General features: G+C 46.9%; 2 protein-coding genes across 7 annotated transcripts; one reads left to right on the top strand and one right to left on the bottom strand.

Annotated features, from left to right (window-relative positions):
• Positions 1 to 2415: 2415 nt before the first annotated feature.
• On the top strand, positions 2416 to 25353 carry MRPS5 (mitochondrial ribosomal protein S5). 6 transcript variants are annotated; one of them, XM_045828626.1, is made up of 13 exons: positions 2416 to 2677; positions 4565 to 4645; positions 7621 to 7665; positions 8402 to 8539; positions 12687 to 12812; positions 14215 to 14448; positions 16070 to 16104; positions 17500 to 17590; positions 19601 to 19647; positions 20106 to 20163; positions 20462 to 20524; positions 22796 to 22932; positions 24980 to 25353. In XM_045828626.1, the coding sequence occupies exons 1-13, from the start codon at positions 2620 to 2622 to the stop codon at positions 25202 to 25204; spliced, it is 1338 nt and encodes a 445-aa protein (XP_045684582.1). In that variant the 5' UTR covers positions 2416 to 2619; the 3' UTR covers positions 25205 to 25353. The 6 variants fall into 6 exon arrangements, with proteins under 6 accessions (XP_045684582.1, XP_045684583.1, XP_045684584.1 ...); XM_045828628.1 differs by lacking the exon at positions 2416 to 2677 and adding an exon at positions 2688 to 2855; XM_045828629.1 differs by lacking the exon at positions 2416 to 2677 and adding an exon at positions 2844 to 2977.
• A 13046-nt stretch (positions 25354 to 38399) lies between these two features.
• On the bottom strand, positions 38400 to 61997 carry MAL (mal, T cell differentiation protein). Its single transcript, XM_045827593.1, has 4 exons — positions 61803 to 61997; positions 44307 to 44474; positions 43025 to 43150; positions 38400 to 38989 (listed from the first exon to the last, which is right to left on the bottom strand). The coding sequence occupies exons 1-4, from the start codon at positions 61893 to 61895 to the stop codon at positions 38915 to 38917; spliced, it is 462 nt and encodes a 153-aa protein (XP_045683549.1). The 5' UTR covers positions 61896 to 61997; the 3' UTR covers positions 38400 to 38914.
• Between the last annotated feature and the right edge of the window lie 8473 nt (positions 61998 to 70470).

The following is a 70470-nucleotide window of genomic DNA, read 5'->3' as shown; positions in this document are numbered from 1 at the left end:
TGAGATGCTTGCTGAAGGCAAAGAGAACGTGCAATGGGTAGAGGATGGTAATTATAAATACTAGCTATGATCACATAACCAGTTACAGAAATGAGATTATGATAGTTCTAAGTATTAGTTTCTTATTTTGATGTTTGCATAAATAAATATGATGTTAACAAAATATTTTGTTTACTTTTCTCCCCTTATCCCCTTAACTAACAATATATATTGATAATAGTTAGTTTTTTTTATCTCAGTATTTAAGTTATAGGATATCAAAGGAGAGTATGAATCAGCCAGAGAAAGAATGAACATCACACAAGGACAAGAAAGCCTTTGTATCCTCTTTTGGGAAAAGGTGTTTGTTTTTGGTTGTCCACAGAATAGTTGTACCATGTAAGGCAGAAGCACGACCTTTTTCTTGATGTGAAGATTAAATATGGTTTAAGGAGGTGTATATCAGTGCCAGGTTGACATGGGGTGGACTGTTACGACAATAAAATATGTCAACTTGGCTAGGCTGAATTACATGTCTTTATGTGGTGACTGGATACCAAAGAGATGAAAATGGAAGCTGCCAGTCCTCTTATGCCTTGGCTGGGCGTCCCCAAACACCACTTCTTTCCAATGCAGTCTTTAGCTATTTTTCTGTCCCTTTTTCTGTCTCTTCACCTACTGAGACTCCCTTTACATGTATGTTGGAATGCCTGACATTGCCACCAGTCTTTGAGGCTCTGTTAAAATTTTTTCAATCTTTTTTCTCTGTTCTTTGTGGTGGGTGATTTCTACTGTGAACCCTGAGAAAGAAGACACCTACTAAGGATGGCTCCTGGTGGCTAACTGGTCTAATTTTTATTAAAACAAAACAAAACAAAAAACAACCAGAGCCTAGCAGCAATTTCTACCCAGGGTCCTCTTGCACAAACTGCACTTCAGGAAGCCTGTGCTGAACTGCCTGCCTATACTATGTTTCTGCTATGTAAGTCATCTCTTACAAAGGAGTTCCTGGAATCCTACATCAACCAATAGAACTGAAGCTCCCCGCCTCCCTCCACCCCCCTCCACCCCCCCCAAAAAAAATTAAAGCTGCACACCTCCAAACAACTAGGATGACTCTATTCTGACCAATCAGATAAGTGCGATCAGGTCAGTGCGTTTTTTGGAGCAATCAAAAGGACCAATCCTCCTTTTGGAGGATTTGGAGTCCTCATTTGCATCGTGACAGACCAATCAAGGACCAGGGGAGGGGCCTTTGGTCCCATAAACCAGCTCATCTGGCTCTAGGGATACACTTTCCCTTTCCACCAAAGATTGGAGAGTGCATCTTTCTCACTGATTTGAAACGCAAGATATCTTACAGCATAGTCTAGCTAAAGAGGCCTGGCCCCATGGCTTCCTCACAGCTGTGTTGTATCACGTTTGAGCTATTTTACACTGTATAAAGGTCTTCACCACACCCAAACTGAGGATTGCTGTTGGTGTTGAATTGGCGCAAACGACCACGAGTTAATGTGATGTGATCTATTTTCAAGATCACTGTTTTTCTCTTCTGCTTCTCCAGGATACCTTATACCATTCTCAGCTGATCAAAGTAGTGGTAGGTAAGCCTGAATTCAAGGTAGGGGGCATAAACTCCATTACTTGGCAAAGGATGACATGCAACTACAGGAAGAGAAGGTTTGGGGGGGCCCACTTTTTAGGCATCCTGCCATACATGAAGGGGGCCAATTAGGCAGCAATTCTCCGTCCCTAAAAAATCTCTGTGCCTGTTTCCCAAACCCCTGCCAGCACTAGGTGTGGATCAATTTCTTTTCTTTTTAAATGAGCCAATTTAAAATAGCCAGTTGTATAGTTCAGCAAAGGAAAAATAGTAGATGAAGGAACTATCAATCTTGATGATCTTGGGCTCTAACTTGTTACTATGCTTGCTTTTCTGTATGTTCGAGCATTTTACATTAAGTCTGAAAGCTGGAGGTCTGTCTGAGCAGTATTCCTAGCTTCCCACAAGATACCAGTGTCTTGCCCCTTCTGGGTACTTGGGTCATCCTGGAAGGCCCAGATGAAGCCATGGCCAGGTGAGTAAAAACACGCCCAGATGTGGGATACAAGTGTGTAGCCAAACCTTAGAATCATATTAAAACTAGTGAACTCCAGAGCGTTATTGGAGTGGGTATGAAGGACTTCTCCACATTCTTTGTCTTACACCATGGACCTCCACTCAGACCTTTTCCCTGACATCTGTACCTGAACTACGTGGACCGAGGGTACCAGCGCCCAGCGCGCGCAGGCGTAGGAAGAGGTCAACGACCCGTCCCCGTCAGCTTGAAGACCCGTCTGGTCCCGCCCCATGCCCCGAGAGCACTCCGAGCCTGCCCAATCCCAACGCCCAGCGGCAACCAGCCCGAACTGCGCTCCCCGGTCCTCACGCGAGGACCCTGCCAGGTTGTCCGCAGCCGCGCCGGTCTTTTTCCACCCTGGTGCAGGTCCACAGGGTCTCCCACTCGGGGCTGCGTAGCGGCACGGCCGTCTGGCCTCGGGAATTCAGTCGCGAGGAGCAGAGGTCCGCCGTGCTACGAGCCGCAGTTCCCGCAGGCGGTGGGGAGGGCTGCCTGGACGGGGCGCTGTTGGGGCTCCAACATGGCGGCGGCGGTTCGCGCTGCAGGCTTCCTCCCTGCGTGGTGCGGCACGCCAGTGGGTGAGAGTCGGCACGTGGGGCAGGGACTGTGAGTGGGGTGGGGGGCTCTCCCAGGCGGAGAAAAGCGGGAAGCCACGCTCGGACGCTCGGGCCCTCACGCCGAGCTCCGTCCTGTGCTGATCTGCTGGGTGACCTTGCGCGCTCCCAAGCCTTCTGTGAGTGCAAAGCGAGGGACGAGGTCAGTTCACCAGACCGCTCGCGCGTGCTCAGCAGAGAGGGTCCGGGAACCGCGTGCGAGCGTCGCCCTCCTGACGGGCGCGACCCACAGGTTCATTCGGTGCTGTCGACGTGGGGATTGAGGTGGGTGGCAGCCAGCAAAGCTTAAGAGAGCGGGGCCGTAATGCAGCTGGAGTCGGATAGGATTAGTGTCGGTCGTGTTAGATCCCGGGCTGGTCAGGGCCATTATTAAAAAGAGGGATGTTTTGAATGTTAGTAGTTTTGCTGTCGACCTCCTACCCCCATCCCTGTTGGCTGTTTGCAGGGTTCTTAATTTCTCCATATCCTCGCCGACATTTGTTGTCAGTGCTCTTGATTATAGCCATCTTAGTGAGTGTGAAGTGGTATCACTCTGATTTTGATCTGTATTTCTTTGATGGCTAACGAACACCGTTCCTTATTGCTTATTGGCCATTTGTTTATGGTCTTTAGAGAAATGTCTGCTTACGTAACTCTTTGCCCGTTTTAAAAGTGGGCTGTCTTTTTATTAGTGAAGTGTAAGAGTTCTTTATATTTTCCAGATGCAAGTTCCTTATCAGATACGTGATTTGCAAAAAATATATCCCATTTTGTATGTTTTTATATTCTCTTGGTATTGTCCTTTGATGAATAAAAGTTTTAAATTCATCAGAATCTGATTTTTTGTTTTTGTTGTTCATGCTATTTGTGCCATATCTAAGAAACCATTGCCAAATGCAAGGTCATGATGAGTTACCCTTACGTTTTTTTCTGAGTATTATAGTTTTTTCCCCTACCTTTAGGTCTTTGGTTTATTTTGAATTAATTTTTATGTATGATGTGAAGTAGGACTCTGACTTCATTCTTTTCCATGTGGATATTCACTTGTCTCAGCATCACATGTTGGAAAGGTTATTCTCTCCCCACAGATTTGCCTTAACACCCTTTTCAAAAGTCAGTTGCTGGCTAATGCTGTTAGAGCCTGTTGTGAAGCACTGAACTGGATGAAATGGTACTCAGGAGAGTTACAGCCTAGCACTCTGGAGGAGAGAAGGTAGCAGAGTGTTGGGGGAGCCCTGCTGCTTCACCAAGAGGTGCCTTTTCAGACCACAGAATATGTCAGGGACACAAAAGGATGCAAGAGCAGAGTATGTTTAAGACTGACTATGAGTCTGGTGTGGTCAAAGGGAGGGTGGAAGGAGTGTGGCTGATGTGGAAGGTGGGGACCAAGTTGCAGCCCCGTAGGCTATGCTGAGGAGTTTTGGCTTTGTTATGCAGACAGTAGGTGATATATTGTGGCTGAAGTGACCGGTGACTGCACTTGTTTTAGAAAGGCCTGCCTGGCAGCAGATGGTGAATTACAGGGGGACAGACCAGAAGCAGTAAGACCTAGTAGGGGATTGTTAATTACCATGTGGCTGAGGGGTGATGATGCCTGAACTAGGAAGGGGAAGTGAGATCATGGGAGGGTTCAGCTGACAGGTGGATTGATTTTTGAGGAGAATTTATAGGGCTTGGTAACTGGTTGGATGTGAGAATGAAGGAGATGTGATGTCACTTGGGCGAGTGGTCAAGGAGCCCAGAAATTACTCGTTTACTTGTCTTGGTTCTTTTATTCTATAGATATTAATATTAATGTTAACAGGGGTTTTACTGTTTTTGACATTCTTTTTCATGTCATAATGTATCTTAATTTTTTTTTTAATTTTACAGGTCATTTATGGTGCAGGCAGCTTTACATCAACACCTTTCCAATAGCTTCTACTTTGGTGTTGAAGACTGTTCTCAGTAATGGTGAGATTCATTTATCCAACTATCTTCTCTTATAAGCTCTAATGTAAGAGTACTTTATGTAATTTTTAGAAATGTAAATAAACAAAGCACATTCTTTATCATTGGAACGTGTAGGGTCTAAAGAATATTATTTATGATTACAGTTGTTATAGTGCAAGGCTTTAAAAATAGCTACAGTTGCTTCCTTTGTCTCTAACTTGTTTCCAAAGCCCCTACCTCTGACTTTCTAGATAAATTCTCTCTTACAGTTTGAAAACAAAAGTAGCTACAATATATTATCGAGTGCTTACTTTTAGGCTTAGGACATGTAATCTTGGGCAATTCTCACACAGGTGTTTATAAGGAAATTGTTACTGCCATTTTACAGATGACAAAGGAACAACACTGTGAGAGGCTAAGTGACTTGGACAAGGTCATACAGACGGTAAATGGCAGGGCTAGGCTCTGAGTTGTCTGGATGCTGTGATGTCTCTTCTCTGTCAGAGTTTTTGTAGAGGCCTCTGCTCTGGCACCGATGTAGTGCAGGGCTCTGTCTTCAGTCACTCTCCAGAAAGGGTAGAAGCTGAGTCTTGTTGAGCCCATGTTGTGCCTGTGGTCAGTTTAATCCTGCCTTTTCACGTGGGCTGTGAATTGAAATCTCATTGCATCCTTGAGTTTCTGGAACTCTGTGTGCTGGGCTTTTCTTTTAGCGTTATTCCCTTTCATTGTTAACTCCATCTGTCAAGATGCCTGTATACCTTGCTTGAGATGTCCAGCAGAGGAATCTGGTGGACCTGGGCTCTTCCCTTTATTTATTAATTTGTTGGTAATGTGATCCATTCATTCATAAACTACTTACTCTGCCCTTTACTGTGAGCCAGGCAGTGTCCCCAATCTGAACTGATGTGAGGAAGTCAGAAAGCAGCACCTTTGGCTGAGGGGTTAACCCTACAGAGGCCCTGAGTGCAGAAGAATGCTGACTGGCAGAATGATGGCACCGTTCTCTGATCCAGCACTTTCTACCTTTTCAAACAGGGGCAAATGTAATCCCTCAGACCCTCAGTTTCCATATCTATAAAATAGGGACAGTAGTCCCTGCTGTGAAGATTGTTGTATCATTTCTTAAAATACTGTATTTCTACAGAATACTAACAGGTTTATGTCCGGAAGCCAGGTTTCTCTTTCCTACTCCTTCCCCATCTTCCATCTTGTCAGATTCTTTCAGCTTTCTTCTGGTTATATTTCTAAATAAATTGTGCATATTGTTTTTGTCTCTATTAACATTTTTATGCTAATTTTTAGTCTTTATTTAACTTTATTGGGGTGGCATTGACTAATAAGATCACATAGGTTTCAAGTGTACATTTCTATGATACGTGATTTGTGTATTGCACTGGGTGCCCACCATCCAATGTTATGCTAATTGAAGAGGTCTTACACCTCCACCCCTGCTTTTTCCTAACATAGTTTTATGCACAATTTTGATGGACTCTGTGGATGTTTTCATTAAGATTATGTGTATATTATCATCACAGCTGAGCTCTAGTTAGTGTTCTGTCATTACATTAGAAATGTAAATAAAGCACATTATCATTGGAATGTGTAGGGTCTAAAGAATATTATTTATGATTACAGTTGTTACAGTTCAAGGCTTTTCTTCAACATTTTCTCCTGTAGTTAATAATTGCCTTGATTTTAAAAAGTTGCTCAGTTTTCTTTGTAGCTGTTGTGATGTTTGTGACAAATTGGTTAGAAACATAACCATAATTTTTCTAAAATCTCTTAAATGTTACTAGTTAACCAGTTTGATTTAATAGAAGAAGCCTAGTTAAAAGGAAGAAATTCTTCATGGTGAAAACTGTTGGGCAATAAAATGAGACCCTCAGGGATGCACTCTGTGCCTTTGAAGAGGTCCACCCATGGGGGCTTCTTGGGCTCGGCCCTCTGTGGACTCCGTGGTGCTTGTTTCCTGAGACGGGACGTCATAGTTTGAAATTAAAAAGAAGTCAAAGGATCAGAACAAAAGTGATCAATGACTGTCAGTGGATAATTATCTATAACTGAGCTTCAGAATGTGACTTAGGAGCTGCTGCTGTCTTCTGTTTTAAAAATCACAACACAATTTAAGTGAACTTAGTCGTAGTGATTATATGTGGAGAGGTTATTCCTAAACTCTTAAAATTAAATTTTTTCTAGTTTTGACAGTTGGACCTTTTTAAGGTAAATACATTATAAGCTGTGAATAGTATTTGTCTTTTGAAAAAAGATTAAGGAACTCTAAATTGGATGATAGTGATTTTTATTACACTTAAAGAATATCAAGTATATCAGATTTCAGTTCTAAATGGTGTAAGATGAAAATTCATGTCCAGTTGATATTTTGTTGTAGATTGAGGAGATTACAAGAAAAGCTAAAAATATGTCCAATAGAATGGGGTTTAGAATGATTATTTAAACCTAAATTTATTTAAAGTGAAAAGCCATTATTTTTCATTTACTTTTTATTGAGTAATTCATTAAGCCAACTACCTCACAGTATCACCTGAGCCAGCTTCCACCTTCATGCCATTGAGGAATTCATTTGGGAGTGAAACTGGTGTTTAAATCTCATCTACTAACTCACCTCATGACTTCTGGCAAATCCCTGACTGTGTAGGCCTAAGTTTCTTGTGAAACGAAGGGGTGGATGAAATGATTTTTAGTTATTGAAGGAGATTATTCCTTTATTTTTTCAATGTCTGTTCACAGGGGAGATATTTTGATAGTTTATTGCAGTTATAGTTTAAATTTTCCTCATATACTGAACCACATTCTTTTTTGCTGCCACGAAGATATTTCCGGTGTTTGGCCCTGTGTGGGATGAAGCAGTTGTTACCATATCCTTCTCTATAACTTTTCGGACTTGAGGATAGCTACTGTCATTCTCTGGCTGCCTGTTTGTCAAGCCCAGTACCCTTAAATAACCTTTTTTTCTCTACTTCCCTCGTAATCACTAGGTTCTCCACCAAAATGCAAAAGCTCAAGCATGTTTACTTTATCCAGTGAGTATTTCCATTTCCTGGCGTCCACTGATTCCTCTCACCCCTGTCATCTTCCTCACAGGACACCACTATCCATGGCATTGATGAAATACCTGCCTCTAAGACTTGGCTGTTTAAAAACACTTTTTAAAGTGATACATATATATTTAAAAAAATTCCCCCCAGACCCCCCCAGAACAGTCTCTCATCTCCAACCTTAAATGTATCTGTTTTCTTCCCCAGAGGCAACCACTGTTACCTTCTTGTATATGCTTCTAGAGTCAGCCTGTAAAATATATTCACACCCCACTCCTTATTTGTTAAACGAGAGTCTGGATGCTCTAAGCACTGTTCTGCACCTTGCTGGTCTAACCAGGTTTTTGCTTTCCACATGGGTCTTTCCCTCTGCAGGCAGCACACAGCAGGGGGCTCCATTCGCTGGGAGGAAATAGTGTCGTGCCTGGGGTCTTATCCTGCAGCATAGCAACCAGCTGTGTGGGCAGGTCTGCTTCTTTAGACAGCTCCAGCCATTGTGTGGATGAACTGTAACTTCTCTAACTAGAATGGCCCAAATTTTGGTTACCAGTCCAAAGTTTAGTTTTAGTTTTAAAGGAAACATTGTCTTCAAAATAGATTCTTAAAAGTTCAGGATTTTAGTGACTTATTTTTATTAAGAGTGATTAATTACTTGGTGCTGGCAATGCTTCTTCACACACATGGAGCATCTGACTCAAAGCTTTATTCCATCTACCTACAGGTCCTTTGTCGTCTCCAGGAACCAGAGACAGTTGTCCTTTCAGCCACTTGACCCGTGCGCTACAGACACAATGCTGGACTTCTTCTCCCAGCAATCCGATGTACCAGCAGTATAGATCCTATAGTTTCTTCACCAAATGTACGTAGACTGGCCACAAGCTTCCCATTTCATGAAACAGGAAAATAAAAGGTCCTTTTATATCTTAATATTTCTGATTTTTATTCTTCCTTAAATGAATGAACACTTTAGTCATTAGGATATGATGTACTATTACAATAATGTTTCTTCATGTACCCTGTGGAATGACCTCACATGCTACCAGTGGTAGTGTTTGTATTTTATTTTGGGGACCAGTGGTTGACTTTAATGGCCTTGTTTGGGGTATCCGAGGCTGATTTAGAGTCACACCAAGAATATATTCAGTCTGTTTTCAGTTGTGCTTTAGTTGAGGTAGGACATCATCTGTCTAATCAGGAACAGTTCATTTTAAGTAGACATTTTGTTAACACTACTCTGCCAACTTGTGGTAGAATTTGAAAGAGTCCAGTCTGAACTGAAGTAAACGGGGATTGAAGTTACAACTCAGCATCAGGCAAACTTTTAAAAACTAGAATTATAAAGCCAATTTATTTAAAACTATTTGATAAATACAGAAAATCAAAAAAAAAGCACATATAACCCTACTGCCCTGAAATCCTGGGTTTGCCATCTTTTCATGCAGCAGTGTATTAAATTTTTTTCCACGTTAGTTTATGGACTCCTACAGTGCAATGTTACAGTGGTTGAGTATTTCTCTGTGTGGGTCTAGTTCACTGTAATGTGGAGGTCTCTCATAACTAGGTCATTTGTGTAGCAGTTCAGGAAAGAGGACCAGGTGGTAGGGATATGACAAGTAGCATAGGCATCAGGGTGTCTGTGGACTTTAGTGCAAAGAGAACAGAGAGGTGGATGGGGTTGGAGTCTCCTGGTGCCCCAGCCCCAAGTGTTTCTAAGAGCTGACTTTGTTCTTTAGGGGCTACATCAGGCTCAGAGGCCTTGGTGATTTTTTAAAATACTCTTTGCCCTGCTCTAAAAGGCCTTTTCTCTAACTCCTCTTGTTTTAGGGGTACCTTTTGCCCCCTTAGACCCCATCCCTGCACTGTCCTCCCACCAGCTATGACTCTGCGTTGACCTATGTTCTTTCTTGGTTATGGTACCTTACGATTTTAGTGTTCCCAAGTTGTATTACCTTCAAGGGGATGGATTCAGTTGAAACTAGCAGGGGGCTAGTTTTTGCTGTTTCAGTAGGATATAATCTTTGATTTTCCAAATCTCCTCCAAGAAATAAAAAAAAACACACAAAACATTTTTCAAAATTCATTGATTTCCTAAGAATATTTAACGTTTTAGTTTACATAACTATGGTAGTTAATAGGAGTATATATATTACCCTACTTTTATACCCTTCCCAAAAAATGCCAGAAAGAGTTGAAATAATAAAAAAACTAGTCTAAATGGAATTTTAGGTTAATTAGAATCTTAAACCAGTATGTCCTAATATTAAAATAATAAAATCTTTGTCAAAACAATCTAATTCAACTTACAGCCATTTAAAAATTATGTTCATGCCCTCACTGTGTGGCTCAGTTTGTTGGAGAATTGTCTCATACACAGAAGGTTGCAGGTTTGATTCCTGGTCAGACCACGTACCTAGGTACCTAGATTGAGCATTTGATCCTCAGTTGGATTGCATACAGGAGGCAACCAATTGATGTTTCTCTCTCCCCCCACAACTCTTTCTCTCTCAAAAAAAATATCCTCAGGTGAGGATTTAAAAGTCTTTTTAAATTGTGTTCATGAATAATATTGAGAATATAAGATAAGATAAGTAAAAATACAGGATACAAAATTGTATATATGTTATAATTTCAATTTTCTCTAAAACAAAAATGTATACATTTATGTATGCATACATGAATAAAGAAAAAGGTAGAATTTGTATTCTAATCTAACAGTGATAGGACTATGAATTGTTTTTTATATTTTTCATACTGCCTATATTTTCAAGATTTAAAAAATGACTGTTATAATCTTAAACACGATTAAAACCATTTTAAATAGATTGATGCTATTTAAAAGTTGACATATGACTTGTCTTTTTCCAGTGTACTTAGAAATTTTATTTTCCCCTAATGTAAAAACAAAATGAACTAAACTCTTTAGTTTTCTACATTTTTGTCTAAATACCAACTTCTTATTAACATAGAGTGACTTATTCTGATTCCAAGCAATGAAAAGCTCTGTAATCAGTTGGCCTCTTAATATGACCCCATTAGAAATGTTCTCATTGTGAACTTCTAGGTTTGGATGGCATTTGTAGGTACTATAATTTTTAAGCAGTCAGGAAAGAAAATCAGATCTTTAGAGTTTAGTCTGAGGTTGGTAACTTTTTTTAAAGATTTTTAAGAACTAGAAGGTTTATCTTTAGAGAGATGGGAAAGGAGGGAGAAAGAGAGGGAAACATCCATGTGTGAGAGAATCAGCAATAGGTTGCCTCTGGCACGCCCCCAGCCAGGACCTGCCCCGCAGCCCAGGCATGTGCCCTAGCCTATAATCAAACCTGTGACCTTTCTGTTTGTAGGATGATGCCCAGCCCACTGAGCCATTCCAGACAGAGCTGCAGTTGGTCATTTTATTTTGAACCTGTGGTTCTTATAAGTGAATTACCATTACCCTAAAGTTTGAGCTCAACCTAAACTCTGTGCTCTTATCACGGATATACAAAGCAGCATGTGACGTGAAGTTACGACCTTCAGTTATGAAGATCAGCTGTAATATTATGTGTGCGTTTTGAAAAATGGTATACTGTGCAGGTGAAAGCATTTAACAGTATTATAAATCCAAAACACTTTTCCCTTTACATGTTGTCTACCTTGAGGGTCAAGGTAAGGCCTTTCACAAAGCAAGCAGGTAGAACTTTTAAACGGTTAGGGCCCTTAAGAGAAAAGGAATGAAGATGCTCACTTGTCTTCTAGAATATGTTTAGTACTTCAAGCATGCAGCTATCTGTAGCTTAGATTTTTTACTAGTACTACATTCGTGTGGCTCTTGATTCTTTATTAAATAAATTGATAATGTAACAATCTATGGCTGTACAGTCATTTGGTGATACCATGAAATGCTGGAAATCCTTAGGAAGAGAGAATTTAAATGTAATAAATGGTGTAGCTACACCAGTAAAATTCAGAAGTAAAGAACATTCCTATGGCCTGGCCTGGAATATTCCATAAGCACAAAGAGGAAAATACTGATTGCAATGGATGGTAGGATAAGATGTTGGGATCCTAGAGATTCACAAGTGAAAATAAATCAGCAGCGTCAGGGTCTATGCATAAGTAAAAGACAAGTGTGATTTTTTTTTATCCTTGCTAAGAATATGTTTATTGATTTTTGGGGAGAGAGGAAGATGAGGGGGAGAGAGAGAAACATTGATGTGAGAGAGAAACCGGTCATTTGCCTCCTGTGTGTGCCCTAATTGGAGATCAAACCCACAACTTTGTTAGGTATACCCTGGCCAGAAATCGAACTGGCAACCTTTCAGTGTGTGAGACAACTCTCCAACCAACTGAGCCATCTGGCCAGGGCAAGGCATGCATGATTTAAGAAAGATGCAGAAAGATGCACACTCACATGCAAGTATTAACTACCAGACTAATATTCACTCATCCTTTCCTGTGGATTGATTAGACTTTAATCAGAGTTGAAGGTGAATTTGGGCATTTGATTTTGAAGGATACACAGAGACGTTTAAGGCATTCACAGAAGAGTAGAGCAAAAAAAACCAAATTATTAACATTTTTTTGTTTAGATTGACATTAATTCTTATTTGGGCTAAAAAACCTTATGTAAAAAGGATAGTTATTGATTATCTCAATGGTTATAATGGAGGCAAGAGGGCAGGGAAGAGACCTGTAACATGGTTGATTAAATGTCTGGGAAACAAATCTGGTGAGTGGGGGGTGTGTGTGTGTGTGTGTGTGTGTGTGTGTGTGTGTGTTTGTTTTATGAGTGAAATTTAAATGTCTGTCTTTTGTGGAGGAGGGCCCTATTTGAAAGTGGCAGGATTACTTCCTCTTGGGCTTTCCAAATGTAACCATGTGATAATATGCAAAGAATGATATAATGTTGCTTTCATTGCTGCAATGTTGCAAGGGAAGCTGGGTTCTGGCTTTTTTAAATTCAATGGGAGACCATGGATCATTGCCAAAAAGTTTTGAGACATAAATAAAAACCTGTTTTATTACAGTGACAGCCGATGAGTTGTGGAAAGGTGCTTTAGCAGAGACTGGTGCTGGAGCAAGAAAAGGAAGAGGCAAGAGAACTAAGAAAAAGAGAAGAAAGGATTTGAACAGGGGTCAGATCATCGGTGAAGGTAAACTCACTTATTTAGAAAACAGTTGATGTACTCCATGCTCCCCCGCCCAATTTTATAGATCATTTTACAGTCTAGAAGCATTAAAACACTTCTCTTGAAGGGCATTAGAATCTGCTACTTACTTATTGCTCCAGGGTTCTGGGGGAGAAAAATTTCATAGAAAGGGATTCATTCATTCATTCATTCATTCAGTAAGCCTTCAGTGCCAGTGTGCCATCTGCTTTCACAGTTCCCTTCTTCAGGTAATGATTCAGGGTAAAAAGTGGAATAAATGGAGAGTTGGCAAGCTGTCTCTGCAAAGGACTAATAAATAGTTTCAGCTTTGTGAACCACATGGTCTCTGTTACAACCATTGAACTCTGCTGTGGGGCACAGAAACAGTCATTGACAATACATAGCTTGTTCGTTCCAATAAAACTTTTAAGTGGTAGACTGGATTTGGCCCATGGCCCATAGTTTGCCAACCCCAGGATCACATGATTGTTTATTTTTGTGTTTTATGAAGAATAAAAATAATATGGTGTTCTTGAATTGCCATTTTGTACTGTGGTTGTCAACAAATTATGGTTGATAGTCATAGTCTTTTAGGCATGAAAAAAACACCTTCACTGTTCTAGTTACTCATGTCCACTTGGATGTTTTTTTCTGACTTGGCTTGTATTTTATTTTTTTATAACATTTAAAAAATTATAACTGTCATACATGTATACTTCTCAGTAAAAAATCAGACTCTAGAAGAAACCTAAGTCCTCCTGGTGCCCTTTCAATGCCTGGGTGCCCTTTTCCAGCTGCTACCCCCAAGGAAACCACTGATGGCATTTTGGTGTGTTTCCTTTTGACATTTTTTTAATGCTTTTATATACCTGAAAACTCTAAAGGAAAAAAAATATATATATATATTCTTTTAAAAATAGTTAAATTATATCATGTGCTACACACTGTTCTATAATTTACCTTTTTCACTCAGTAAGAGGTCTTGGAAATTGTTCCACATCAGAACCTACAGAACGAACTCATTATTTCAGTTTAGTGCAGAAGATTTCACAGGTTGGAAATGCCATGGTGCATTTCACCCACTCCATTAGTGCTAGACATACAGCACATTGTTTCCATGTTTTGCCTTTACAAATACCACTTCAGTGGACGTCCTTGTCCAGGCACACATAGGCCTCCTACCTCTGTGGGGTATTTCTTTACACAACACTATGAAGTGAGATTAATAGCTGTAAAGGTAGGTGAAAATTTTTATAGATGTGCCAGGTGTGGCCTGCCCAGTGATTATGGCAGTTTAAGCACCTGTAAGCAATGTCACCAGTACACCCATTGCCTGGCATTTTAACACTTAAGAAATGAATGCTTAAAAAATTTGTTTTATTCATGTATGTTTTTAAACCTTCAGGGCGTAGTGGCTTCCTATGGCCTGGTCTGAATGTCCCTCTTATGAGGGATGGAGCTGTGCAGACCATTGGCCAAAGAAGCAAAGAAGAGCAGGAGAAGGTAGAAGCTGACATGATCCAGCAGAGAGAAGAGTGGGACCGGAAGAGGAAGATGAAGGTTAAGCGGGAGCGAGGCTGGAGTGGAAACTCGTGGGGAGGTGTCAGTCTTGGCCCCCCCGACCCTGGTCCCAATGGAGGTAGCAGAGTCCTGGTTTTGCTTACCTTTGTGAGAGAGTACTTGCAGTTCTAGAATTCCTTAATATGGTTTTATTTACTTACCTGTTGAGATTTTTTTTCTAAAACGGGATTTGAACATCATTGAAATAATTGTATATTATTACCTGCTGTATTTTATGGAACATTAGAGGTCTGTAACCAAGAAGTATCCCACAAACAGGATGCAAAGCCCTGGGTTCCAACATTGTTATTGTGTGGTTCTCAGAGCCGTAAATATGGTGGTGTGCGATGGAGCAGCATGGCGAAGGAGCCGTTTCCATAACAGAGGGTGAACCAGATAGTTGTGGTTAAGCCTCATAAAAGCACACATGAAAGAAAAGTTGGTAACACTTATCAGGCCAAATTAGAAAACAAAGTCCTCCTCACTCCCCCACCCCCGTGTAAGCAGAGAAGTAAAAGTCATCTCACATTCATTCTTGAGGTGGAGATGAAGAAATAGATAGGAATGTGGCAGCTTTCTTAAGTTTAACTTAGAAGAGCAGAGGTTGAGATGCAGAGACTGGGGAACATGCTTAGAGCTGAATAAAATGCTTCAGAGGGGAGGAGAAAGATACGGGGGAGACAGGAGGAAACAATCACCTAAGTCCCTAATGGGGGCCCAGATTGAGAGCAGAGAGAAGTGGGTCAACGCGTGACAGATTCAGGTGAGCCAGTGGTGTTAGTAGTGGAAATGTGTGTGGGACAGGCTGTGTGAAAGATGTCTGTCTGGTGGCTTCGATTAGACTGTGAGGAGGAGGGGCCCTGCTGAAGGGAGGCTGGGGCACTGATGAGTGTAGTCATCGAGTATTTTGATGAAACATTGGGCATTTGGGACTGGCTTCCAGTGGGGTGGGAACTGAACAATTTAGAAGAAAGAAGACTGACCATGAGTTGGTGCTTCTTGAAGCTGACTAATGGGTACATAAGCTGTCATTCTGCTATTCTACTTCTGTAAATGATTGAAATTTTCTATAGTAGAAAGGTAAAAGAACAGTATTTGAGGCTGTGTGGTGAGTGGAGAGAGGCCTAAGGGGACACAAAAGGCTGACAGGTGGCAGAGAGCCCTTCAGTTAGAGACTAAATGTTTAGGGGCTCCTCTGTGTACTATGCTTTGACTTCTCTCCAGCAGCACTCAGCAGGCCAGGTGTGGCCAGACAGCTGCATTGATTCAGGCCTGGACAGTATGGTGGAGAGAAGAGGGTGAGGCAATTGAGGATGGTCACAAGATCTGGTGGAAACGATGGACTGTGGGGTGTTGGCTGCGTGGGAGAGGCTGTGAAGACTAGAGAGGGTGAGAGGGAAAGGAAAACAGTGGTTAAGAGTCTGAAGGTGCTGGGGAGCTCCAAGAGCCATCGTCTGGGGAGTCACAGAGTGAGAAAGCTGGAGGAGTAGGAGGATGCAGTCAGGGAGGTGGTGGCTCCGTTTATGAATTGAATGGTGGAGCGGTCTGGTGATGGAGGACCCGGGCGAGTCCTGGGAAGTAGAACCAAAAGAGCCGAGTTCTTTCTCACGTAACTTCAGAGATCATGTCTGTGTTAAAAATGTTTTTGTTACTGATTGTATAGACACATATCTGTATGCTTCTTTCTTTTCTTTCTACAGAAACATATGATGATTTTGATACCAGGATACTGGAGGTAGGCATGCTGAATTTAGTACCCAGTTAGGCCTTTGGAGAAGTTGGGCAAGTTGGGGCAGGTAGAGTGGAGATAGGGCAAGGCTACTGTGAGGAAAAGCCTTGATGTGTGATTTTTTTTCAGACACAGAGCTGATTTGGGTAAGAAAATAATGAAACGAGTTTTAGTCACTTGGTACTGATTCTCCTCTGACTGTTGCCCTTTTGTGAGGGCTACCAGTTGAGACCTTCTGAGAGGCAGCTTTGGTGATGCTGATAACATTTAGATTTCCCTCCTTCCTTAAGGTAAAGTAGCATTAGCATTCTTGTCCTTGAATTATGAACCAGCTGTATCTGGCATCAGTTCAGGGACCAGAGACTGTAGGAGCCATGGGACAGGGGTGGAAAGTGTGGAGCTGCTGTGAATATATTGCTCCTGATGGGAAATCACCCAGCAGCCCTTGGAGACTGAAGCCTGTATCAGGTAAATTTCAGCCACTTTCCAGGGCAGTCCCTGAAATAGGCATCTTCCCTTAGAGCTGGTGCTGCAGGCTTGGTCATTGTTGACTGCCGTATGGAGTAATCATTTACTGAGTTTGCGATTATATATATTGTTTCTTCAATACCAGTTGTGTTACAGAAGTTAAAATGTGTTTACAGCTATTTTGTATGTTTGGGCCCTAGTGTATATGTTTTGAAAATTAATTCCCTTGAAGAATTCTTGCATATATGGGTGATTTCCTGCAAGGTGATCCACAGGAGTGGACTCCAGCTCCCTTTTCCTTTAACGTCATTTTATGGGAAAGGGGCTGCTATGTAAGCAGTTTAGTTAACACTTTCATGGCTCCTGGCTTTTTATATATACACCCCCAAAAAGCAGGTTTTCCTGTAGTTCATAATAAGCAGGTATTTCCACATTTTTTCTGTTTTCAGGTGAGCCTAATCCTTAGTGTAGAGATCCAGATTTATGCTAATGTACTGTATTCTTTCTGAATACTCATTTTTTTCCATATTTCAACATCTCTGGTATTGGATGTATCTTATAGCCACCAGCTATAAATTATGTCAAAGTTTAATCAGTAACTTTTTCCTTTGTATATACATTGGTTAAAATGGGGTACACTGAGTTGTGTGGTTTCAAACACCTTTAAGTTACCTCAGTTGAATTGCTATAACCCTGAGAAACAGGAAGAGAGCGTCTTATTTCCATTTCACTCCTGAAGGAATAGTCTAGGGAGAGGGGTCCTGTGGAGGAAGTGTGTGCTTGTGCTTGTGGTCAGAGATGGCGTGTCTCTGTTCACCATGGGTGTGTGTGTGTGTGTGTGTGCGCGCACATGCACATGTAAGGAGGCCACTCCAGTTCCCCACTTCAGAATTTTCTTAAGGTGTAATATTTATGAAACATTTTATCTTTTAGGTACGAAATGTTTTCAATATGACAGCAAAAGAGGGAAGAAAGAAATCAGTCCGTGTCCTGGTGGTTGCGGGGAATGGCAGAGGAGCTGCAGGTGAATGGGCTCTGGGGACGCAGGCGGTGCTGGTGGCGGAGGCGCAGGGATAGGTGTGGCCTGTGCTTGGCTGAGTCCTTGGGCTCATGCTGCTGGTCACACTTTTTCTACTGATGAATGAAATATTTTAGGGTTCGAGCTCACAAACCTTGTGGTCAACCCATGAAATCCCTTGGGAAAGAAAACAGATCTTCCCACATCTATCTGCCTTTTTCTGTGAGGACCAGTGGATGTTTTAAAAGGCTTAAGAAAAGACTTGGGAGTAAGGATATACTTCAAAAAGGTTAATAAGATTTACTTTAATTCATAGGTTTGCCACTCATTTAAATTTTCTTTATACTTTTCTGTAGGTTTTCATAGTGAATATCTGTTTTTGAAGTGTACCTGATTGTGTAAGGGAAAGGAAACTGCCTATTAAACCACATTGACACTTTATAACAAGTCATACATATGGATAGTATGTTGCCAAAGGAGGTCAATCTTAACAGTTATTTTTGTATCTTTCCAGAAATTATTTATATATCTTTCTATAAAAATTTACACAAAGGGATCATAGTATATCCATAATTTTGTACCTTTTCTCACTTTGCATTACCCAAAGGTCTTGCTCTATGAGCATAAGTAGATGCCCCTCATTCTTTGTGCTGATTGCATAGTATCCCATTGTATGAGTAAATTTATTTTTTGTTACTTTTTCTCTGTTTATGAATATTTGTTGTTTCAAATTTTGTAGCATTTATTTAAAAGTACAGCTTATTGTATATGTAATTTGTTGTACTTTGGCAAGAATGTCAATAGAGGAAACTTCTTGCACTGAAATCACTGCCTTCAAGTCATGTGCACTTAGAACATCGACAAAATACTGCCAGAACCCTCCCAAAAGGTTGTACCAATTCATGTCCACCCGAACCCTCACACCCTTGCCCCCCTGGATGAAGTCAAACTACTGGTTGTCAGTGTCATAGTGAAACCTATCTCTTTATTTTGATTTGCACTTCCTTAACTGTGAGAGTTTGCACACCATTTTACATGTTTATTGCTGTTATTGAGATCTGTCAGTTCATTTGCTTTGCCCATTTTTCTGTTGGGTGAATGTTCTTATTGAGGACATGGCTCTTTGTAAGGTAAAGGCATTGGCCCTTTGCTATCATATATTTTGATTGAGTTTTTTTTTTTCCACACTTAAGTTTAAAATTCACAGAAGTTTTTTAAATCTTTACATAGCAAGTTTATCAATCTTTTTACTTTTAGTTTTGTGTTTGCTTTTCTGGTTTTATGCTTAGAAAAGCTTCATCTGAAGGTTGAAAACATTCACTCATGTTTTCCTCTTGGATTTTGAGGTTTAATTTGTGTTTTAACTAGAAATTAGACTCCTTTTATCCCAAGTACTCAGGGGTCTTTTATCTCTCATGGAGCAATATTGTCTTATGTTACTTCCCTGTGTATAACTTTCAGATACATTCTTCAGAATAAATAATGGTGACAGCAAACAGTGGAGGTGTCTCTGGTAGCTTGTGACAAATCTTACTTTAAGGGGCCAAGCACTCTCATAGGAGTCACTGATTGTATCTCCCGGTTCATTGAAATCTGTGTTGTATTGGGAAGTTCTAGTGAAATCATACTTTTACTCTGTATCAATGTATGTTTTCCCAACCTTTCTGGTTATTTTCAAAAATATTCAAAACCGCGTGCCTTATTAATTTAGGGCATGGTTAGGTTTTGTTGTTTTATGTTTTTGTGGTATATGTAGTTTTATGTAGAGATTTATAAAAGGGTAATGTTAAAGATTTCATAGATAATCAGATGTACTACTTCCAAAATGCCCCAAAACAGATAAGCAAATCTCTGTAGCTTCATGCTTTGCCATTTGTTTTGAATAGCAGGTGTTCTGTGGGCAGAAGAAAAATGAAGTGCCGTGAAATATTGTGGAAGCTGAAACTTGAAATGTGATGAGAGCCATGATGTACCAAATGTATGCCCCTTTTCATAGTTTGGCTTTTTCTTTTAAAGGTTTTGCTGTTGGGAAAGCCACTGAACGGTCAGACGCCTTCAGGAAAGTACGTGCATTTTTTGTTTGTTGACAGTGAGAGAACAGCAGGCTCGGTGTGGGACACCATGGGGACCACACACAAAGATAAAATAGGAACCCTCCCCTGAGGCTATCTGTCCGAGTTTCCTTCCCTCACAAATAGCAGTTTCTGAAATGCCTGTGTTCTTTGGCATCCCTTTCATCAGACTTGTGATCATTACCAAAATTGTGAGACGGCTTGGAGAGTGTCTCACAGTAACAGAATGTTTGAGGACACCAAGGAATTATTGTTAACTTTTTGAGATGTGATAATGATATTAAGATTTCTTTTATTAAACCGTTAGCTTTTAGAAGTGTATACTGAAATTTGTTGTGTATGTTTGAAATTTTTCATAATAAAATATTCAGTGAAAGGTCTTTTTTGAAATCTCTGAGAAAATGTAAATTTCAACAGTAGATTTAAGAAAAATATTTTTCTTCTTTCAGGCGAAGAACAGAGCCATTCACTATTTGCATTATATAGAACGATATGAAGACCATACAAGTGAGTGTTAATTGTTTCTTTTAAAATTTGCAGGGTTGTACTTGCTCATTATGTGTGGCAGCATCTTTGTGGTAGCTTCATTTTTCTCTGTTTGTTGTTAGGTTCTGACGATATACATATAGAATGTAGAAACATTTTCTTTCCTGAGAAGGTGGTGATGAGTGAAATCAAACTTTGTCATTTATCCTTGGTCACTGGGTGTTGGCTGCTTAGGTTCTTACTAGTTGCTCTGTGGTGTTTGCAGGGTCATTAAAGCTGTATACCTAATTCTGCTCCTCTCTGTGTTTTGACTCTCCAGTATTCCATGACATCTCTTTAACATTTAAAAGGACACATATCAAGATGAAGAAGCAACCCAGAGGTAACTAAAAAACGCGTAACTTTTTGAAGATAAAGCAGAGCAGTTATAGTGGTTCTGTTATGTCCTTTCATTTGCTCCCTTTTACTTGAACTCATTTTTGAAAATGCCGAATGGAAAGGCCTAAGTTAGATTTTAAGAAGGCTGAATGATTTTTATACCTAAGTGGTTTTTGAAAGACTGCCCCAATTTTAATTTAATTGTAGAAGTTACCATTTTTAGCCTTCCCTGTCTCCTAATTCATGCTGTATTTTTCAGGTTTCTATTGAATATATAGTTTAACCTACTACTTGTTCATTGGGGCTAAATATTCTGATTTTGAAGCTAAAATGGTATGATATTATAGACAGCTTTTCCTAAAGTGTGTTCCTGTGCATCACTATTTCCATGAGAAGATATTAATAGGTGTTACTTCAAAAAGAGCCCCAAGTAGGAAAACTGGATAAAGGAAAGTCAAAAAATGTTTGTGTATCTTTGTGAGTATCGCAGTCTTTAATGCACTGCTGTGCAATGTGCGTCTCCCAGAGGTGGGTCAAGAGTGCAGCATTTCCAAGCTTACTTAACCGTGGAACACTTCTGTCTGCAAGATAGGACTGAATTCCTCACCCAGCACTACAAAGCATTTCCCATACAACACACACACACACACACGAATTTAGCTTATATTAAATGTTTTTTACATAATCCCTACCTGGAAGCCTTCACAATCAAAGTCCATATAGTAAGCGCTCATATAACGTTGGTAATGTTCTGCAAAGCAATGGCTACTGTTGGTAGAGTGTCGTGTGTGGTCCAGGGGCTGGGCAGCGTACATGCCTTCCCTTGAGTGCTTCCCATTCTACCTGGGTCATCCCACAAGCAGTGGCAGGGCAGGGTCTGCTTCTGAGGCCCTCCGGACAGCTGCCTTGCACTCTTTTGCATGTGCACCTCTCCAGGGGCGTGTGCATCTACACACACCAGTATGTGTATGCACTGTTCACGCACAGACACATGTTGTGTGTGTATAACTCCACACAGGACAACAAACTACCCCCCATTGTTAACCTGTCTTTAGTCACCCTCTAAAGCCCTCTGTTCTCAAATGATCTGGTATAGCCGTGGAGTCCACAATTATTTTTCTCTTTGAAATAGGAAGGACAGTTCTAGGTAAGAATATGTTATGTACTTGTATCCAAATACAGTTTTTACATGCGTATATTGAATCACCAAGAAAAGTACTAAGCCTTAAAGTGAGTGGGGAAGTTGCTGAGTTTCATGTCTGTCTAATGCAAATGTTAGCATCTAAACTTGAGGCTCTTTTCTCTCACTGCCACCTGCATTTGCCAGGTACTGATCTCAGCTCCAGGGGCAGAGCAGTAAACGAACCATATCCGGCTCTCATGGAGCCCACGTTCTACTGAGAGGAACATCGGATAGACAGGTTCTGCTGAGGGCCTGAAACAGCAGTCAGGATGCTGGTGTGGGGGGATCCTGGCCTTGGGGAAGGAAGGGCGACACCTTCAATCTTGTGGTGAAAGGCCTCTCTGAGGAGGAGGTATTTGAGTGAGACTTGAAAGTGAGAAGCAGCCGGAAAGAGAGAACAGGCAGGGAAACACCGTGTGCAGAGTCCCCGAGGTGGAGGCAGAAGGGCAGAGTCTCTGTGTGGGGGCCGTGAGATGTCAGATCATAGAAGGCTTTGTGGGGTGGAGTTCTTTATTTTTATTTCATTTTATTTTACTTTGATTCAGAGAACCATGGGAAGTGAGTGCTTGAAAGGGGAAGTGATGTGTTTGGTTTGTGTTTTTAAAGCTCTTCCTGGAGAAGGTATTAGTGGACATGATAGGGCATGTGGCTGGAGGGAAGGCCAGCCAGCGGGTGAGAAGGGATGGGCCAGGTGAACACTGGGGGAGAGTGTTAGCAAAGCCGAAAGGGTCTCCAGGAGGGGAAAGTGGATGTCTCTGCTCAGTGCAACCAAGCAGTCACGGGCGACAGAGGATGTGTCCCTGGATCCTTAGTTCTTAGCAGGGTGCCAAAGACTTTTAGGCAGCTCAGTTAATCTTGATACCAACTTTGTTCTTTTTTTTTTTTTTTGGCCCATGTGCTCAAGAAATCTATATAATTTCTTAAATCTGAATAACATTTCATTTAAGTAAGATAGGGGTCTTCAGGGAAATCAAGTAAGTTGCCAAGGGTCACCCAGCTGGGAAGTGATGAAGCCAGACTGTGACCCAGAGTCTCCTAAACCCAGAGCCCTAGGAAAGCCAGCAGAGTGACCCTGACTTTTCCCTTTTCTAGGCTATGGACTCCGCTGTCACCGAGCCATCATCACCATCTGCCGTCTCATTGGCATCAAAGACATGTACGCCAAGGTCTCGGGGTCCCTCAACATGCTCAACCTCACCCGGGGCCTCTTCCATGGACTCTCTCGCCAGGTAACCCTGCCTGGGTCTGAAACAAGTTGTGGCTTGCATTTCATTGGTGCGCATGGAGACCACCATGTCCTGGGGCTGCCTAAGGACGCAGGAGTTCTTTGCTCTCTAATTAGGTGGTTAATGCAGGTGAAGAGTTAATTCATGAAGATTGACCTTTTAAAAAATACTTCATGGAATTTTTGAATTTTCAGAATTAAGTATTTTTTAGAGATAGTAATTACAGTCTGTATTTTACTATGAAAAGAATGCATGCTTGTTCTAAATCTCCAACAATTGAGAAATTAAAATAAAAAGCAAATTTATTTCCTAATTTAATCCTTTCTGTTTGGACTGGGGTGAAGCCCCTCAGACCCCTCTCTCCTCCTGAGAGCTGTCTTCAGTACAAGCAGTTCACAGTACCTGCATAGGGCGTTCAGACAGATACCTGAGTTAGGAACCGTGAGTGCTAATATGCCAGGTTATTTCTCCACACAGATGGGAGCCCTGGGCTACTGCCCATCTGCCCTGTTAGCCTGGGTGGGCTCACGGCTACTCTGTCCCAGTGGACAGGAAGGGCTGACTGTCCCTTGAAAGGAGGGGCAGGTCTTCACAGAGCTGGAGGAGCAGGAGAGATAACCGGGTTCAAGAGAATCCTTTTTCTGACCTCTGTTTATTGAGGATTTTGACAGGCTTCCTGACACTTAGAGAGTTTAATGGCTGTTTTTGAGTAGAGTGACCTATGGGATAATTGTAGCTCTGTTTAAAATAGGAAAATTAATTAAAAGAAAAAGCTCTGTGTAAAAAGATCCTTTTTTGGACAGTTGTGTGTGTGTGGTTGCTATCCCGAACATACTTTAAATGTACGTACTTCTAAATTTAACTTAATTGTTAGAGGCTTGTTTAATGTAGCTAAGATTGGTTTTAGATAGATTATATCTATAATCAAGTATCCTTGTTCAGTTATGTGATATTTTTGTTTTATGTTAGTACTTTGAATCTTCTAATATAATTACTATGTATCATGCAAACCACTTCAAATGCCATCAGCTATAAAAAAGTTGCATTATTTAATGTGCTACTCCAGAAAAAAATGCCACCAATTTAAGTAACATGCACTGGTTTTTATGGAACAACTCACTTCTTGTCTAAACCTGTATAGACTTGGAATATTGCAAGGTGGACAGAGTCTGGAAACATGACATTGAACATACCAGGTATTTTAATAAGCCATCTGCTAAATGTATTTGCCTGTTTCCAGACTTTGTGCCTACTTCCCTCCCATTATGAGCCCCCGGCACTCCTGTGCGCCGTCAGCAGGGGGCAGCAGCCTGTGGTCAGTATTGTTTCTCAGCACCACCCCCACCCAGGTATAGTTATTTTGAACCAGATCTCAGACATCTTTGTATTTCATCCATAAATACGTATCTCTGAGAGAGAAGGATTTGAAAACACCCCACAATACTATTTATTTTTTTACCTAAAGAATTAACAGGAATTTAGTATTATCACATATCGCATCAGTGTTTGTAGAAATGTCCATTTGTTAGATTAAAAAAATTATGCTATTTGAATCAGATTGCAGATAGGTCAGTACATTGTAAGTTTTTGCTATGTGTTAAGTCACTGATGCATAGGGTCCTCTCTTTTTTCTTGCATTTGTTTTGTTGAAGAAACCAGGTAGTTTGTCTTGGGGTTTCCCGGTCTGTTGCTGACAACATATCTGTGGATCCTTCACATCTTCTTTGTGTCCTGTGAAATGGGAGCTAGACTGGGCTTGATGAGGTTCCGGTTGATTTTGGGTACAACCTGGCACATAATTGGGAGGCTTGGAAGGCCAGAAACCAGAGGCCAAGGCCCTATTTCCATCCCAGTTGGGGGTGGAGAGGCAGGGCCGAGATGATTCCACCTATAGCAGGTCACCCCAGAATCAACCGAAAGGGTATTTAACTCCCTTAAGTGGTACAGTGCTGTTACTCCTGACTTTTTCCTGGCTGAAGGCAGATCCTGCTCTGTGAATACAGTTGTGCCTCAGAGACCTAACTGCTGTTCTCCATTCGGTCTTGCCCAGGAAACCCACCAGCAGCTGGCTGATAAGAAGAGTCTCCACGTTGTGGAGTTCCGGGAAGAATGTGGCCCTCTGCCCATCGTGGTCGCCTCGCCCCAGGGGGCCTTGAGAAAGGATCCAGAGCCAGAAGATGAGGTTTCAGACATCAAACTGGACTGGGAGGAGGTGAGGGCAGCGCAGGGGATGAAGCGCTCTGTGTGGTCGAACGTAAAGAGAGGTGCCACCTGAACTTCCCTCGGCCTCACCAACCACAGTGTCAGTCAGCTCAGCACCTGGAGGAGACTCACTCTCATACCTTGAAAGAAGAACGGGCTTTGTTGTTTTTAAGGAAGGACCAACTTGAACTTATTTACCAACAATAAATAATGACAACTTTATTTTTTTAAGGATTTTATTTATTTTTAGAGAGGGGAAGGGAGGGAGAAAGAGAGGGAGAGAAACATCAATATGTGGTTGCCTCTTGAGCACCCCCTACCATGGACCTGACCCACAACCCAGGCATGTGCCCTGACTGGGAATCAAACTGATGACCTTTTGGTTTGCAGTCCTGCACTCAATTCACTCAGCCACACAAGCCAGTGTGCTTTATTTCTTTATTTTTTTTAATTAAAGAAAAGTTTTTATTTTTCTAGCTCTCTTTTTTTTTTTTATTGTTCAACGACAGTTGTCCCCATTTTTCCCCCATTACTCTCCCCTGTCCTACCTACACCCTTCCTCTCACTTTCAATCTTCCCCTCACTTCCGCTGTTGTCTTTGTCTGTTGGTCCTTTATACATGTTTCTTGATGACCCTTCCCCTTCTTTCCCCTGTTATCCCCTTCCCTCCTCCCATCTGGTTACTGTCAGTTTGTTTTTAATTTCAGTGTCTCTGGCTATATTGTTTGCTTTTTCCTTTTGTTGATTATGTTCCAGTTAAAGGTGAGATCATATGGTATTTGTCCCTCACTGCCTGGCTTATTTCACTTAGCATAATGCTCTCTAGTTCCATCCATGCTGTTGCAAAGGGTAGGAGCTCCTCCTTTCTCTCTGTTGTGTAGTATTCCATTGTGTAAGTGTACCATAGTTTTTTGATCCATTCAATTTACTTAGGGGCACTGAGGTTGCTTCCAACACTTGGCTATTGTAAATTGTGCTGCTATGAACATTGGGGTGCATAGATTCTTTTGGATTGGTGTTTCACGGTTCTTAGGATATAATCCCAGTAGTGGAATTGCTGGGTCAAAAGGCAGATCCATTTTTAGTTTTCTGAGGAAATTCCATACTGTTTTCCACAGTGGCTGCACCAGTCTGCATTCCCACCAACAGTGCACTAGGGTTCCCTTGCCTCCACGTCCTTTCCAACACTTGTTGTTTGTTGATTTGTTTATGATGGCCATTTTCACCAGTCTGAAGTATCATGGTGGTTTTAATTTGCATCTCTCTAATGGCTAGCGATGCTCAGTATCTTCTCATATGTCTCTGGGCCCTCTGTATGTCCTCCTTGGAGAAGTGTCTGTTCAGATCCTTTGCCCATTTTTCAGTTGGGTTGTTTGTCTTCCTGGAATGGAGTCATGTGTTTTTTATATATTTTGGAGATCAAACTCTTGTCTGGGTATCACTGGCAAATATATTTTCCCATGTTGTTGGTTTCCTTTTCATTTTGATGATGTTTTCTTTACCTGCACAGAAGCTTTTTCATTTGATGTAGTTCCATTTGTTTAGTATTCCTTTATGTTGCTCGCTCTAGGGGACATATTGGTGAAAATATTGCTGCGAGAGGTATCTGAAATTTTATTGCATATATTCTCCTCTAGGACTTTCCTGTGTCATGCCTTATATTTAAGTCTTTTATCCATTTTGAATTTATTTTTGTGAATGGTGTAAGTTGGTGGTCAAGTTTCATTTTTTGCATGTAGCTGTCCACATCTCCCTAATAAATAATTATAACTTTAACTTAATGAGTACGTAGTATATACTGGTCACTGTGATAGGGACTTTACATAATATCTTAGTTCGAGACTACTCTAACTATTAATGTAAACTAGTAAAAATAATTGGATTAGGGAGCTAGGCTTACAGTCTGACCTAATCAAAGTAATATGCAGTCAAGTTGTGGTTACTTGACTGTAGTCACACAACTAGAAATGGAGGAAATTGGACAAACCTTGTTTTTCTGGTTTGTTTTTAGATTTTATTTATTTTCAGAGAGAAGAGGAGGAAGGGAGAGAGAGAGGGAGAGAAACATTGATTGGTTGCCTCTCATATGCACTCTGACAGGACTGAACTCACAATCCAGGCATGTGCCTTGACTGGGAATTGAACTGGTGACCATTTGTTTTGTGGGACAACGCTCCAACCAACTGAGCCACACCAGTCAGGGCTAAACCTTGTTCTTTTAGACTCTAGAAATTTTATTTTTATTAAGCCTTTTTGTATAGATACTTTGGTATTTGCTATAGGTATTGCACTATGCATATGTCACTTATCACTCATCTACTGATGTTGCCTTTTTACCAGTCTAGTGACATATAGAAGCCTTACCTCTCTTTAAATTTCGTCACCTTCACTATTTCTAATTGTTTTTAAAAACCCTCTACCTATATTGAGAACCACATTAGACAAATGCTATACTTCTTGTTTGAAGCATCAGACATAATAAAGAAAACTCAAGAAGAAGAAAGAAGCCTGTTGTTTACCCATAGTTTTACTCTTCCCATTGCTCTTTCTTCCTTCCTAATATTCCAAGGGTCCTTTTTACCATGTTGAGTAGGAAAAACCCAGTTCTCCTGTGCTTCTCTTTTACTGGCACTAGTGCCACACTCACAACACTTTGGACACTAGCTGTGGGGGCTTTTCCCCCACCAAGCAATCTTTAGCACCAGCATGGTGTCCTACAATTAACTCAGTTCTGAACTGTCTGCTATACACCAGATCCCACAGGTTAAGGGCTCAGTCCTCCCACAAGACTGCCCTCCCCTCATTTCAAATACCAAACACAAGTTGGGTTGTCACCTGTGCTTCTGCTGGCCAGTTGTAAATCAGAAGTTCTTGCAGATGTCCTCATTGGGTTCCATTAATTTGTAAGAGTAGCTCACAGAACTCAGGAAAACAGTTTACTTAACATTGACTGCTTTATTATAAAAGGATGTGATGAGATACAGATGAATGTCCAAATGGAAGAGATGCGTAGGGTGAGGCATGTGGGAAGGGGTGTGGAGCTTCCTTGCCCTCGCTGGGCGAGGTGTTTTCTCAGCACCTGCCCGTGTTCACCAACCCAGATAGAAGTTCTCCAGACCGCGTACGTTTGGGGTTTTATGGAGGCTTCATCACAGGCACGATCAATTGATCAATCATTAACTCTTCTTTCTAGCTTCCCTCTGAAGGATGGGACAGTGGGGGCTGGGTGCTGAAAATTCAGAACTTTTAATTTGGCTTGGCCTTGGTGGTGACCAGCCTCCAGCCCACCTGGAGTCACCTCAGTAGAACAAAAGGAAATTTTTGTTCAGTAGAACACCCAGGAAATTACAATGGGTTTAGGAAGTCTGTCAGGAACCCAGGTCAGCTGCCAGCCTGTTTCTCACAGTGGCTGCTGCATTTTACGTTCCCACCAGCCATGTATGAGGTTTTCTCCACATCTGTGTCAACATTTGTCTTTTGGTGGTAGCTCTTCTAGTGTGTGAAGTGCTGTCTTGTGGTTTTATTCGCATTTCTCTAATGGCTAATGATGTTGAACAGCTTTTCATGTGCTTATTGGCCATTTGTGTATGTACTTTGAAGAAATGTCTATTTAGGACATTTGTCCATCTAAAAAATTAAGTTACTTGTGTTTTTATTGAATGTAATAGTTCTTTATAGATTGTAGATACAATTCCCCTATTAGATATATAACTTGCAAAAGTTTTTTTTCCTGTTCTGTGGGACATACTATTTTTTTATTTCTTTGACTATTTCTCCAACTGCATCCACATCCTCCTCCTGGTACATACTTGGCACAAATGTTGGATCTTTAGTTATGGTCCCATACACTCCTGAGGCTCTGTTCATTTTTTTATAGTCTTCTTACTCTCTTGTTCAGATTCAGTAATTGCTATTGTTTTATCTTCAGGATCATTCTTTCCTCTTCATTCTGCTTTTATGCACCTCCATTCAGAATTTTTATTTTGGCTGTTATGTCTTTCAGTTCTAAAATTTGTGTTTGCTTTTTTCTTTTTTATCTTCTATTGATGAGATTTTTTTTATTGTTTCAAGTGTGTTTGTGATTGCTGAAATATTTTTTTAAAGATTTTATTTATTTTTATTTTTAGAGAGGGAAGGGAGGGCGAAAGAGAGAGATAGAGAAACATCAATGTGCGGTTGCTGGGGGTCATGGCCTGCAACCCAGGCATGTACCCTGACTGGGAATCGAACCTGTGACACTTTGGTTTGCAGCCCGCGCTCAATCCACTGAGCTACACCAGCCAGGGCTAAATTGCTGAAATATTTTCATGGTGGCTGCTTTAAAATCTTTATCACATAATTTCAATATCTGTCATCTGTGTCGGTATCCTTTGTCTTTTTTCAAGGTGAATTCTTCTTGATTCTTGGCATAAGTGATTATGTCTATATCCTGGACATTTTCAGAAAATGGTGATGAAATTCAGGACGTTAGTTAAATCTCTTGTAGTAGGCCTCCTCCTGGCTGCACAGGAGTGGGATGGGGCACTGTGTCATTGCTGTCAAGTCGGGGTGGAAATCCAGGGCCCTCTCAGGCTCCCTCCAGGCCTCATTCCTGCATGCGAGGATGGGGAGCGGCTCAGCGATGCTATAGGACAGGGAGAAGGCCTTGTCAGGCAAGATGGTGAAAGTGCTCAACTTGTGACATCAGATGAGGATGGGGCCACATTTTTTAGTGTTGTTTGGCCTCAGTAAGGAAGTGTTTTTGTCTTGCTAGGTTACCCTTCTTAACATAGAAATATCTAATACATATATCTAAGAAATATCAAGACACTGAACTTCAGGCAGCAAAAGACAATAGTCTCTTAGAGATGGGAAACAAAATTGTTCCCACCTAGTATCTGGAAAAAGTCCAAGGCTCCAGGAGGGCTCATCCTGTCAGGACCTGGTGGTCCCCTGAATTCAGAGATAGGGTTGGGAGTCAAGGGAAGTCAGTGTGGCCAGAGCTCACAGGGGAGAACTCCTGAGAAGAGAGAGATGCATAGCAAAAGAACTGATGAAGTCTGCAGAGCGGCCCAGCAAATAATTCTCTCATGTACGAAACAGTGCATGCTTGTGAGGAAACTACCCAAGGCCAGGGGACGGCCTACCCAAAAGGATTAGAGGAAACAATGTCAGAGCTGAAAACAGCGCCTGCCTTCAGCAGCCACAGTGGAGAACCTCGTAATTCATGTGGCATTGGAGGAGGAGTAAGAAGACTCTTGACTTAAGGGTGGAGAAATTAATCCCACATTAAACCTAGCTCTGATCTCCACTCCCAAATCTAAAAAGCACAACCCAGCTAGAGGACAGCTGTTCCCAAGTAACTGTGCTCCAGAATAAAACTCAAGAATATTTGTAAGAATACAAAGTAAAACACCCAGTGATGTATAATTCACAGTACCTGGCCTGTAGTAAGACATCACCAGGGGTGCAAAAAGCAGAAAATAAAACTCATAACAAGGAGGAAACCAGCTAATTGAAACTGAACCAGAAATAACACAATAATTGAATTAGTAAATAAAGACATTGAAATGGATTAGTAGATAAGGACTATATTCCCTGTGTTCAAAAAACTAGAGAAAACAAGGGGCATGAAAGACCAAAGATACGCAAGTCAAACTAGGGATGAAAAATACATTGGATGTGGTTAACAGAAGAAACAAGTGAACCTGAAGACAGCAGTAAAAAAATTACCCAAAGTTAAACAGGAAGACGACCGAGGAAGGGTCTCCGGTGTCTACCTTCTGGGCGATGGCAGAAGGCCTTGCACGATGCCTTAGTCCTAGTGCTGATGCGGAAACCCCCAAGGACGCCCAGCCAGACAAATCAGAACACCAAACTGCATCTGCCTGTGTGGTCATGCCCAAGAAAGGAAGGGTTATTTTCATCCACCCTTGTCCTGCACTCCCCTCCCAGCCACCTGACCACCTGCAGACCCTGACGGCTACTGCAGGCACATCTCTTCTTCCTCACGGATGTTCTGTCCAGGAAATAACTTACCTGGGCCTGGAGAGAACAGCTTGCTTAAGTAAGCCAGGGGCTTCTTACTGCTTCTCAAGACTGGGAGCTAGGTTGTTCTCCCACCTCAGCAGGAATTCTCATTGAGAGAAGAGTTTTGGGACAGAAAAGCCTGGGGTCCTGTGTCTGAAACAATGATTAAGGCCTTCCTCTGAGATTTTCAAGGGTCTTCCAGGGCAATAGCCCTTCTAAGCCCAAAGCGAATGGGGCAGTGGAGAACTTGCACTCAGCCAGGCCTCAGGGCTGGGGGAGAGACAGTACTCAGGGAGGCAGGGGAACATGGGGGGAGGTACTGGTCTCTGTGACACCTCTGCAGGATGGCTCTGCCCCGCCTGGGCTCCAGGTTGGCCTGCCCCAGCTCCAGGCCTGGCTAAGCCACATGGTAGGGGCCCCAGTAGGAGTAATTCAGTGTCAAAGAACCTACTTCTTTGCCTGCACCTAAGTGGGAATGACAACGGCACCTACCTAATGGAGTTATCACATGGCAGTAAAGAACGTGTGGGGAGCTCTTAACTTCAGTCACACTGAGAATGACACCAATGACTGGGGACCTCATGTTCAACACTGGAGGGAACAAAGCTGAGCAGAGGGTGCTGACCAGAGTGGGGCCCGACGCTGACCACCCGGCAGCTGTCTGCCCTCCATCGCCTTCCCCACCTTCTTACCTAGTGAAGCTAGAATCCTTGCCCTTTGTTGCAGGGGGCTATGCCAGGGCACAGATGGCACCCTGGGAGCAGACTCCCCCCAAATTGCCAGACACCTTTGGCTTGTTAACATCAGGGCCCAGTGAACTTGAACTGTTTGACTCGGGTTAAGTGGGGTGAATGAAGGCAGAGGAGCCCTATCAGAGCATCTGGCTGCCCAGACCAGCTCACTGGGCTCGCTGTCTCAGCGTGCATTCCTGTCATTGTTTGCCCAAGGCAGGGCACGGGCTAAGACTGGGGGCCCCAGCTCTGCTTTTAGAAGTGATAGGTCCATGAAAATATGTTGTCTGTCCACCTGCACTACTCCTGCTGGCCATCCGTCCGCATCTGCTAATAGGCATGAGTCATAGGAGGGACCCTCTGGGCCAACTCACTTCCTCCTCCCACAGCCACTTTCTGTCCTGGGAGCTGCAGGGAGCCACTCTGTCCTAGCCTAGCTCTGTTCTTTGGGGGTCAGGATGAGTATGCTTGTACAGAGAGCCAGTCAGGGCATCTGCCTGGAATGTGGTGGAATGTGGTGGAGTGGGAGTGGGGTGTGGACAGTCAGGAGACCCAGAAGCAGGAGCCTGCTGGGGCGAGGGCAGCCCCCTGGAGTACGTGGTCTGCCAGCTGGGCAGAGCTCAGGCCAGTGGATGACATTGCGGTTATCGTCATCATCGTCATCATCACCAACATTCACAGTACAGGGTACGAAGAGCATGCTGGAGATCAGTGTGTGATGCTCAGCTCAGCCACGCCTCACGCCAGTGCTGGGGGAGCGTGTCCTGCATGACCCACAAGGTTGTCGTCACCTCTAACCCCAGAAACTGAAGGCCTTCTGGAGGCCACAGAGCCTAAACACTGTCCCCACACTCACAGGGACAGCTGTTTCCCCCTTCCTGCCATGTTGTCAGTGCAGACTGCTAATTCTGCCCTGTGTTCTGCCTCGGTGGCAGCAGAAAGCAGCGGGCTACCTCGAAAGAGGAGGGCGTCGTGCCTGAAGGTCCGCCTGTATTGTCGCAAATGGCAGGATGTGCCGCTGCTTCTCCATCTGTTCATGTACTGAGGGACAGACACTTAGGTCGCATCCATGTCATGGCTACTGTGAGTAACGCTGCGGTGTAGATGCCTCTTTGGCGTGGTGACTTCCTTATACTAAGTGAAATGGGCAAACCAGAAAAAGACAAATGCTTGTGATTTCATTAATGTGGAATATTAAAGAAAAACCCTCAGAAATAGAGATCAGATTTGTAATTGCCAGAAGCAGGGACTTGGGGGGAAGAATTGGGTAAAGGTGGTCAAAAGGTACAAATTTCCAGTTATAAGAGAAATAAGTTTTGGGGGTGTAATGTACAGCAGAGTGACTAGAGTTAATAATCACAGATTATGCATTTGAAAGTAGCCAAGAGCAGATCTTAAAACTTGTCATTACAAGGAAAAAATTAGTAACTGTGCAGTGATGGATGTTAACTACTACACTTATTGTGCTGACCATTTCACAGTATATGCAAATACCAAATCATTTTGTTGTACACATGAAACTATTCAATGTTATATGACACTTATTTCTCAATAAAGCTGGGGGAAAAAGAGGAGGGCAGGAAGACGAGGGGGTGGCTGACCTAGAAGGCTGTCAGGAGCCCCGAGGCTGCACACTCACTCCAGCACTAACTGCTGGGAGCTCTGGGCCTCCTCTCCATCTGTAACCTCCCAATCCCACCCGTGCTGTCTGTTGGGGGGAGGGGGCAGGCTGCTAGGTCTGGCTGGCTTCTCATGACCAGGAAGTGCGGGGACTAAAACATCCAGTTGGATGACCTTGACCCTCAGGCAGTCACAGTACACTTCCCTTAGAGGTTAGAGGGCTCTGACAGAAATAGACTCCTTCCCAAGGGACTGAAGCTGGGTTTACTAGGTGGGGCTATTTTAAACTGTCATGGCCAATTAAATGTTCCATTCTGCAGGAAAAAGCAAAACTATCCATCCAAGTTCATAACAATGTCAGGAACACGATTAATGAACAAACATTTTGTGAACAACCATTATCTGCCTGGGTTAGAAACTTGAGTTCATTCTAGACCCTTCCCTTCTCATTCCTGTAATTTTTCAGGCTTCTTTCCTGCCAGGGGCTTTCTGGGCCAAGTCCTGGAGTTTTTTCGGCAATGTTTAAATGTTCCCATTCTGCAGGCAAGGGTGCTGAGGCTGAGACAGGCCACACCCTGGTCTGGCTCAGGGATCCATGCTGTTTGACCACCCCTTTGCTGTCTCAGTTTACCAAAATCTGTTCAAGTCTGTCCCACCATCCCAGCCCAGCCTCTCTGGTCACTCCACTACCCAGACCCTTAGCTTCTCTCACCTGGGCAGCTGAAGCTGTCTTGGGTACAAGCTAGGTTGCAGCCGTGCCCTCAGGGGTGCACCCAGGGCCCTCACAACCTCCTGAGACCTCTCCTCCCCCACCTCCCCCTACCTGGGATTGATCACACCCCTCATCTTGGGCATCGCCCCCAGGCAGGTTGGGCTTCTGGCTGGGTTCCCGACACTTGTCATGTGCCATTTGGAAACTTCAGCATCACTAGTCAGTATTGTGGGTGTGCAGGCCTTGCTTGGCATGTCTGTGCTCCTTGCTCCCAGAGGGACAGGGGCCCTGTCATGGTAAGATGTGGCAATGACAGATAATTTGTGCTGGGGGCCCCGGAGCCAGACCCCTTAAACTGGAATCACACTGACTTGCTGTGTGACCTTGGGTAAATGACTTAACTTCTCTGTGTCTCAGATACCTCATCTAAATTGTATCCATCACATATGGTGATCACAAGGATGAAGAAGTAAAGTGCTTCTAGTAGCCCCAGGCACCCACTGTCATTGGCAAGTCTTCTCCCTCCATGCCCTAGTGTCTGCATCCTACAGGCTCTTGTTGACCATGTGTTAGTTGAAGAAAGCCCTGGAAGCTGGGCACCCTGCATTTATCAAACCTCTCAGGGTACCATCGATAGAGCTTGGAACTGTGACTGTCCACACGTTAACAGTGAGTGAAGGAAGAGGCCACAGTAGGAGCCTCGGCATCTGCCTCCATCACCCCATCTTTCAGAGGTGGCCACAACCCAGGATGATGGAGACACGACAAAGGCCTTTGAATCACACAGAGAATGGGAGAAATCACTGTAATCTGTTTTTCCAAATTGTGTTATTTTAAATGCCCTGGGTGGGTGCCCATGTGTGCAGGGACACTTGGCTGAGCGAGAAGCGCTTTGTCCCCTGAAAGGCTCCATTGTGACCCTGAACTGGCCAGAGCGATTCCTGGAACAACAGGCCCTTGTGCAGTCCCAAGGCTACTCACTCGGCCCATGGCTGGCAGCGCGAGTGTTTTGCTGTCTGTAAGGTCAGTGCAGGGAGGCTGTGGGTTTCTGGTAAGTGGTGCTCTTTACAGTTTTAGTCTAGAATGTCCATGAAGCCCAGCTCCTGTCAATTGTGTCTTTTCCGGAAGGGCAGATCTTGTGGGGACCAATGTGAGCAGAATGGAGGGTCAGAAGCCTGTCCCAGAGGACTGAATGCAGGCAAAGCCTCTCCCAGGTCACCCTGACCTGCTCAGGGAAGGCTCCCAGGAGGTGCCTCCAGAGCCCCCAGGAAGCACAGGTCATAGGCACTGAAGCCACAGGCGAGAACCTGCACCACACCTGGCTGGATCTGATCCACAGCTGTCTTCACTCTGTCTTCCGTGATGCACACTTTCACCACACACGTGTGGTGACTGTGGGTGGTTCCGCTCTGAGAGCTTTGGCTCTGGGTCACATTGCAGACATCACCTTCTTACTCACCTTCTTTACAAAGCTGGACTGGGTAGGCCTTTGACTTTGTGGGGGCTGCAGAATAGAACTGACTGGTTGTCTGAACACAACTGGCATTGTTGTGACTTTGCACCTCAGAACAACCAGCCCCTTTAAATAAGACAACTGAGTCCAGGACCTGGACCCAGTATGTGGCCTCCTGCCAACCCTCTTAGTGGCTGTCCCTCTGAAGGCCCCTGCCCACCTGTGTTGGGTACACTGTAAGGTCTCATCTCACTATCACTTCCTAAGGGGCTAGAGGACAGACCCAGGTGGTGGCAGGTCTGCGCCTTGGAGGGCAGTAGGTGAGCACAGGGCTCCAAGGGCAAAAAGAGCAGGTGCTTTGCGCAGCTACTATGCTCTGTTCATTCTCACCAGCTGAGTAAATCTGTTTCCTATAGAGCAACAGTAGTGGTCACCTACTTTGTGGCCAAAGAGAGGATGATAGGACCCTATAGGTATATAAGGTGCATGTGCAGTAAGGACCTGGCCCAAGGCGAAAGCTCCAAAGATGGCAGCAAGGTGATTACACAGGTGCAGATGTGGGTCTCTTGGGCAGTCAGGTGTGGATATTCATGCTACTTGCCCTTTACACCAAGTCAGGACCACCAAGCAGGCAACATATAAGGAATGCCCCACATGCCCTTGGGGTAGCATCAAGATATGCCCCAGAGGGGTTCCTTCCTGCCCAAGACCCAGAGGCAGAGATGGGAGGCATGGTGGCCACAGGAGGGTTTGGAGGCAGACACCATCCCACATTTGAGGGACCAATGGTCCTAGCACACAGTAGGTGCTAAGACAATGCTCATTCTTTGCAAAAGACCTGTCCATCAACCAGTATTTGGACCTGTAAACCCTTCCAAAATAGCTGGATGCAAAGGAGCTGAGTAATGAGATGCATGGGCAAATTGAGGCCAGGAGAGGCCATTTGTGAGGCTGCCTATCCCATTAACATCCATTGCAAATCAGATGCAAATCAAAGGCCAAATGAAACTGTAACATTGATTTGGAATGGGAGGAAAGAAAAGTTGTGCTAGAGGATCTCCTGCAAAGCCTTGGGCCAACTGAGGGTTCTACAATTGGACCCATTTGCAACTAAAGAGAAAACAAAGAAAGATCATATCAAAGTTTCTTCAAAGAGAAGGATTTAAATTTTGAAACCTTGAGAAACCCTTGAGAAATTCAACTAAGCCTTCCACTTTTCTTGATGGGGGTCAAAATGAGGCTCTATTAGCACCATGTTGCCGGCTCACTGGCAGTTTTGTTCAAAAAGACTTCCCTCAGTCATTTGATTGCAAATATATTAAACACATGACAAACTTCCTCTCATTTCTTAATCTGTACTTTAATTTTTCAGCATAAAGCACCAATCAAATCTTTGCTCATTTCCTATGAAGATTTTACTTACATTTGGTGTTATGTGGACTCACTATAACAGCCCCTTTTCTGGTACCATTACCCTGCGGTAACAAAAGACAACCCAGAGATGCCACTGAGACCCAATGGGAGCTGTGAGCTGGACGGGAAGTAAACTGTCTACTGGTCAAACCTCTGCCTGAGGCTTCAATCTTTGCCCTGCTAGTGATAGGGGACTCAAGACTTCGAAAATTTTAGCTTAAGGTAAAAAGTTGTAAGTCTGGCAAGTAATGTGTATGTTAAAGCTTTTGTTTCAGAAACAAGGCCGTCCTGGCTCCTGGGAAAACAGCTGACGTCCTGGGGCACTGCTAAAGATTACCGCCTGGGGACAACTGGAGGCATCCAGGCCTTCGTGTTCCAGGGAGAGACAGACAACCACCCACCCCTGGGAACAGCTAACTGCCTAGGACAGGAATGTTGCAGCTTCTTTCATCTAATCCTTGCTGAATCTCAAAACCCTCACTGCACCTTGTTTATTCCCCCATTATAAAAAGTCTGGCCTGGAAAGAGAAGGGAAGATGGTCTGTTAGGGTGTGAACCCACCATCTTCTCAGATCGGTGGCCATCTGAATAAAGCACCATAAAGATTCAATTGCTGTCATTGCTTATTGGGTTTGGTAATGAGTGACAGGCAGCCCGAACGCCGGTGTCTTTTCCAGTTTCACGAGCAAGAGGTGATCTGCCTGCACACTCCTGTGGCCAAGAGTTGACCAGTGTTTGAGGCACCTGTTCTAGTGTCCCAGGTGTGACATATCAGTGACTTTCTTGGGTGATGGGACAAAGGAGCATTGATGATGAGAGCTGGGCTTTCATGAGTCCTGACTACCCTCCTTCCTAACAGTCCCATCCTTTCAACCCAGATGTCTCATACGCACAACGTGGCACTCACCACTTGTCACACCTCAGTCTGTAGTGTGGTCCCCATTCTCTCCTATGAGGTGGCCCAAGGAAGTTCTAGTTCACTATCCACATTCCAAATTGGAGCAGACCTGCCCAGTGCATTTCTGATCAGCTACACAGAGAATGAGAAGCTTCTACACCTCGTTTCTTTGGCTCAAAGACTTTCTAATTGAGCACAGGCCCCTTTATTCTGTAGAAAAAAGAACAGGATCCTCAGGCTTGTACCTGGGGAGTTTCCAGGGAGGTGAAGCTCTCCTGGGGAGAATGGGACGCCCAGTGCAGTGGCCAAGCACATACAGCTGTCACCTGAACTGCCATTTGGTGCTGCCTCTAGAGTCACTCTGAACCGAGGGTTCCTCAGAAAGAAAGCTGACATGATGGCATTCCTGGTACAAAAAACGCCCCACAAAAATACTGAACATAAAGGTACTTTATAAAGTGTCTCAAAGGTTTATCACCTTCCACCGTGGACATATTCGTTGGGTGGGTTTTACTCCCCCTGATGGGCAGAACCTCCATGATGACTTAGAAACATGCCAGGAGATGGGTGCTCAGACAGCCCGTGAAAAATTCCAAAAGTTCTCAAGATCCATCCAGAGGTCAGCAGGGCGTCTTCATTTCGTGGTCTCTCAGACCACAGCCCCCACTTCCCACCCCACCATGCCCGTCCCCCAAAGCAGGAAATAACCCAAGAAAGACAGCTGTCATTTGAGGTTATAGGTAGCTGGCCCCCAATCTTGACATGAAGGTCTATGGGACAGTAAACATAACACCCACAAGAAACAGAGTTGGTTTTTTTTTTTTTTTTGGTTTGTTTTCTTTTTTCCACCACGGACAGCATGCCTGCATTCTAAAAAGTTATGCTGGAAGGTGGGCTGATCAATTAACACCGTCTGGGTGTTCAGCTACAGTTCTTCCTCCTCTGCTTTATGAAGACTTCCATCGGATTAAAGAAAACACGGCATGGACCACGTACAGCAGAGTAGCTACGTAGGAAAACACCTGAAACCAAGATAAAGGACGATTAACAGCATACACGGGGACAGGGCAAGGCACAGACAGGCTGGATGCTTCATGGTGCCCATTCAGGATGATAGCCCTGCCGCGTGTGGCCAGCTGCCACTGCTTCCCACCACCCACATTACACCTTTCCTCACGGAGCCCAGCTGTGGCTCCTGATGCTATTGGCACAGAGCTCCAGCTGACTGGACAATCCGCTGAACGTGGTGTGCAAGGCCAACTTTCTACTTTCTCACGTGATCAAGCAGGTGCCACCCAACTGGAAATGCTCATCTCAGAAGCAGAAAAGTATCAACCACTCTCCATGGAACACTTCCCTCCTCCACACCAGTAAGGCCAGAGTGCACCAGGTGTGACCCCAGCAGCCTCTGCTAAAAGAATAGATCCATGCGGGTCTGTTGGCTCTGGTCAAGGTCTCAATGCTGCCTGGACATCCACAGACCCCATCAGAATTTTATTCTATGACTCTTCATACCATAGGCCTGGGTAAGGGGGCCAGGATCACAGGAAGTGAGGGGCAGGGACAGAGAGGAGGGACTTTGAGGTTTTGCACAAAAGGAGGTAGCTTACTGAGAAAGCAGCTGGGAAGATCCGGCCAGCTGCGTTGGCACTGGGAACGAAGGAAGGCCCTGGAAGTGTGGTAACTGGTCACTTGTTGGCTGTCACAGCCCTGACTTGCTGTGTTCACTGGGCACCATTTACTCCTATCACTGTATGCTGGTGGCTGGCCTCCCTAAAGGGAGGCTCCCTGCCTCCAAGTCAACTATCTGCACCTGCTTTGTGGCCTTAGGCTCAGGGTCAAGAGTTTCCAAGCCAGGCACAGTATTTAGGGTGGACACGCTTCCACGAGTTTGGAAAATGCCCATAAACAGCGGTGGCACCGTGCTGCTCTGTCCCCTACTCCACACATGGGCAAGCCCTTCAGCCCCGTTGGTCAGAGGCAATGAGTAAGCTGAGTTACTTAATAACAAATGTAAGAGAACTCATCCGGGGACTCTTAAGCACCCAATCTGTGAGGAACAGTCACACAGGTGTGAGCAGCCCCCTAGAAACAATTCCCCCTCATCGGCAGGGAGCAGTTCATGTTCTGGGCAATTCTGGACGCATGAGAATCCCCAGCAGAAGCACCTTAGAAATCCTGTTGGGAACAGGAAACAGATGTGTTTCCCAAGTGAGACCAAGAAATGACACTTTGGGGACACTGAGAGCCAGGGACATGAAGTGACATTCTTAAGCTTTCAGAAACCCCTCTCCCTAAACAGCGGCCATTAGCGCTGACCACAGACCCAGAAACCCCCAGATTTCTGCAGAAATTTCCTGCTGCCTCAGTCAACTCCACCAATCCCAGGACCCCAAAGGTCAGGGCTATGGGAGAAGGGATATGAGATGCCACCCCACACCCAGACTGGCCACCTTCTGACTGTTTGAAGGGCAGGTTCCACTTGGTTAGGGTCTGGGGCTAAATCCCGAGTAATGACTCCTGCGCCACACACGCATAGCGCTAATACTGCCAGCAGAAGAGTGTAACTTTATGTGGAAATGGGCTCGTGTTTCTGTGGGGTTTCGGCCCAGTGTGTCTGCCTGCGGAGGACACTTTCATCCCAATTCTGGCACAGCTGACTTCGCCTGGGCACACTCATGATTCTCCAGCTTAACTAAAAAAATGTGGGGACGTGATCAGTCGTGGAAGGGACTAACACGTGTTGGTGTGGTCTTCCATGGGAAACTGTGCAGCAAAAACAATGCACACTGTACATCTCACCCAACCATGTTGGGGCACCTCATGAGCCTGAGGTTGAGAAAAAGAAGCCAGACATAGAAGAACACACACAGGACTCCATGTACATGGTCAAAAGCAGCTGGAAGTGAGCCAGGCAAATACAAGTTGGGTGGGGGTTATCCTCGGTGTAAGGGTGCGGAGACGGCGGAAGGACAAGAAGGGACTCTGGGAGCTATTCTGTTCTATTTCATGATCAGGATGCTGGTTATACAGAGGAGTTTATTTCATGAAAATTCATCAAGCTGTGCACTTGCATCCTGATCACTTTTCTAGATATAAGTTGCATCTTGTTAAAAAGTAAAGGAGAGCTGGAACCCAGTAGAGCCCAGTGGTTCTCAACTAGAGACCGATCCAGGGGGCAGGGACACAAATTCACACCATCTGGTTTGCTTCATCAAGTGCTGACCCACTAGACACATTCCATCTACGTTTTATGACCATTTTCCACAGTACTTTTATGGAAATGATTGTGAAATGCCTTGCTGATGCTTGCTTGAAGAGAAGCCTTCTGGGTAGGGATGGGGGAGGCTTGAGGCTCTCTAGATGAGGAGGAGACCACACAGGGTCATTTGAAGGATGACCAACCTCCCAAGGGAAGGAAGACTCACCAAGGTGCTGCCCGGTTGTGCTACCACTTAACAACCAGCCTCCTTGGGAAATGAGCTGATATGGGAGCCGTTCCATACTGTGGGACGCTGAGGGGTACCAGGGACCTTGAGGTGGCCAGGTTTATGAAACTGGGGAGTATGCTGGGAGCTTAAGGGGAGCATGTGGCTTCCCCAGGTTGGGGAATGGGCCCATAGGGACCAGTGGACAAAACTTTGAGGAACTTTCCTCCAGACCCTTGGCTCTCACCAATCCCCTGCCCAGGGCCCAACACCATCCATCCCTGTGGGTTTCCTCTCAGGCTCTACTCCACCCTTTCTCGATGCGGGAACAGCAGGACTTTGGTGTCTGGAGCAGGCTATCATCATATTTGCATAATTGATAGGTCAACCTCTAGAAATCTAAAGAGTGCCATTTCTGAAACATTTTTCTTATTTTTTAAACAAGTTATTTTTTAAACAAGTTATTTTTTAAACACAGTTAGAAATCCATTGACATTGGGCATTAGTGCCCCAGTACTGGCCCACGCACATGCGACTCTGTGAAAAGCTTTGTGAAACAATCTATTCTCGAACTCCCTGTCATTCTGATCCTTTTCATTAAAAAGAAATTTCAGGTCCTGACCTTGCAGGCCACCAATGGGTCTGGCTCTGCCATTGGAGAGTGTCATCTTTACAGCTCAGAGACCTGGCCCCTGTCACACACAAGTTGGCACCGCCACTTGTTCTCCTGATTGGCAGAGTAAGGTGCAATCCCCTGTCGCACCTGCTGCTCACTGGAAGGCCTCAAAAGAAATCGTTCACTACCTCTGCATTCCTCAAGGGAGCTGGACAGGAAATACATCCTCTTTACAGATGAGCAAGCCAAGGCTGAGAGTACAAGGGACCCACCCACACAAGGAATCAGTGGAGATGTGACTCTGGTCCCTTCTCCTCCCACAGGTCCTCAACTGTCAGGCAGTAGACGGTGTCATGGCATCTGAAGCAGCAGACACTCACAGCTGTGGGTCTGGACCAGGGCCTGGCGAGACACTGGCCACTTGATTTCCCATCCTAGTCTCAGTGCTCTCCAGCCCTGATTATGCCTTGATGGCAGATGGACCACTCAGTGAGAGCCAGGAGGCCAAGTGACCAGGTTCACTGCTCCAACCCGGTGCTGAGTGTGGGCGACAGAGCATCTGGCCTGGACACCAGGCCCCGCATTCATGTGATGTTGGAGCAAACTGTGCATGTTCTCGGTGCCCTGGCTCTCCCTCTGTGAAATGGGTGTAAGAACAGTGCCTACATCCTAGGGTTGCTGTGAGGGTTAAATGAGATTGTTCACGGAGCTCAGACAGTCCCGACACCCAGTGGTCATGCCTCCTCATACACTTGTCCTACACAAAGCCCCCCAGGCACAGACCCCTGGGCCAGCCCAGGCCTGAGCAGCATGACACTGGCTGATGGCTGGGGAGTCTTGGGCACCTCACTTCTCTTTTCTGGGGCTTTACTTCTTCATAAATGGGGGGAAGATTTACTTCATTCAAAAGTTAGTGAACTAGAAAAATAGAAAGAAGGCCTGGGTGTCCTTCAGCTGAGACCCTGTTGGTGGGGGTTGGGAGGTGGGAACATGGATGGGTGATGGGGACTCACCACAGCGGAGATGTTTTCATGGTAGTACTTGTACATGAAGCCATCGTGCATTATGATGGTGGCCAGAGCTTCCAGGACGGAGGCGCTGAGGTAAAACAGGGCGGCGGTGCAGTGGTAAGCTGCATCCTGTAGGGTCAGAAAGGGCATCAGAGAGATGGAGGCCCAGACGCAGCCATGAGGGCAGCTGTGGTCCAGCAGAGCCTGTCCACACCCCACCCCCACCTGGCATGGTTTCGGCCCCTCCGTCCCCCTTTGTCCACCCGTCACCACAGCTGCCAGTCCCTTCCTCACAGAGAATCTAATCAGCACTTCCCAGCAGTTTTTTTTTTCCTCACTGGTTTGGACATCAGAGGAAAGACTTTGATGAAGAAGAGATGCTGCTTTCCCTTGAGGTGGAATCAAGAAAAAGTTGGGCAGGAAGAACAGCTTAGGATTTAACAGGTAAAAATTGGTTCTGGACCTGCGAAGGGTCACACATGGTCACAGTCCCAGTTAGGATGTGACCTTGGTAGCCAGTGTAGGGCAAGAGAGGCCCACACCATTTCTACTGTTTTATTGTTCAATTTTTTTTTTTGGCGCGGGGGGGGGGGGGAGGGCAGCCCAGTTATGTTTAAAAGCAGATAAGGAGTTTTGAGAAGTTGTAATTTGAAAGTGATTTCAAAGTTTCAGGAGGAGGCTTTTTTAGGGAGAGGGCCCAGCCACACCTGCCCTCCGTTCCAGACCATATAATGGCAGGTGTCCCATGTGTAAGTTTTACCCTCTGCATGGGTCCCAGGCAGAGCGTATGCAGATAGAGACCAAAGGTCAGCCCTTGACCCCTCCAAGTCCCTCTCCAGTGAGCCTGCTTTAGAAGTCATGCCTGGGAGCTGAGCAGTAAGCACGGCCCCCACTGGGCAGCCAAGGCCAACACCCAGGACAAGATGGAAACCAGTCTTCCTGGAGGAAGGGAGGTGCCACTACAGGCACCTGGCAGGTGCAGGCAGTATGGGCAGGGGGTTGGGCTGCTGGTTATCTGTGAAGAGGGCAGTCATGCAAGAGAAAACAGAGTGGGCCCAGCAAGAGTCAGGCAGTAACCATCAGCCTGTGCCTCCTCGTGGCCTCCAGGGCACAGGGAGCCCTGGGTGCTTGGATAGCTCGGAGCTGAAGGCCTGGCCAGCTTGCTCTTGGAACATGGGTGGGAGACATCTACAGGGCAGCCTCGCCTGGCATGGGAAAAGGCAGCCTCCTGGGGAAGAGGGCCCAACACTGCCCACCCCCTCGGACATCTCAAGTTGGGACTCACCAGGGTGATCCAGGAAGCCTCCCCGCCGTGGGCACCCATCATGTACAGGACGAGCAGGGTAGTGGTGGCCACGAAGCAGAACACAGACACAAACATCACCCATCCCTGCATCAACGGCAAGGGCACCAGCGAGGAGGCAATCAGGATCCACACCAGGCCTCCGAAGACCTGCAGAGGAAGTGCAGTGAGCGGTGAGCAGGAGGCCAGGAAGGGCAGACCCAGAGGTCACACTGGGCGAAGACGGAAGGAAGGCGGAGCACAGTGGCGAGCATTTTCTCACCAGAAATGACTCTCATCCCCTCGAGGCTCCAGCCTGGGCCTCTCATCCCGGTCTGTCTGACCCCAGCTTGCTTGTCTTTTCCTTTTTTAAAAAATACCTAACACTATTAAGTTTTTTTTATTTAACAAATGCTTATATCACATTTATATATCAGGCGCTGTCCTAAATACTTTAAAAACACTACGTTTTTGCTGTGTACAATGCACACTGATGTTTTTGTGTGCATTGTACATGGGATTATTGCACCCATTACTATACTTATGGTATGTAATCATTGTACCATGTATAATGTGCATCCTTCTTTTTCCCTCAAAAAATTAGGCAAAAATTGTGCATTATACATGGCAAAATATGGTAACTCAGTGAATCCTCACAACAACCCCATGAGTGAAGAACTGACCCATTTGTCAGATGGGGAAACTGAGGTTCATGGAAGTTAGGTTTTTCATCATCCCAAGAAAAGACTTAACATCATCCATCTAGATTATCACTAGAAGGGTTGTTCTTTATTCTGAGGTTATATGCTTCCTAGTGTTTCGATATTAAAATATCCTTTCTTTTATGAAATGGTAGTAACCAGAAAAATAAATTAGCCACATTATGTCATTAGCTTTTTGTTTTTTGAAATTTGACCCCTGAAACCTCCAAGTCCAGGAGGTGCTCTGATGACGGGAGTCCGGGCTGGAGTGGAGAGGGCCCCGGCCAGCCCGGGATCCCCAGGTAGCCTAGGACACTCATGAAAGAAGCAGCTCCTGTAGTTACCCAGAAGATGTCCCCATCGATGTCCACAGGGCCAGTGAGCCCCATGTTTTCAAAGAGGAGCATGAGGACATATGTGGTGGTCGGTGATGCCCCTCAATGCCACTTCTCCAAGCATGTGCAAACCCATACTGGCCTTTTGTGTATACCCTTCCCTCTCCTTGTCCCCCTTCATCACAGTGAAATCAGCTCAGCCTCACCCACCGCCCCCATCCAGAGAAGAACTCTACTTGGAGCTGGATATGTGTGGACATGGCTTTGTGGTTAAAGGTTCCAAGGAACTGTGGTGTGTGGCCCTGTCTCCCTGAACATCTGAGGGCTGAGAAAGGGCTGTTGCTCCCAAGCCCTATGTGCCCTGTGGTGTGAACTCATGTGGTACATGCTGCCCACCTGCTGTGTAAGAGAGCCCACTGTCCTCACAGGTGTTCTCAGCCACTTAGCTGAGAAGGATCAGAAGAGAATCACATTCGTATCGAAAAATCAGTGCAGTGAAGAATCTGGACTTATCAAAACAAGGCTGGACCTAATGAGCCTCTCTGCACAGAAAACTTTCTTACTGATGAATTGGAGGTTGCCTGTAGCCCTGTGATAGAGCTAGTAGGACTCACTTTATATTTTATAATAACGGGAGAAAATCAATGAACTACAAACCCTTAGACAGCCATAGAATAAGATGTGTGTGCAGATTTCACTCATGGTGGCCTTTAGGATCCAACAGATCACTTAGCCTTTTCCATAATGGGCACTAACAAAGGGACGTAAGTGCGCCAATGGCCAAGTAGGACGTGGATTTTAGGAGGCAAGAGAGTGTGGCATGGAGAAGAGGGAGGGTCACACCTGCCTGGCTGGTTGGCAGAGACAGGGTCTAGGACACTCCTCTCCTAAGCATCCTCTGCCTGGTCACCTGGTGATGATGCAAGGAGGACCTAAGTCAGTTTCCCTGTCACGTGATCTAGAAAGCCTTGCACTTCTCTTTTCCTGCACTAAGCCCCAAACAGGTATAATCGGTTACAATATGGAACTCTGCCTGACCAGATGATGGAGGCGATGAGGTCCCCTTTGCTCAGGGCTAACTCCTGGGTGTGGATCACATGTCCAGCCGTGCATCAGGGTCTGAGTCAGTTAACTGGCCTCAGGGTCCTATTACATGGGTGTGGTTAAACTAGAGCCACCTGTGTACCAATCCCAAAGGAACAGCTTGGGGTGCCTATGGAGGGGAGTGCACCCGGGACAGAACCTGTACAGGACCCAGTGGGCTGCAGGTGTTTATACGTGGTTGATGGACATGGCCTTGAGGAACACTTAATGCCCATCAGGAAAATCATTCTCTTTTTCACTCTCTGGTTATTCTACGGCAAAGAGATGGGTTCTGGGTGGAGCCAGGTATCTGGAGCTCCCCTAGATGCGTGGCCAGAGGGGATCTGGGTTAACAGTTTTTTTTAAATTTTTAACACAGTGATATAGTTATTTGGGGGGGGAAGTAACGGTAAAATACATATTACAGGTAAATTGATGCACAGGTGGTGCCTGGAAATGGCAAAATTTGAGAAGGTGGCTCTTAGATCCTGGTCCGCAGACCACTTAACTTTCATCTGGATTCTTCCCTTGGTTGCTGAGTCAGGAATCAAAGCCCAGGAAAATCAGGTAAATTCGGAGTGCAGTCACTGCACTGGGTGCTTGCCATGGAATCCTGAGCACGCACGTGCTGAATGTGGCCACAGCTGGTGCGCTCGGGCATTCAGTGGCAGAGTGGAGTGCCAAGGCTAACCCGGACCTCCCGATTCACTTCAGGTGTGTTTTTACCCGGTGAAGACTATGCTTCAGCTCCTTAGAAAACATCTCACTCTCTCTCTCTTCCCTCCTCACTCCCTGCCTCCCTGGTCTCTCTTTCTTAGACTCCTGGATTCTATGGTAAGAACCCATCCTGCCTCTGGGTGTAGCTTGCCTTGCAAAGGTCCTTTAGAAAATCATACTGACTTTCCTTTCTTTTCATGGGTTATCTATCACAGTAGGCTTCACAGAGATGGTGGGGAGAAATTCTTTTTTTTAAAACAACTTTAATGAGGTAAAATTCACATGCCATACAATCACCGGTGTAAAGTGGACAATTTGATGGTTTTTAGTATATTCGCGGAGCTGTGCAAACATCACCTCCAGTCCAATTTAGGATGCTTTCATCGCCTCAGAAGAAACCCTGTGCCCTTCAGCTCTCGCCCCCTCCACGCCTCCCATCCCTACTTGGCAACTCAGCAACTTTCTGTCTCCACAGAGGGTGCTCCTCTTCTCAGCTCCCACACGAGCAGCATCCCATAATATGTGGACTTCGGTGACTGGCTCTTTTGCCTTTATCATAATGTCTTTTGAGGTGAGAAATCCTCTCTCAAGGGGACCTTTACAAAATACCTTCACATCACAACACACCCAAAGCCCATTCTAGCCCCCACCGTTTGGGGGACCCCGAGCGGCTGTGTCTCATCTCTCTGGGGCCTCCACGCTGGGAAGAGCTGGGGAATCACTGGTGCCCAGGGAGGTTCTTGTAGGACAGATGCCACCAGGCCCCACCTGTCCCAGAAATGTATTTCAAGTTACACATCAAGAGAAGGGAACATCAGCACAGGTGAAGTAATTAAGACCCCAGGGGTCTGCTCCCCGGAGACAGGGGCCTGCCCTTTCCCCTCACAGCCCTGCCCACCAGGTGCCCGTGGGAGAAAGGCAGGGTGGCTGCTTCCACAAGGAGGCACAGGGTCCACCTGGGAGGGGTGCCGAGTGGGGAGCAGAACAGCTGTGGACACAGGAGGCTGAGCTAAAGAGAGAACCTATTCCCAGCTACATGTGTATGAGCAGGGCCCCAGGCACAGACGCCACTCTTGGAGAATCTCAGGGAGCTATGGGTCAGGAGCCGTAACAGCTATGAGGGCTCCATTCCCCGGGGCACATGTGAGGTCTCACAGCACCCACATCACACAGCATTCGCACGTGAGTCCTGAGGCAGGCACCAGCACATCCGATGGCCGAGGCTTTAGCAAGCAGTCCACCCTCACGGCCTCAGATTCCTCGTCTGTAGCTGACAATCTGCAGCTGTCACCCCACATCACAAACTGGTGGAAACTATGGATGTGAATGTGAAGCTTCCACTATTCACAGCACCACCCAGCAACCGGGATAAGACACGCTCGCAGGAGACCCACAGCCCAGTGGAGACAGACACGGAGGCTACTAGTTACTCTTCAGGGCGATAACCAGCTCTGAGTGGGCTGGGGCAGGGCCCTAATCAAATCTTGAAGGGAGAGGTGGACTTTGTTGGTTAACTGGGTCAAAGCGCCAAGAAGTACCTTTCCAGGTGGAGGAAAGAGGGCAGGCTACCGCAGAGGGCGCTGAAGCAGCGGTGAGGGAGTCCGAGCCGGGAAGCTGTGCACGGAGCTCGAGGGGGAGGTGAGCCTCGGGACTGAACTGACTGGGCTAGTGGGGAGGCCTCCCAGGCCCACACAGTGCAGAGCTGGGATTCCGTGTGAATCTTGGTACCAAGCCAGGGCCTGCCCCCGCTCCACCCACGAAGTGTGCAGAACGCAAACAGAGAGCAAGGGCTGTACCCACACCTAGCTGATAAGGCATCTGGGCAAGGAGCAGTCACCCTGTCCCAGCTACAAGACCCCACTGGCCAAATATTTGTCAAAAGCAAGAGGGTAGGTGAGGGTTCAAACATTTCCCTTCGTAAAGAACACTCTAGGCGGTCCCAGCTTCCAGGAAGCAAATGCTCAGAGGCCATCATCCACCCCTGCCTGCACCAGGTCACCAGCCCCCATGACAGATGGTGCCGCTGCTAGGGTGGTCTCAGGCAAAGGGCTCTAAGTCCCCTGGGCTGAGCTCTCTTTCTGGGACCCAGATCCCCCAGCGGGAAGGGGCCCGTGGGGCCTGGGCTAACACTGCATGGCTCTCGGGTCTCACTCTGCGTTAGAATTACCCAAGACACCTTGAAAAATCCACCAGTGCCAAGGGTCTGACTCTACTGAAGAGAAGCAGTTACAGGACAAGAAACAGACACCCAGGTTCTTGTCAGAGGCCTTGGAACATGTTTCCACAGCAGCCCATGGAGGACGTTCTGGCCACTCCTGTCGGACGGAAGAAGGAGCAGCTCCTGTCTACAGCACCCAGCCCAGCCACCCAGTGACACCACGGACGTGGCTCCAGTTCCCGCCTGGGTTCTAGGTGCAAAGTTCCCTCTCCTTCCCTCCCCTTTCCTTAAGCTTCGATGCCTGTCTTACCTAGCATATGAGCTTGTCCTTGGATGTCCTCCGGAAGCAGGGACACCACCTATGAATGGGGGCTGAGCTGGTGGTCTGGGCCCTACCTATGCTAGCATTTCAGGACTGGAAACCTGTCTTTAATTCAGGCCAATTTGGATGCTGAGCATAGCCAAGGTTCTCTAAGAATCAAAGGTAAACCAAAGATAATATACGAAACTAGATTAAGAAAATCCCCAAAGACCCAAAAAGTTCCTATGTATGGTCTATCTGATCGAATGATTTATTTCTGTGGAAAAATTTCCTCAGGAGATAGAATGGCGGGGGGAGCTCTTGTGTAAACTCAGAGAAGGTTCTTCCTTTTTCCATCTGAATTAATCCATGGGAGGCAGGCGAGGGTGGTTCAGAGTGTAGACTTCAGAAGAATTGGAATCCTAGCTCAGCCTTGCTAGCTGGGTGGCCTGTTGTCCCTGGGCAAGTTACTTAACTTCTCTGTTCCCTGTCTGAACAACAGTGATTACGGTAGAGCCCACCCCAGGGGTGTGCAGTGAAATGGGATGATGTCTGCAGAACACCTGGCACACGCTATAGTCACAAGTATCGTGTGATGAGGTCACAAACTGTAACCATGTGAAAATCCCAGGAGGTCTAGGACCTTCACATGCACAGGTATCCACTCCAAACCTTGTTGGGTCCCAAAATTTAAAAATACCTTCAAGCCCACTGGGTGGCTCATTTGGTTGGAGCATCATACCATACACCAAAAGGTTGTGGGTTCAGTCCCTGGTCAGGGCATGTGCCTGGGTTGCAGGCTCAATCCCCCATCCGGGTGCACACAGGAGGCAACTGATCAACGTTTCTCTGTCACATCGGTGTTTCCCCCCCCCCCCTCTCTCTCTCCCTTCCTCTCTCTCTAAAATCAATAAACATATCCTTGGATGAGGATTAAAAAAATCTTCAAAAACATCAAAAAGAGAAAAACCTATGATTTCCCAGAAATCAAAAGTGTAGAAAAATGTGTCTCGCTTTGTGAAATACACATAAAGGACATCCAAGTATGAGAAATCCTTTCTACAAACAATGAGCCTCGGTTACAAAGGGGGAAAGGAATCTTGGGCACATTCTTGAGACTCGCAAGGCGGTGCCCTGCCTGCGCAGTGCTGCAGGGGCCTGGCGCCCACAATGGCCCACTGTCCCTGCCACCGGGCTCTCACAACTGAGCTCAGTGTGGACGAATTGCCCGCATTCTCTGGATGTTTTTCTGGGGCTCCACTGTACTCTCCCAGGGTCTCCACCAGCAGACACTCTTCCAATAACATGTATGTGAAGATGTGAACCAAAGAGGACCCCCCATGCGGTGGCATGGCCCCTACAGCTCTGAGCATCTGGGGTCATGATGATGCATCTGAGCAGAAGTTTGTGCCCTGAACTCATGAGAAGTAAAAGAAATAGGCCACAGAACACAGTACTAAGCTCTCCTGCCACTTTGGTCAGATTTCCCCGGGAAGGAAAAGAAAAGATGGCCACAGCAGATGGGACGTGCCCCCACGGCCATGAGCACCAAGCCCCAGGGCCACCAGGGACAGCAGCCCCAACCCATGCTGCTGGAAACATTCTACACCAACCGAACCATCTCGAACTCAGGGACAAGTGCAATGTCAGGAGGGCGCAGTGAGCGGGTGACTGGTGGTCCAGGGGGTAGGAGGATGCACAGGGAGGGAGATCAGAGGGGAAGACCCAACACCTCAAACCCTGAAGCCATCCTCACGGTCCCTTGGCTCTTCTCTTCAGAAAGTGAGGCTGAGAGAAAGGCTGGGGGACTCTCCTGCTCTGAGGGGCAAAGATGGCAGGAAGCAGACACAGAGGGGCTCATGCCGGCTTCTCTGGTTCTTGCATGAGTCCCACCTCCCTTGTGGAGAAACTCAGCTCTCAGCAAGTCCACAAAGACACATCCTTCACTTGCTCACTCACTCACCCACTCATTCATTCATTTGTCCATTCATGCATCTAATAGATGCTAGGAGTGACCAGGAGTAAAGGTCAGCAATGAGGGCAGGTGCACCCAGGAGACAGACTTACCCAAAGGCACATACCACCAAACAGAGCCCATTTTTTCTTTCCTGTCCCCACTCTTTAGTGTTGCCACCAGGCCCACTGGGGCAGTTCTAGGTGGACCAAGGGCAGAGCCCTGGTGAGAGTATCCGGGCCCCAGGGAGGGCGACCAGCTAACTACCTCTGCCCAGCACAGAGCCCAGAAATTTGCACAGGATCTCCTACTCTGACTCCATGGGGAGGTGGCTGGGGCAGGTCAGAAGATTGTGTGGGGGACCCCTCATCACTCAGCCAGCTGAAAAGGCAGCTTATTAGGAATCTGACCTCTGAGGCTCTCCCAAGGTATACACTGGGAGTGGTGCTGAGGACCTTGACTCAGTTTGCCTATTGCAGTTGCTCTGCCCTCTTGGTTCCTTTATCACCAGGTTCCTTCCTCCCAGAGGGACCCATCACGTCCCTCCCAAGGGGTCTTAGATTGTGTCCCTTTATCTAATCTGAAGGCAAGACCAGGACCCTGGGAGGTGGGGGCTGGATTCTGTTTGCAAAGTAGGGAATAGAGATGTGGGCTTTAAAGAAATGGGGGTGAGTGCACATGCACAGCTGGTGTCACCAGGGTAAGTGTGACCTGAGAGGGCCCTGCTCAGGCCAATCCCCTACTTCCCTCAAGTGGCAGGGGAGTCTTCTGTTCCCCCATACCCATCACACCTCCGCCCCACTGCACAGGCCAGGAGCAGGATGACGGATCACGGCTGAGTGCAACCTTCCTCACCAGGCAGAGGACAGCCACCAGGTCCCAAATGAATGGGAACTCCTCTCAGATCCACAAAGCGAGGGGCTTTCCTCAGGCATCCGTCCTCAGTCGGATGGAAAAATTTTCCTGCTACTCCTATACCTACTTGGCTTTACCCAGCGGCATAAACAGGAATAGGAAGTTCTGTGAAAAATAAGGGTAAGCCAGAATGCACTTGGGACATGTTGGACAAGGTGGGAGTGGCTTCCGTGCAAAAACAAAACAAAGGCAAGAATGGGAGTCACCGAGTCGGTTAGCGGTGTGAGCAAACAACATAGGTGTGTACCTGCAAACCGCCCCAACAGGGCCCCTTGCTTCTCTCAAGGGTCCTGGGGCTCTCCTGGGTAGAGATTGTCAGTTTCATCTAAGACTCACCCTGTGATTCACAGCCAGCTGGGAGACGAGATGCTAGCCCTTGTCCCTCCAGTGCACGCTGACAACTGTTGTGCAGCACACGGTCTGTGCTGCACGTGGACCAACCCGTGGTCCAGGCAGGAGACAGACCACAGCTGGGCATGCGGTTCAAGTGCTGAGTGCTAGGAAGGGGTGCTCTCAGGGGTGGCTTCCAGGCAGAGGTGTTAGGTAAGCCCAGGCCTGAAGAACAGAGGAAGGACTTAGTCCCACCATGCCATTTGCATCATAGGAGCGCTGTGGATGGAGAGAGGTGATGACTATGCGGCTGGTTCTGGAAAGGACCCTGAGGCCCAAAGCTGGTGGATTCCTCCCTGCCAGGTGCCTCAGTCCAACTGTGCCTGGCTTAGCAGCAAGCAGTGCAGGGCAGGGTGGAGGCTGGGGAAAGGTGGGGCGCGCTTCCTTGCCAGGGCATGTTTTCCCCTCCTTGAACCGATGGCCTTCCGGATGGTGATGCACTGATACCATCATTGACAAATCATTCTTGAAAGGTTTAATCCTGGGCCCTCTGGTAATTGGTTCCTTTGCCTTCAGGGAGATACAGCAATTTTCATCACACTCAGAATTCACAAAGCTCTCCGCACCCATCCTGGTACCAGGCTGGCAGGAAAGAAGTCAGGAAGGACCCCACCCCCAAGGCAGAGGCAGGACAGGACAGCTGAGGCCTAGCTTCCCCCTTGCTACCCCATCTGCCTGGCCAGGGGCAGCTCCCAGATGAGGAGCCACTGGGAAGGCCCCACAGAGGGTGGTGTCCGCAGTACTGGTGATTCTGGGGACAAGTCAAGTGTGGCCTCCAAGCCCCACACAATCCCAAATCCCACTCACCCTCTACCTTGCACACTCTGCTCAAGAAGGGCATCCAAGGCAAAAAGCGGGTGTGTGATTATCCTCCGGCCCCCTTCCACATTCACTGGCCACGTGACCTTGGAGCAGGTGTTTGAGTTTTTGTGTATTAATAATAATTGACCCTAAGAGCAATTAAGCAGTAAGTTCTGGGCATCATGTTATTGTGAGAGCTGTGTGTCTGTCACACTGGCTTACTTCTCACAGCGATCCTAGAGGTGGGTGCTATTATAGCCCCACTTCATGGCTCTGAGGGCTGACTGTGGAGCCCAGGTCAGGCTCTGTGCCTGTGACAGTTCCCCAAGGTGACCGACAGGCAGTCCACCCGAAATCCCCCAGAGGAACAGTAACACGGAGGGAGAGCAGAGGAGCCCGTTCGCCTTCATCCTGCTCCCACCACCCGGGTCTAGGCGAGGAGACCGCAGAGGAGGTGGCCGGATGGGGGCTCCCCTTCCCCACCCCTCCACTGCTCCACCGGCCCTGCTCTTTTAGAGGAAAAGAATAGCAAGGTTTGTGTTTAAGCCAGAAGAGCAGAACTCAAGGACATCATCCCCTCTTCTGCAGGCACAGGTTGCAGCCCTCATCCCCGGCTCCATCAACACAACCCTTGTCACGACCTGTACCCCACCCCACACCACTAACAGGTGTGGGGGTGCGGCTTATCCTCTATCCTTCCCCGTTTGCTCTTTTCCTGGAGTGTCCCCCACCAAGCTTGTACCCTTGGCCCTCTAAGGGCCTGTGAAGTTGGAGCCAGGAGTTTCTGGGGCCCTCCTCCCCTCTTCCTCCTCGGCTTCCCTACCCCTCCCCTCCCACCCAGCTGCACTCTAACAAGAATCAGGCTCTAGGGTGAAATTTCAGGTCTGCTGGCCCTGGGCCATCCTCTCCACACGGCTGTGGGTATCAGTGTGCAATGGCTGGTGACAGGCTGTTCTTTTAGTTCCTACATATTTTTCTCAGGCCCTGGGGCCTTGGTGCATTAAAATGATTCAACACAGAGGTTGTTTTGCCCTAAGGTGGGCAGAACATAGGCTATGAGTGAGGTGGGGGTGGTAGAGAGCCCGGGGCTAGGGGTGATGGAGAATCCATGCCTGCACATCACCCTGGTGCCCAGCAGGAGCTACCAGGAGCCAAGTCCTTCCATCCACCCAAATGTAGAAGGCAAGTCAGGTCCATGATGCAGAGAAAACCAGGACCCCGCTCAGTGCTCCCGGGAACAATTGCAACCTACAAGGAGTCAGTCAGCCTACACGTGTCTGGCTCAGGGACAGGAGTGCCACTCACCCACTGTCCTCACATCCATCAGCACCTGAAGAGAACACCAGCTGGAGTATCTTATCAGGCCTGCTTCAGGTGGCCTTTGGTCCAAAACACTACTGAGAGGCTGGAGGAAGCCCCCGCTGGGCTTGTGTCCCATAGAAGCCCCAGGGCTCAGGTGCATCCAATAAGAGTCAGCCCCCATCCAGATCTGGACAAGGTGGCTCCATCCCACCTGAGACAAGCCTCAGGCAGCTCAGTCCCCACCCCCAGCCCTGCTCTCACAGACTGTGTCTGGAGCCCAGAGCAAAGCTAAGCCATTCCAAAGACAGCAGTACCACGTGCTCCCCACTCTTCACGGGCAGCACGCACGGTGGGTGTAGGTAAAAATAGTCAGTCTTTGCCCCTGGCCTGAGCTGCCCCTGCAGTGGCATTTGGTATCCTCTCCCTTTCCTGAAAGCACCCAGAGAGGGTGCCTCAGACCATTGCAAGCGTTGTGCTGTCTGCGTCAAGTGGGAGCAACCCATGGACCCTCTTCTCCAACACAGCTTGGTTGTGATGATGGGGCAGCCGTCCGGGGCTGAGCACTGAGCCCCGGTGCTCACCCTACCTCACAATTTCCAGAGAACAGCTCAAAGCCTGACTCTGGGTCAAAGCAGCCCTCTGGTTCTTGAAAAACTGGAAAAGTCACTTCTCAACTCTGAGAATGAATCCCTTAGAGCCCTCTACCTGGAATTCTTCCCTCCCTTTAGAGAGGAGGAAAGGAGAAACCCTAGGCAGTGCCCTTACCCCATTGTAAATGGGGACAGAGAGGGCCCCCTCCCCCTCAACACAAGACAAGGACAAGGACAGGAGTCCGTGGACACAGCCACAGAAGACCATTCTCAGTCACTGTCCTGCACTGGCTAGCAGGGCCAGCCCCCACACTCCAAAGGAGAGGTCCCTGGCTGGGGTGGCAGGAAAATTTCCCTGGGAGCAGAGCGGGTGCCTGCTCAGAACTGGCAAGAAGGTCAGGGCACCTGGCTCCCTGCCCCGACTCACTAAATACTTTCCCCACTATTCTTTGTTTACTTCAAGATTAACTTGAATTTATTGAATATGCAAAAACGGAAAGAAAAAGCTATAAAGAGGATGATCCAGCTATAGAACTGTGGGTGTGAGAGATGAAGGGGGAAAGGGTGGCACTAGCTGGCATCGCAGTGAGTCTGAACTGGTCATCAGAGGAAATACTGCCATGAGTTTACCCGCAGGCATTAAAGCTATTACGGGTCATCTCGACAAGAACGTACCATTCTACAGTGTCTCATCAGTTGAAGGTTAAAGCAAATTTTAAATGGGAGAGGTTAACAAATTCACATGAAAGTAAAGAAGAATCAGAACTTATTTCTCATGAAACTTAATATATGGTCATATATTCAAATGATGATACTGTATAAAATGTAGTATCTCCTAGTAGACTATACTTTCTGGAAGATCAAACTGTTTCTCATTCACCCCAGCATCCACCGTGTCTTGCAGAGTGCTACCAGCTTTCCCAGCTCCCCGTCAGCTCTCTTCAGCCCTCTTTAAATCTTGTCCTTTTGATTAAATTTTTGCTCAACTGCTGCTGCACACATAACAATTCTGCATTAATTTTTTCCAACCTGGCTATCCATTGCTGAAGAGAAACTTCAGGCTGAGATATCGGCCAGGCTGGGGCACCATTGGCCAGACGGTGGGCCTTGGGGAGTGGGGACAGGCAGGGAAGTGGTGTCTGGGCTCCCCTGTGTCCCCACTATTCTGTCCCCCCATAAAAACACTGAGAGGCAGGCTGGCCTACAGATGACCTTGGGGCCTGTGCAGCTCTTATCAAATGCAGATTCTTGAATCTGCCCTGGATCCAGTGTCTCAGACTCCCCAGTGTATTTTTTAACAAGCGGGCCCAGGAGATTGTGCGTTCCCCGATGGCTCTTAGCCGTCCCTTTATTCTCAGGCGGGAGAAGTGAGCCAGGCCTTGCCCGGGGCTGCCAGGTGGGCAGGGCCACCGGTCGTGGACCCTTGTGCTATAGACAAAAGTGCATCGTGGGTGTCTGAGGAAATGCAAACCCTGCACGCGATTTGCTGCCCCTGCAGGAAGTGCCACCCTAGAGAACAAGTTACCCGGCACACTGCCTCTCCTCTATGAGTCTCGGTTTCCTGTCAGCTCTGCGAAACTGGGTTTCTGTGACTATGCATCTCTCCTCTCCTAGGAGTTCAGATGCTGCCTTCTCAATGTCACCAGAACAGGGACCCCCTCCAGAAAACAACGGTATCATTGTGCCCCACCAGAACCCCAGTGCCCAATCCTGGCAGGTGAAAATCCAGGGCAGGTCCCAGGACTTGTCTGGTCACTATCAAATACAAAGAGGTCCCCAATTACTTTAGGTGACAGACCCACTCTCATTTTAGTAATGAGACTACTATGTCCAGTTAGCTGTGAACTGATCCCAAGTGGCTCCCTCCACTCCACCCCCACCCAGAAGTACAGCCTACAAAGCACTGCCTCTCCCCACATGCAAGCAGGGAAATGCAGCCCCAGATAGGTGGGTGGCACCCCCGGCATGCTCTTTTCAAAGAATGTTCTCTCTGGATCCCACCCATGCTTTCAGTGGCTCCACTTCTTATGTAGGCTGGGAGGAGGCTGTCGGTTAGTAATTTCATTACCTGTTTCCAGGACTTCCTTTACAACTTTTAAAAGTGTGTGTAGGGGAGGGTCTTTCCTGGCACTTTGTGAGAGGCTTCCTGTTAGGGTTCTGGCTAGAGCTGAGACAAAAACCTCCCCATGTTAGTACCCTGTTATGTGAATGGTGACTGGAGTGTTATGAAGAAGCCCTTGATAAAAGAGGGGGAGGAAAAAGAGACTGTGGCTTCAATAGGAAAAGTCCCCCATAAGGTGGGGATGGGGGTCACGACAGAGGCAGAGCCCTGGGGTGACTTGTTGGGGCAGGGGAGACGTTGAACATTCCCCCTAGGTCCACAGAGGGTGCACCTGTACCCCCAGGGCCTGCAACAGCAGCATGGCCCCTGTGGCTCTGGGGATGCTCACTGTGAGGACCCTGCAGACTTCAGAGGTCAGGAGCTCTGGGGTAAGGGTGCTGGGCCTGGGTGAGGCTGCCACGCCCTACCCTGAGCCACCTCCCATCCCTGCTCCCTGACTTGGAAGGACAGTGAGCTCCACCCTGGTTACTTACCCCTGGAAGCTGAGGTTTGGTGTCTGCACCTCCCAGGCTACTGGGAGGTCAGGCATGGGAACGTGAATTGTGGTTAATCAACAACTCACTGGACTGCATAGTTTATAAAAAAATAATCAAGCATTTCACACCCAATGGACAAGCAGAAAACTTTACCAAGTGTGGCAAGGATAAGGAACAATGGTGATTTCCATAGGGTGCTGGTAAGATTCAGGAAGGTCCTGGGTTAGCCCAAAGCTTATACAATTTGGGGACCTTCTTTATAAAAGAATACAAAATAGGCCAGGGTCTTAGAAGAGGCTGAGCAAGTGGGATTCCTGAGCCTCGTTAAGTTTCAGCAGCAGCCCAGGGAGTCTGCTCCTGGGGTGTGCACATCAGAACAACCTGGTGTGAACAGGTGTAAACCTCCGAGGACGGCGCACAGAAGGCGTGCTGCAGGAAGGCTTGTGCGGGCGGATACTGTGCATGAAGCGTGCAGACAGGTGGGGCAGGGCCGTGTGCAGCTCACTGCATTTAGCCTGAGGGGAGCCCTGGGGATGTGGGCAGCAGCACCTTGTAATAGCATATCCAGGGGGCTTCGATGCCATCTGAGAAGCTCTATTTCCTTAATACTAAAAGTAATAAGGCAAAATATTAAGATTTGACAAAGCCGAGTAATAATTACCTGGATGCCTATTAAAGCACAAGTGGGTATATATACTCTCCTATAATATTTGAAATATTTTTACAATTTTTAAAAATTGAAATGATATACAAACAGCATAAAATTAACAATTTTAAGCTAACCAATTCAACGACTTTTAATATATTGACAATGCTGGGCCACTGTCATGGCCATCGATCGCCAGACGCTCCCATTACTGAAAAAGCAAACCCGCCCCATTCAGCAGTTGCTCTCTGTTCTCCTCCCCTCAGCCCCTGGCCACCACCAGTGTGTGTTCCGTCTCCACACACTTACCTATTCTGGGCATTTTATGTGAATGGAACCAGACAATAGGTGACTTTTTCTGTCTGGCTTCCTCTACTTAGCATGGTGTTTTCAAGGTTTATCAACTTTATAGTATGTATTAGTACTTGATTCCTTTCGATGGCTGAAAAATACGTCATTGTTGGGTATATCACAATTCGTTTACTGCTCATCTTCGATGGACCTCTGGGCCATCTCTACCTGCTGGTCATTGTGAAGGTGCCATTGTAAACACATCTGTCCATGCACCTGGTCAAGCTCCTGCCTTCGGTTCCTTTGGTTACGAACCTAGGCGTGGAGCTGCTGGGTCATACAGTCATTTTACCTTCCCATCAGCGGCGAATGAGGATTCCGTTTTCTCCACACCCTGGGCAGTGGCACCTCACTGTGGTTTTGATACTGTTTTCCTTAATGATGTTGAGCGTCTTTACATGGGCTTGTTGGCCGTGTGCGTGTATTCTTTGGAGAAGTATCTGTTCCTGTCCTTTGCCCATTTTTAACTGGGTTGTTTATCTTTTTGTCGTGGAGTTGTAACAGTCCAAAATTTAAAAATCCCTCCCAGGGTGGCAGCACCTCCTCGGTCCTTTAATCCTCTACTTTCCCTGCGCATCAAGACACAGACAGCTTTGTATTTGCAGTCCTGCAGAGGAAAACTCACAGGACTGCGTCCACCTTCTTTTCGCAGCCCCCTGGGAGCCCACCCCAACCTAGAGAGGGAGAGAGAGAAGACAATGATGCAGCAGCCTCTCAGGGGAAGGACAGAGGGAGCAGGGGCTGAGGCAGAAGAGAAAAGATAACTTCCAAGGCAACTGAGAAGGAAGTGTTCTGGCAAGGAAAAATTACTTCTTCCGGAAGCCCTGTCGCAGGTCACATACAGCCCTGGAGGAGTAAGTTTCCACTAATCCCTGGCTCTGATTCTATTTCCCACACCCCGTTCTCTTCTTTCACTTGACGGCTTGATGGGGGTGGAGGGGTCCTCCTGTTCCCTCCTCTGAAGATCACCCTGCCTGATGGGCTGTTCCTACCCTCAGAGGCACTTCTTCCCCTAAGCTGCCATACCAACAAGAAGCAGACAACACCTGGAGGCTGTCCTTATGAAGCCAGGCGCTGGATACCAGGCACCACCTGTTGCCACCTGAGTCCTGAGTTCTTATGAAGGCAAGAGAAGGAGGGCGCACCAGAATCCTCTGCACGAAGTCCAACTAACACGCTCTCTTAAGGTTCTTGTTATAATGCTCCCCAAACAACTGCACAGGCAGAGTGAAGCACGTATTGGAGCAATTTAAGAGACACTAAGAAGAGCTTTTGTTGTTTAAAACTGTCTGCCCCATCACACCTCACCATTAGCCATCATCTCTTTTCGCCATGAAACTCTCCCTCTGTAAAAACAGTGCAGTGGCCTCTGAAGGAACTGCCATTCCAAATGAGCACTGCATGCTCGGATTTTCAGTGACCCAGCCTGAGGCAAGCACAGGCTGAGTGCTGAATAGAAGCATGGAATGAGCCATTTGGGGAAAGAATGTTCCAGCGGCACAAGCCCCTCCCCACTCCAGAGGCGGTGTGTGTCCCCATCCACACATCAAGGGGGCTGGGCTCAGGGGTGTCCAGGGCTTCTTCTACACGTCACTTCCTTGGTTCTGGCCTGCCCCAGGATTCCAACTCCCTCTGGATACCCCAGGTTTGGGCTCAACTCTCACGAGTTCAGTGAGCTGCTGCCACCAAATCCGCCACGGATGACAGAACCTGCTTCCCTTGCTGATCACCCTTGACCTCCATCAGGCCACTTTTCCCCCAGCCAGCTCTCTAGGCAGTCCCCTCTGAGGCAGGGGTGCAGGGAAGGAGGCCCTGTGGCTGTCACATACAAACACAGCTGGCCCCCTTCCAGGTAAGAGCAGGTGGCCACTGGGGAGCACCTTACCATCCTGCAGCCACTGGGGAAGGAGAGACCAATGGCAGGTGCAGAGGCCTTGACTGTTCAAGGTCAGCCCAGACACAGGTTCGCAGGTTCACAGATTCGCAGGTTCGCTCTGCCAGCACCCCACCCCCACCTCTCTCTCTCTCTCTCTCTCTCTCTCTCTCTCTCTCTCACACACACACACACACACACACACACACACACACAAAGGGCAGAATGACTGGTGGAGCAAACCATGGCCTGTTTTATTATTTCCATATCAAAGACTGTCTTAAATACATTCACTTGCCAGAAACTTTCAAAGGCCAGAAGAGAATGATCTGGATTCAGCTTCTTTAATGACACAAGCCCCACCTCGAAATCTCAACAGGTGAACTTAGATTTCTTTTCCAGACTTTAAAAAACGAAATCCTAACGTTCTAGAAAAAGCTGGGCACCTCTCTGCAGACATTGCTTTACAATAGGGGCTTCTTTTGCTTGGCCCATGCAAGCCCGTCCAGGGTGCAGCTTTGGAACCTGCGCGCAACTAAGCGACCTGGCCCGCTTCCAACATCTGACCCAGGCTGAGTATTTGGTTTTCCTTCTAAGTCTGCATTCCCCATTGTCGTTGGTCCAGAAGGGGCTGAACGACTGGAAGGGTGGAGGGGTCTGGGAGGCGGAGACCCTCCTCACCCTGGCACCCCTACTCCCCTGTGGCCGGACCAGTGCAGCTCGCGAATCTGGAGCGGACCGCCCATCCTTCCCACTCCCCAGCGCGGCCACGCGATCCACTCACAAACTCAAGGATGAAGAGCAGGTCAGGGAAGGTGGTGAAGACTGAGAGGCCGCTGGGCAGGGAGCTGCCTCCTGATGCTGCTGCAGGGGCCATGCCGGAGGGCTGCGTCGGCCTCGGGACTGGACGCGCGGCTCCGGCGATGACCGCTGGCTGGCTAGGCAGAGGCCAGTGGCCGGGCGCCCCCGAGCGCGCGGATTAAGAGCAGGGGTGCAGGGAGGAGGAGGGAGGAGCCCAGGCCGCCGCCCGCCCCGCCTGACTTCCCGCGGGGCGCGCCCTAAGGTACTTGATTGGGGAGGGGGGTGGCGCGCTGCTGACCCCGCCCTGACCACTCAGAGGGCGCATAGCGGCTGTGGAACCAGGTCTGGGGGCTTGTCCTGCGACCCACCTCCTTCGGAGAACAAGAATAAGCCACTTATTTTGTGCACTCTTCTCAGGTGATCACCAACACTTAGGAATGCTACGTCCCCAAATTCCTCACTGTGGCGCCCTTAGAGGTGCTGTTTCTTTAACTCTTAAGTTGGGTCCCTTCGTATTTCTGCGGGGGTGCGTTATTATTCGCGACCTCCGAGTAAGGCTCACGGTGGGCCAAGTTCCTAGTCCTGCTCCCTGAGGGATCTGCAAGAGCAGTGCCAAGAACATCTCTGACCATCCACCCCTTCTTTCTGTGCTGAAAACCGCATGCAACCTTAGATCACTGTGAGCTTTAGCTGTGAGTCTGTTCGTCTCAGGGTAGGACGCTCTCAAGCCATGCCAGCCCCGGAGGAGGGCTGCTGGTGCTGCTACTCCTGCTGGGGCAGATCTGCATTGAACCCAAGGGACATGGTGACACTCTTAGATCAGATTTATCCCTTTCACTCAAAGGAGGCAGCGGGTGCCTCAGCGATGGGATTGTTCCTCTTCCTCGTGCGCTTTGATTGCCTCTTAACTGTGGGGCTTGTTCTTGTTTTCATTTTTGTATTTTTGTTTGTTTTGTTTTCTGGACCACAATTTCTTTTCTTCTTCTCCTTCTCCTCCTTCCTCTTCTTCCTTTATTTTTTTTTAAACAAGTATGACACTCGAGTAGTTGCCTGTTTATTTTACTTTAGGTACTATTCCCAGGGCATGCCCCACCCCCCCCAGACTCCCAGCAGCACTTCCATAGCTCTCCACACAGCTGGTAGCTGAGCACCCAGCTCTCCTCTCTCTAGTGGAAGTAAATTCCTGAACACATTTTCCAAAACAAAAATCCTTTCCTACGAGGTACCCATTCTGGGCTCTTTTGGAGAGGGACCAGGCATTTGAGATGAGAAAATCACTGCACTCCTGTGAACTTCCTTGGGGCTGTAGCTTAGGTGGCCTGTGATCCAGAGGACCATGGTCCCAGGGCCTATTGCCCCCCCTCTCCTACCAGGTCCCCAGAGCAGGACCTCTCTCTAGGGATGAGCCTCACGGGCACATGGGCTGTGAAATTGTCAGGGCCTCCCCCAAGTCCTCACCCACCCAGGCATCTTACACTGAGTCAGTCAGGCCTGAGAGGACATCTTCTCCCTCCCGAAGGACTTCAGTGGGGACACGCCTCAAACAAGGTGGCCAAAGAAAGCCACAACCTTCAATCAAATCCCCCCAAAATAATAAAAACAAACAAACAAACAAATAAACAAAACCCAGTAACTGTGCAGCAATTTCCCTATTGGTACTCACTAATTTAAAACAAAGGTCTTATCAACTCCTTTTTAAAAGATTTTATTTATTTCTTTTTAGAGAGAGGAGAAAGGGGGAGAAAGAGAGGAAGAGAAACATCAGTGTGTGGTTGCCTCTCACGTGCCCTCTACTGCGGACCTGGCCCAAAACCCAGGCTTGTGCTCTGATTAGGAATCAAACGGGCTACCCCTTAGTTTGCAGGCTGGCACTTAATCCACTGAGCCACGCCGGCCAGGGTAGAAGGACTCCCATTTTAATGATAATGTCAAAGAGGCTCAGAAAGGTTAATTAGCTGCCCAAGGCCACAGGGCTGGTGAGGGGTCAAGCTCAGCACTGAACTTGAATGATTCTGTGCCTGCCTCCAAAGCTACAAGTACTTAAGACCACACTTAAGATGGACAATTGCCAATCAAATGCTGTGCTCCCTGCAGACCATTGGCAGCCACCCAAACCCAATTTAGAGTGGTCATCCCAAGCATGACACTGGACTTATTCCCAGAGGCATCCCTGCTCAGCTGAGAGGGCTCTGGACCCTGAGAGGGAGCAACAGAAGGTTGGAGGTAATCGTCTCTGTTTATGGCTGGGGAGGCTGAGTGAAACCCAAGCCCAGAGAGCTACTGTGGGCCAGCATTTATCCCAAGGGATCTTACTTGATTCGCAGTCGCCGCAGCCCTGGATTTCCACCTAAGACATTAAGCAATGAGGTCGCCTGCTGGACAGATGGGTTAATGACAGTTACAGCCACCTTGGCTGTAGCCCACTAAGTGTCCAGCTAAGTGACCACCATGGACACTTTGTCCACATGACCTCATTTAATCCCACAGAGCCTTTCTAATAAGTGTCACCCCTCCGTACAGGCTCAGAGTGAAGAGGGGATGTGCCCAGGCCACAGGGAAGGCAACAGGACCTCTTGACTCCAGAAGGCAGACTGTCCCCACTGCCTCTGTGCCAACTGCATAAAATGTGTACCCTCGAAAACTAGAGGAGATGTTTGCTCCCAGAGAGTAGTCCCTTGACTGGCCAATGGGGCACCTGTACCCTGCTCCCTCCAATGACAATGAGCCAATGCATGAACTTTCTCTCTTTCCCAACCTTTTCTAGGTTCATGTTTCCTAGTGTCAGGGAAGCTAGGTATTCCCCACCACCTGGGACTGTCATCACCAAGCTCTGAGATTCCGAGCATGCAGCAGGGGCTGGTGTTGTCTGGGTGTTTCAGGGACAAGGACAGAGGGTGGAGGGTCTGCGAGTCCTGGCTCCCTTGGGTGAGTTCCAGATAAAAGGGGCATCACATGCAGAGTCAGTAGACACTGGCATGGGGCCTGCACTGGCATTTTCCTGCTCTCTCAAATGCTGAGCAGTGAGGCATGTGCCAGTCACTCTACACCAAGGTTGGGGTAGGGACAGCCCTGCATTTCTGAGCATCTGTTGGGAGCACTGAATATGTAATGCTGGTAGAGAACCCTGCCCGCAGTCCTCGCATCAGTATCAGCTCAGTAACCACCAGATAGCAGGTATAGCATGGGAGTAGGGTGGGAGTGATCCCTGACTTTTTGAAGCTTAGCATGGATTGCAGGAGACAGGGATCAACCAGACGTCCACATAATAAATGTGCAATGAGGTTTGGTGCTATAAGGAGGGAGCAGGGATCCCCAAGAACATCAACCAACACGGCCTGGCTTGCCCTGGGTTAGGGGAGCTTGTGGGAGGAAGTGGCCCTTGAGTGAGTGAGCAATGGTTAACTGGGGGAGGAACAGCATGCACTGGGCCCCTGGTTGTCTCTGAGGAGTGTCAGGCACTGCTCCACACACCGGGATGGCTGCAAGTACAAAGGAAATCCATACTAAGAGTTGGAGGCACTCGGGTAGGGGGCATCCAGTGTAGAAGGAAGTAGACCCTGGCAGTGAGTTCTAGAAGACTTGAGAGAGGCTGACAGGGGTGCTGGAGGAGGTAGAAAAGGCTCGACAGGTGAAGGGAGCAGCATCTGTGAGTCCTCAAGGCCAGAAACCTTTTGATCTCTGTGGGGAGCAGGGTGGCTCCCAGGACAGACCTGGAAAGGCCAAGAGCAGACTGGCTCAGAAGAAAAGAGGCGACATTCACAGGCTGTGAAGCTTGCTTCTAGTTTAGTCATTTCCCTGTTCAGCCCTGAGAGTAATCCATTTCCTTCTGTCTGCTGCCCTACCTCTATATCAGAGCCCAGGACCTACCCAGAGAGTCACACTGAGAATTTGGCCCAAGTTGCCTGAAACACCAGGAAATATCAGAGGCACAGAGCAGGGCTGGGTCCTTGGGTTCTTGGAATGTGGTCCAGGCAGGTTTTGGGGTTGGACCGACTTGCTCCCAAGTGAAGTACCTTCCTTCGAGGTTTCGCTTACCTCTCAGGTAGCCTTTGCCACACAGCATCTTCTTAGACCTGGAAGCTATTGCCAAGTAAAGATCAGATTTTAGCAGATGCACTCTGGAACAGACTGGCTCCAGGCCTTCACTCTCAAACTTACATTTCTACCTGGGGCCCCGTGGGAATTGACCCCTCATGAATAACAAGGAACCCACCTTCTAGGAAAGCCACTTGCCTCCAGTCATTGAGAAAGTAAGGGCTGTTTCTCCGCATCTATTCTTCTTAGCGTTCTTGTTTTCAGTTGGAAAAAAATATTCTAAAACAGAGAAAACATATAAAGGAAAATTGTGCTAATGCTCTTGATTCTTCCAAATCAAGACAACCATTTTCATCTCTGCAAATTCTTTTAGAATTCATGAAGAGGCAGACACATTACTTCTCTGAGCTTCTCTTCCTACAGAGGGACTTGTCTATCCATTCAGCTTCAAACACACCCGCCAAGTGCCATGCCCAAGCTGTGTGAGTGCAGGTGACCGGCTGGAAAGGGAGGCATGTGTGGGAGCCCCATGGTGGAGTGGAGGCCAGTGTACCTGCAAGCATTCCAGGTAGGGGCCATCAAGCCCCTAGCCAACGCCAGTGTGAGTTCTCTTCTGAGGGAAGGAGGGGAAGTCCAGCAGGTGCAAGTGTCTCTAGTCTTTACAATGCTTGGTTAGTGCCAACCTCTTGAAACAGAGCCAGAAGATACAGGGGGCCAGAGAACAGCCCAGAGGTCTCTGAGTTAGCCCAGAGACCCTGGAGGTCCAGATCAGCATGAAATACAGAAAAAAAAAAATAAAACCATACAACCTCAACCAAGCAGAATGAGAAGCTTGGTGCAGAAGAAGAATAGAGTGTTCTCACGGAGAGCAGTAGGAACTTGCTCGTCCATCTCTTGGTGCCAGTTCATGAGAAGAGCAAGGAGTGAATACAGGGAGAGAAGGTGGGAAAATGGCGAGAAGGAACGAGGGAAGCTTCAGGAAAGCAAGGGACCCTCAGGCCCCCCAGGGGCTGTGTTCTATTGGTTCCCTAAAATTGCCAACCATGACCAGAGTGTGTCCTTTGGGTGAACTGATTCCTATAACATGAATGGACCTGTTTTTCCACCTGTGAGGCCTAACGGAAGAAGAGAAAAAAGCTCTCAGCTGCCCCTTGTCTTGGTCTATGACTCAGAGCAACTAACCAAGCCTTTGGTAGGAAAGGAGGAGCTTGCTGCTGCCTCACCTGGATGACAAAGCAGGAGGCCCCAGAGAGGTGCACAAAGAGGTGTGCAGGAAACACCCTGGCCAAAGAGGGTGGAGGCCAACCATGGCCTGTGGCGAGGAAGCCTGGGCCTTCATCTGACCAGCCTGGCTGGTTTGGGGAGCAGCCCAGACTGTGTGGAGCTGAGTCACCTTCCACGGTGCAGTGGCCAGACCCTATCACCTCGGCATCACCTCCCCAAACCATCACATTTCAGACCCCATCAGCTCCCAAACCCATCTCCTCTCAGAGCCAAGACCTTGCAAACCACATTTTCCCAAAGCGTCACCTCCCAGAAACATCACCTCTCGAATCTATCAACTCCTCTAAATCCCTTAAAGACCAGATTTTTAGCATCACCAGTTTCCCTGAGATAAAACATCCTCTCCCCACCGCCTCCACTTCTGATCATTGCTCAGAGGGAGCCGCTCTATGGGAAAGGACAACCCCTTCTCAAGAAGGCCTTGTGACCACATCCACATGGCACAGAACAAGTCACCCAGACACACAAGGCCTGTGTCCACACAGTGGGATCCCACGACAGCAAAAGAAGACAGCAGACACAAGAAGATGGCCCGCAGAGCATCTTTTGCAGGTGAAAATAGGAAGTTGCAGATCAATACATAAAGCATAATTTGTGTTTTTTCTTAGAAGAAACAATAAGTTTATAAATGTGTAAATGAAGTAACTGGAAGGAGAGAGAAGCCACACTCTTCACAGTGGTTCCCACTGGGGATGAGTGAGGGAAAGATGGGGCTGAGGGTTGGAGAGAAATGTCACTTGTTCTTTAAATAGTGGATGTAGAATATAGAACTTGTCATTGGAAAACCTATTAAAGGAAGGCACGCTGTGGCTCCAGCCTGCTGACCTCAGTCCCCGTCGTTCTGCCATGCTGGGAAGGCCTGTGTGCTGCAGAGACAGACTGGGGTGGGGGCAGGAGTCCCCGGATCTCAGAGCTCCCCACTTCTGGAAACATCATTTTTTTTCTCCTACCCCAAATGGTTTCAACCTCCAAGAGACAGACTAGAGGTGTGGCTGGACAGAGAGGGTTTCAGTTCTGAGGCCAGGGACAAGGCAGTGTGCCTCCCGGGGCTGGCCCCTGGCTGGTGACACTCCTGCTTGCTCGTGCTGCCTCGGTCTTCGGGCTGACACAGTCCTGTTGCTTTGGGGTTCCTTCCCATAGCAGGAAGACAGCCTTGAGGTGGCTGGCCCTTCTGAACGCTGTCCTCTGGCTTTCTCTTTGGTAGATCCCCTTCTACAAAGACAGCCACATATGGAATCAGGTCTGCACCTCTGATTTTATCTCAGTCATCCCCCTCTTTCTGGTTCCATGTTAAATATGCAACAGACATCTAATGAGAGACCTTGGAGAGCCCTCACATTATGGAAAGAGAACTTGGGACTTAGGTTAAAAATCTCCCTTCTGCTATTTATTCACTGTGCAACTTCAGACAAAATACTTGATTTCATGCCTTGGTGTCCTTGTCTATAAACAGCAGTGATGATCCTGCTTTCACAGGACTATTGTGGGTTAAGTGAGATATTCTGGGTCGAGTGCCTGCTGTGAGGTAAACTGCAGGATTAATATTGTCACAAAACTCCCCCAGGTTCATTACCGTCACACATGTGTATGTGATCTCCCATGTACCTTCACTCTCAGAAGAAAACTTTTCCCTCCTACATGGATGCAGAGTCCCTTAGAGAACATTCTGGCTCTCATTCACATGCCTGCATCTCTGCCTCATTTCCCAGCCACCACCTCCCAGGCCTGAGGCTGTTTCTGTCCCTTCCTGTTTCGGTCAGTGGAAGTTTCTGTTCTGGCCACTGCAGGAGTCGTCAACCGTGAATTCCTACAACCCAACAGATGGGAGGCCATGAGAGCCAATGCGGCAGCCGAGAATTAAAGGAAAATGTGTGTCACCACTCCTTGATTTGGAACTTTTTAAAAGGGGTCCTCACAGCATTGTAATGCTAGGGGAGGAAAGTAACTTAAAAAAGGTCCCAGAATTCTCATCAGCAAGTAAAATCTCTCAGCCTCAGTAGAAACCTAGCCATCGGTGGACTGGCTTTCTCCTTGGTTCACCCCCATTGCTCTCACTGTTCCATCAGCTGGCACCACGTCATGATGTAGAGCAGGTGACACACCTGGGGCAGCAGTTGGACGTATCCCCCTCCCAGACCTTAGTCACTCAGCCAACCTGTTCTAGAGATGTCACCCTCTGGTGGCCTCTTGGGCCTGTCGGGGTGGATGGAGGCCTGCCCAGCTCACAGGTAGGGGGCAGAAGCAAAATTGCCACTGGTAGCCCCCGGGGCTCTGCCCTGGGGCAGGCCTGCTTCACTGGGGTCCTGAGCGGCTGCTTTCAGCCCAGAAGGCTCCACCTAGCCTCTGTGAAAATCTCTCACCTCTTGCTCTGGTGCTGCCAGCTCAAAGGGGCTGGGCCCTCTTGACTGCTCTGCAACTGCACCAGCCTGCCTCTGAGTCAAACCCTGGGAGGAGGTGAGGGTGAGACCTTTCACCTTCTTGGTTAAGTCAGTTACTAAGTATTTTATTCTTCTTGATGTTTTGTAAACGGAATGTTTTTTTGAATTTCCTCTTTACATAATTCATTGTTTATGAATGGAAATGCAACTGGATTTTGTATCTTGCTACTTTGTTGAATTTATTTATTTGTTCTAACAGTTTTCTTGGTGGGATCTGTAAGGTTTTATACATATAAGATCATGTCATCTACAAACAGAGAAAACGATTTTTACCAATTTGGATGCCTTCATTTCTTTTTATTGCTCTTTTTAATGGATGAGAAGACATTTTATTATTATTTTACTATATAACATAGTGGTGAATATTCTTGATTGTATTTTCTCAAATGGCAAATGAAACACAGGATTACATTTTTCTTTGATTACTGAAAACCTCAATATCATCTGGGTTTTTGCATGTTTTCTTTTATTTATTTTAATTTATATTTTATTTATTATGCTGTTATAGCTGTTCCAATTTTTCTTCCTTTGCCCCCCATCACCCAGCACCCTCTACTCCCTCAGGCAATTCCCCCACCATTATTCATGTCCATGGGTCATGGGTATGAGTTCTTTGGCTGCTTCATTTCCTGCACTGTACCGTACATCTCCATGGCTGTTCTGTAACTACCTATTTGTACTTCTTAATCCCTTCCTCACCTCTTTGTCTGTGCCCCCCCTCAACTTACCCCTCCCATCTGGCAACCATCAAAACACTGTCTGTATCCATGGTTCTTCTTGTTTGCTTAGTGTGTTTTTTGGATTTAGTTGGTGGTTTGTATTTACTGCCATTTTATTGTTCATACTTTTGATCTTCTTTTTCTTAAATAAGTCCCTTTAACATTTCATATAATA

Source organism: Phyllostomus hastatus, unplaced genomic scaffold (assembly GCF_019186645.2).
Source record: "Phyllostomus hastatus isolate PE091 unplaced genomic scaffold, TTU_PhHast_1.1 phas_scaffold_78, whole genome shotgun sequence".
Lineage (NCBI taxonomy): Eukaryota > Metazoa > Chordata > Mammalia > Chiroptera > Phyllostomidae > Phyllostomus > Phyllostomus hastatus.
Note: the sequence above shows the minus strand (reverse complement) of the source record. Positions and strands in the feature narration are given on the sequence as shown.

What these genes read in the sequence shown, in the direction of transcription:
- MRPS5 (XM_045828626.1), top strand. Translation starts at nt 2,620, where the DNA reads ATGGCGGCGGCGGTTCGCGCTGCAGGCTTCCTCCCTGCGTGGTGCGGC. An exon ending in TTGATACCAGGATACTGGAG is followed by an intron (nt 16,105 to 17,499) that starts GTAGGCATGCTG and finishes TTTATCTTTTAG; the next exon opens with GTACGAAATGTTTTCAATAT. An exon ending in TCCATGGACTCTCTCGCCAG is followed by an intron (nt 22,933 to 24,979) that starts GTAACCCTGCCT and finishes GGTCTTGCCCAG; the next exon opens with GAAACCCACCAGCAGCTGGC.
- MAL (XM_045827593.1), bottom strand. Translation starts at nt 61,895, where the DNA reads ATGGCCCCTGCAGCAGCATCAGGAGGCAGCTCCCTGCCCAGCGGCCTC. An exon ending in TGCTCTTCATCCTTGAGTTT is followed by an intron (nt 44,475 to 61,802) that starts GTGAGTGGATCG and finishes CTTCCTCTGCAG; the next exon opens with GTCTTCGGAGGCCTGGTGTG. An exon ending in ATGAAAACATCTCCGCTGTG is followed by an intron (nt 38,990 to 43,024) that starts GTGAGTCCCCAT and finishes TCTTGGTTTCAG; the next exon opens with GTGTTTTCCTACGTAGCTAC.